Here is a 72,089-nt window from a genome sequence, read left to right as displayed (position 1 = left end):
CTCTCCCTCTCTCAGAGGAACTCTGACTCTCTCTCTCTCTCTTTCTCTCTCTCTCTCTTTCTCTCTCTCTCTCCCTCCCTCCCTCCCTCCCTCCCTCTCTCTCTCTCTCTCTCTCTCTCTCTCTCTCTCTCTCTCGACCACAATTTTTACTAAAAGGATTCATAGAACTAAGAAAAGGAATGCTTTTTTTTTCTTTTTCTGTCTATTTACTTTTTGGTGTTAGTCCTGGGGCTTGAACTCAGGGATTGGATGCTGAGCTTTTTCACTGCAGGCTAACACTCTACCACTCAAGTCACAGTTTGGCTGATGGCTTTTTTGGCTGTGCTAACCATATGATTTATTATTGTCGGTGTTAATCACCTGGCAGAGGCAGAATTTGTCAGTTTCTTCATGATAAAGTGACTGTTTTGTTCCCCTGCCTTTTCATTTTGCGTGTATTGGCCTTTCTAATACATATGGAGATGTTTGGATCTATTGTGAAGTTTCCTTATACTTTCCTTACAGAAACTTTCTCCACGCTATGTCTATCAGTTCACTAAGTGATTTGTTAAACTGCTTATACACATGATTGAGGCTGGAGGCAAATCTGAAGTGATGCTTAGTCTGTGTCATGAAGAAGCAGTACAACTTCCTTTCCTATTCTCCTACTCCTGCCCTATCCCTACCTAATGCCGGCCTCAGGAGACTGATGTAATGGGTTCAAGATTAGTTCATGCTTGGTATATGCCTATCATCCCCAGTGACTCAGAGAAGTACAAGTAAGGCCTCAAGCCCAGATCTGCCTGGGCATAAAGTGAAACCCTACTTCAAAATGGGAAAAAAGGCTGGAGTTACAAATCAAGTGATAACCACCTACCTGCTAGGCAGGTAGTCTAGCAAGTAGCGAGGCAATGCACTGGGTTCAGTCCCCAGTACTGCTACTGCTACCACCAAAAAAATATCTTTTAGTAGAAAATGATGTTTAAAGATCAAGGGGATGGGAATATGGCTGAGTGGCAAGAGTGCTTGACTTGTGTACATGAAGCCATGGGTTCGATTCCCCAGTACCACATATATAGAAAAAGCTGCAAGTGATGCTGTGGCTCAAGTGGTAGAGTGCTAGCCTTGAGAAAAAAGAACCCAGGGACAGTGCTCAGGCCCTCAGTTCAAGGCCCAGGACTGGCAAAAAAAAAGAAAGAAAAATGAAAGTGTTGGCTGGGAATATGGCCTAGTGGCAAGAGTGTTTGCCTCGTATACATGAAGCCCTGGGTTCGATTCCTCAGCACCACATATATAGAAAATGGCCAGAAGTGGCTCTGTGGCTCAAGTGGCAGAGTGCTAGCCTTAAGAAGAAAGAAGCAGGGACAGAAAAAGAAAGAAAGAAAGAAAGGAAGGAAGGAAGGAAGGAAGGAAGGAAGAAAGAAAGGAAGGAAGAAAGATCAAAACTATTCAGCAGATTATTCATTACTACTGGGTTGGTTAACAATTCTAGGTTATTTCAGAGGCGAGTGCTTAGAATAATATTTTTCTTTATGTAAAAAGAGGAATGAATTCACACTGGTATTCTAATTCAACTTAGGACTCCAAAATTATGTGCATCTTGATGGATATCTTGCACTAGTCATACACTTCTTACAGCCTCAATATAACCCTGCTGACACTACTGTCCACAATGTGTTTCTGGTGATGTCTTCAACTCCAAAGTTTCTCCAGGAAAATGATGGAATGTGAAAACTAGAAATGGCAAGGAAAGCTTTCTTTTTTAAACAAGGACTAATTGCATAAGCTTAAGCATATTTACTGGGTGTTATTTGAGATCTAGATAACTACATTGAAATATTGTATTAATGTGTTGGAAGTTGGGCTCAAGAGAATGGGAAAGTTTTCTTCTCAAAATGAGCACCTTGTAGTCCAGATGACTTTCAAGGATATCTATAGCTATTTCTTATCTATGTATAGCTAATTCTTACTTATGTTCTGCATTAACCAGAAGTTTGACATATTTGCAGAGGAACTCTCTTTTAATGTGACAAGAGTCACAATGAGCTGGTCTCCCTCCTTGAGAAAGGCACAGTAGGGGTCAGGCCATACTGATTATACTATGCCTCTGTCTGGGATCCCCGAACAGTTACCATAGTCACTTTGAAGTACTCAAGTAACAGATGGTAAATTTAAAAGAACAGCTTTAAAAAATTTAAAACAAGTCCAAATGTAAACCTCCTTCGCCTTCTCCATTGCTTTCCTTGCCAAAAAAAGAGAGGGAAAAACATCAAAAGTATGAGCTGAGCTGCTTATTTTTGAAGTATTACTTACCCTAAGTTTCAAAATCCATTGTAATTCATATTAAATACTTAAAAAATAAGTAATGCCTCATTTTTGTTCAACTTTTCCAAAATGATGACCAGGATAAGGAAAGGAGAATTAAGAAGAAACTTCTAGAAGTTGGAAGCGCAGAACAACTACAAGCACTGCCCAGTTCATTCATCCAAATTAATGTAAGACCTTGTCAATGCATGTGGAAAGATTTTTAAAAAGTTTATAATTTTGAGCTAGTTGTACAAAGGGGTTTCCAATTTAACATAATAATTTGTGAAAACAATGCATCTTAATGTCTGAATGTGAACCTTTAAAATTATTTCTTTTTAAGAGAAAGGTGTTTTAGAAAACTTATTTATTTTTCATACATGAAAGAGGAGTTCAAGATTAGTATAGCTTCCTTTTGTTCTTTTAGCAGAGGTAACCTGATAGCTAATTAATTAATGTATGGTATTTGGTATTTGATGTTGACATGGACCTGTGATGTTCAAAGATGGCACATTGATTGTGGTATGGAGTTGTGGCACACTATGTAGTTTTTTTTAAACACATGTTAAGCTGGATATTGATGGCTTACACGTGTATTCCTAGCTACTCAGGAGGTTGAGCTCTGAGGAGCATGATTCAAGGCCAGCCCAGGCAGAAAAGCCTATAAGACTCTTCTTAAGTCCATGTAACCACCCAAAGGCTGGAAAGTAGAGCTGTGGCTTAAGTGGCAGAATGCTAGCTGGTCCTGAGCACAAAAGCACAAGAACAGTGGTCAGGCCCTAAGTTGAAGCCCTAGAACTGGCACAAAACAAACAACAAAACAGATATTAAAGAGGAATTTGATCTAACTAAATTACATGCATGTATGAGATACCATACACATTAAAATTTGACAGAAAAATCAGAACAGTCTATGTTAGAGAGTTGGCTATCAAAGTTGTTTTAAGATGGGAGGCGGGGGGATAGAGGAAGTGAGCTTGACTGGGGGACATTGTATGCATGTATAGAAATGGCACAATGAAATCTTTCTTGCACAACTTATATATGCTTATAAAAATATCCTTTAAAATGTGTTTGGCCTGGAAACATGGCTCAAATGATGAATCAGCAGCCTCAAGCAAGAAAGCTGATTGTGCTGGGTGCTAGTGGCTCATGCCTGTAATCCTAGCTACTCAGGAGGCTGAGATCTGAGGATCATGGTTCAAAGCCAGCCTGGGCAGGAGAGTCTGAGACTCATATCTCCTGTTTCACCAGAAAACTGGAAGTGGTACTATGGCTCAATGGTAGAACACTAGCCTTGAGCAGAAGAACTCAGAGACAATACCTAGGCTCTGAGTTCAAGACCCACCACTGACAAAGATTACAAAAAAAAAAAAGGAAGCAAACAGGCAAGCCATTGCAAGTGGAAGACCCTGAATTCAAGCCCCAGAACCAGGACCCAAAATAAATAAATAAATAAACAAGTATAGACTTAATATCAAAATGATATTCAAAGTTCACACTTTGGGAACCCACAGATCCCATGTTCAAACATATAACTTTTGAAGAAGATAATAAAATAGTGAAATAAGTGGAATAATCTTTTTTTGGAATATTTTTATTTTAAGTAGTTATACAAGAGTTGCCATTCAGCAGAGCAGTCTATTAATACAATATGTCCTGATCAATGTCACCCCTTTTTAACATTCTCATCCACTTCTCCCACTGCACCCCTTCCTTCACGTTCTTTAATTTTTAGGTTATGTAGTGTGCTTTTTTTTTTTGCCATTTAGCAAAGCACTTTATGCATACAATGCATCATGATCTGTGTCATCCCTTCAGCGCTCTTCAATCCCTTTTGACTCACACCCTCCCTTATTCTTCTCAATTTTGTGGTATCTACAAAGCATTCTTGCTTGTAATCTATTCCTTTCTCCCATTCATTCTTCTACCCCTTCTTCCTTGGCCCTGCCCTCCCCACTTGCAAGTACCAATTTCCTGGTACTTATTTTGTTGGGCTTTGACTTACTCTTTCTAATGAATTATACTTCTTGTACTCTCCATAGAGTGTATAATACTTCAGTTAATTCATTTATAACCAATGGGATACCACCCAATGTGTTTACTTATCAATTCATAGGCATAATCCTCTTTATGAAGAATGACCTGAAAGTAGCTATGGAACAGAAGTCTCGGGACTGTCTGTCTCGCCAGTCAGTGAGGACACAACCAGGACCAGGTAGAAGTGGGTATGAAGTCAATCACTCTCCTTCCTTCATTCTTGTCCTTCCATCTCTAAAAGAGAAGCAGAAAAGAAAGGTGGTGATGGTTGCTGCATAGAGTTACAGCTGACAGATCTGAGTGCCAGAGAAGGTAACAGGACAGACTTAATTTGCACCACCAAGCCTGCCCAACAAACCAGCCAATCCTAAGTTATTCCCAGTATAATAGTGGGATAGGAACACTGAGCCATGAAAGAAGGCTTTGTTTGGGGAGTACAGATATAAGAGGTTGAGCTACACCAACCACAAAACCTCTGAAGAGGAGGAAGAGAGAAAAAATGAAAAGTTGTTCCAAGCAAAGTGGATCTAAAATTAAAACAAAGTCAGGTAGTAAGATCCAATACAGTGATTCCATTTTATGCATACTTTCACTTTACATTGTTCCAATGGCCTGAGAGCAATCATGTCCTGGAAATATCCAATGGAAAATTCTAGGGACAGGCAATTTATAAGTGTGAAATTGTACCATTCTGCTTGTGTGATGAAGTTGTACTCTGTCCTTTTGTACTCTGTCCTGCCAGAGACACGAGTCACTCCTTTGTCCAATTTATCCATGTTGGATACCATTCATGCCTGTTCACCTCTCAATAACTGTCTTGACGATCAGATCAACTGTTTGAATTCAAGTAACCACTATTTTATTGAACAAAATTGTAGTGATGTGGGAAATTTGGACACAATGTTGAAGAAAAGTCATAAAGTACTTTAAGTGAAAATGTAAAAGCTCTCAACTTAATGAGGAGAGAAGGCTATTTGTCTGCTATGATTGTTATGGTTTTCAGTCCCAAAAGATACTTTGTGGGAGAAACCATATTCAGATAACCTATTGTATATGGAGAAGCTCGGTTTACTTATTTGTATTTCCTGGTAATTGCCTGTGGTGAATAATATATAAATTTAACCACATCATAGCTTTGTACATGAAGGAGAAAATACAAGCCCTGTGAATAAGGAGGGGTTATTTTATTGGAAACTAAATAATCTTAGGCAAAATGAAAATAAAAGTACTATCAAAAAGACTTTTGAGTATTTAGGTGTATACAAGATAGAGGTATGGATGTTTTATATATATGCACATTTTATCTACCTGTGTATAAGTTATATTTATGAATATTTATTAGTACTATAAAGTAGGAAATTATGACACATTAAAAAAATTAAAGTAACACAAGTAACTTGATTTCAAACAAATATATGTGATATATCCATATTAATATTATAATTTTAGATAAGTGCTACATATTTATGTATATTGTATACTATGTATATTACTCTGTACATAATAAATTATGTATATGTATGCACGCACAGTGTTCACAGAGGAATGGGGTATTTCTGTACACTGACAGTATGTTAAGCTATAAAGGAAGTCCTATAAAATTTTAACAATCAGATTTATATAGATCACAATTTCTGATCAAAGTATAAAGAATTAATAATTCAAGTTGATAATATAGTTACATACACCAATATACAAATGCAAAATAAAGTATGTATACACCAATATACAAAAAGTTATATACACCAGTATACAAATGCTAAGTATACTCGTAAAGTATGTAAAAGTCAAAGCCACATTGCAGTTAATTTATAACCACATAACCACCAAAACAGCAAATTACAACATTTAAGTCAGAATCTTTAAGATTAGCCTTAGCTTTAATTTAATTCAGCAGCAAGAAATATTTACATAAAAGACTATTGTAGTTATTATATATTTAGTATTTCCAGTCAACTAGTCCTATTATCCTGGTTCTCCCTCCTTCCTTTCCTCCCTCCCTCCTTTCCTCCTTCCCTTTTTTCCTCCCTCCCTTCTTCCCCCCCTCCCTCCTTCCATCCCTCCCTTCTCCCCCCCTTCCCTTCCTCCCTCCTTCCTTCCCTTTCTGTTTCCATGTATGTAAAACATACGATTCTTTGGTTATTTTGCTTAAGATGATATCCTTCAATACTACTAATTCTTCTGGAAATTAAAGAGTTTTATTTTTCGTGGCTGAATAATATTTAATTGTGTTTATATACCACATTTTCTCAGTCCATTTGTCTTTTGATGATTACATAGGTTGATTCTGTGTCATGGTTCTTGTCAATAATGCCACTATAAGCACAGGCATATGGTATCTTAAAGAGGCTTTACATATGCTCTTATTCTTCAAGACTTTAGCAATAATAGGTGGCTGTTTTCAAAAAAGAAATAAAATTGGATCTGAAATGCTTATTTATTTTAGGTAAAAGAGTTTTTGATTTTGAAAAAAAAACTTTTCTGGTTTGTTTTCACAGTTTTATATTTTTAGATACTAACCAAAGTAGTATTTGAACTGTTCAGAGAGTCCAAATGACTAGAAATGAGAAACAGTGTAGCTTTTGTGTGGTTTCTGTCATCTGCTCAGAAATATGCACTGAATGAAGAGCCATTGTACTGTCAAAAACTTTACCCCAACACTAGCAACTTTGTTGATCTTGGAGACTTACTGTTTTCTGATCTGTGCTTGGTGATCTTTAAGGTTCTCGTAATATTTTCTTCTTGATGAATTGCACTTTGTTCAAGGCATCAAAGCCTACTGCTTTTACATTAGTCTAGAGTTATTATTCATAGACCATTAAGACCAAGCGGGATCCTCTGTTAGGTGCTGCCTATAAACCAGAAAGAGGCTTTACATGTAGGAGTTAATATTCTAAAGGAATAAATGTAAAAAAGTTTCTTTCTAATGGCAATGGCAGATATATGAGCCATGAATTTAAAGAAAAAAAAAAAAACAAGTGACTGAGTATAGAGGAAATGGTATTAAGAATTAGGGCTAGTTCCTTTGTTATTGGGTGCATCCTGTATCCTACCTGATAAGTATCACACTACATTCTATTATGCCTCCTGGATGGACAAAGAGAATCAACCAGATAAAATCATGTCACTTTCTACATGACGGCTTCTTTCAAGTCAAAACCAAAATTGCCCCTTCTTGGCTACCCACGTGCTAATATATATATATATACACGTATATATATACATATATGTATATGTATATATATACGTATATATATATCTTCTCATTATGCATATTACAGTATGTCTTGTACCATAGCTAGTTTTGCAGGTGCTTCTTTCTTTCTCCAGTTAAATAAAGTGTTATGGAAACACTATTTTACTCAGTTTCTAAAAATCATAGAAAATATGACTTGAATATAAGACACGTAATAAGTATTTATTAAGAAGGGTCCTATAAGCAAAGCTTGCCCAATAAACAGAATTATTATTATTACTATTATTGTTATTATAAGTACTGACACGTGGGATTAGTTAAGGTATAATTGCATTAGGATTTTGCCAAGAGTTCAGGTTGTGATATTGTGTGATGTCAGAAAAGTGCACCCAACACAGGGATTATTCTTATGAAATATGGCTTCCTATACTCCCAACTCTCCATTATTCTCTTATATTAAAATAAAACACATTAGATATAGCAAGAATTTTTCTAGTTTTATTTGTGTTAGATGGAAAAGAATCAGTTTTTATAAGATCTGAACTCTTCCTGTATTGTTACCATATCATAAATATTTACGGAAATAGGTAATTAAAGTTCTGGTCTAAATTCCAGCTATAACTTGGGTATTCATTTATTTATTTTTGAGATGGTTCCTTATCTATCTCCATAGCTGAGGCTAGCCCGGTACTCATCATCTTCTTGTTTAGCCCGAGAGTTCTAGGATTACAGGCAGGAGGCACCTTGCTTGAATATTTGCCTATTTAAAAATAATTTCAATTGGGCTGGGGATATGGCCTAGTGGCAAGAGTGCTTGCCTCGTATACATGAGGCCCTGGGTTCGATTCCTCAGCACCACATATACAGAAAATGGCCAGAAGTGGCGCTATGGCTCAAGTGGTAGAGTGCTAGCCTTGAGCAAAAAAGAAGCCAGGGACAGTGCTCAAGCCCTGAGTTCACGGCCTAGGACTGGCCAAAAAAACAAAAAACAAAAAATAATTTCAATTGCTATGTTGAATTGTACAACTACTTTCAGGTAATAAAAATAAATTAAAAAGTTTTAAAAATCATTTCAATTTTGTTTAAATATGGAGATGTGTTTAAGTCCCTGTGGGACTTCATGGATTATGGAACTGACAGTCTCCTCCTTTGTGCTAGTTGGGAACTAGGGATGTTTGTTAATAGGCATACATCACTTAGACACCATAGCCTGAATTAAGTTAGGGATCTTTGATCTCAGTTTTGCATATTAGGCAAGTTTTTTTTTATTATTTCTTGGAGTAATTTGATCTATGATCTTTGATTAAAATGGTGTAAGGAAAGCCTAATTGGACCATTAGAAGCTGCTAAGAGCCACCATCATTTTTATGATCAAACTTGGGCAAGTGCCTTAATTTATCTTATTTGCAAAACTAGAACAACATACTGTGCCTAGATTTCCTTGGAGAATCCTACTTGTATATGTAACAAGAAATGATGTTTCTTGTGCAGTTCTGTTGTTGAGTTGATGATCAAACTGCAAATCGATATCTTTACTATTCGAGAGATATGTGGATAGTAGAAGCTATGATAAGTTTATTTTATTCCTTCAAATTTACTAGAGTGGTCTTAGCCATAGCATATTTTACCCAATTTTGAATGTTAACTTTATAGTATTTCATGCATTCTTAAAGCATAAAGTTTTTAATGAGGCATGCACTTTCATGTGCAGATCTTCTTTGTAAACTTCTGAAATCACTTTTTTCTTTCATTTGAAATAAAAATTAATTTGAGCAACCATGTATGTAATTTCTTTCAGAGAACACTGCTTAAAATTTGCATCAGAAAAAAAAGGCAAGACTGCTTAATTAAAACCTAGACACCATCAACCTCTTTAATTATGTGTTAAAGAGACTGGCATCCTGGGGATACCATGTTAAAATCAGTGGGCATATTGAGGGTCTTTGTATGTGTACGTACTGTTCTCTGAAGGGGGAAAATGAGGGCTTTAATAAAATAGACTGATCTAAAATTTCTCTGAACGTGAATTATTTCAGGCTTCCAAAGTAGGAAGAGGACAAGTTTGTCTTTTTCAGAAGAATAATGCAGAAGAGTAATGTAAAACAGAATGTCTCTGTCTTTTCCATGTTTAAATTGCCATGTGTGCTTTTCTTTTAGAAACAAAGGAACATTTTTCTTTTAATCAATAATTGTTACTTCGAAAACAGTTCTAAAGCTTGACTTCTGCTTGCTGGGATATGTTCCATAGACAACACTGGGTGAGTGGGGGAGGGGAGGGCTGTTTATTCCTCTTTTTCTTAGTGTGCATAAATTTCGCAGCAAAACCACTGCTTTTCTTTACATCTTAATTCTTGTTGTCTTCATTATGATGTGCTTATCCCCAATTTCTATCACTAATGTGGAACCCAGCAGCTCTTTGTTCTCATTGTGTCTGTCCTCTTCCTTTCTTTGTGTTGCAGAGATACAGCTACCCGCATCTGCCACTGAGCATGCGGGAAAAATCCTTCAATAGATTCTTTACTTAGGACTTTCAGTAGTATGATTCCACTTCTCCAGGTTTTAGAAACAACCAATACATGGAAAAGACAGACTGGAACTTGGAAAGGTGATGGGAGATACAGGTGGTTCTGAGGGAGGTAGGCTAGCAAGCTGGGAAGATTCAGGGCAGTTACCGTACACATTTGTCTTATGTATGGAAGTTCTCATCCAGCAAGTTAAATGAGAACACCCACTTTGTGTGCACACAGAAGCTAGAGATGCAAAAAGACAACCGAGAAGATACAAGTGGTTGAGCAGGAAGGCAGAAAGCCAGATCTAAACCCAATAGATATACAATGTGCTAGCAGTTCCACAGAGAGGCAGAACATTGTTGCAAAGATTGGTATGGTCAGTTCCTGAGAAAGGAACTTCCACTGATACTGTATCATCTGGAGATGAGAACCGCCAAAATCGGCTTTTCTCATGATACAATGTTAGGCTTTTTTTTCTGGTTGGGCTAAATACTCAGAACAGTAACTGAATGAAACTTGATTCTCGTCTACTGCTTAGAAGTTCTTTGGTTGAAATAAATAGATTAAAAGAAAATCTGAGTCGGAGTCTGGTGGCTCACGCCTGTATTCCTAGCTACTCAGGAGGCTGAGATTTGAGGCCTGTATTTGTTTTTTTGTTTTTTCAAATTTTTGTTATCAAACTGATGTACAGAGAGGTTACAGTTTCATACGTTAGGCATTGGATACATTTCGTACTGTTTGTTACCTTGTCCCTCATACCCCTCTGAGGCCTGTATTTGAAGCCAGCCTGGTCAGGAAAGTTTGTGAGACTCTCATCTCCAATTAAGCACCAACAAAGCTGGAAGCGGAGTTAGCCTTGAGTACAAAAAGCTCAGGGGCAGCACCCAGGTCCTGAGTTCAAGCTCCCATTATCTGCACAAAGAAAACAAAAATTGCTCATGGTTTCTAACAGGCGAGGAGGCAGCAAGCTTACAGATGAGACCAGAAGGGTTTGGGTAGCTTTCTGAGGTTTACTGGTTTGTGTTCCAGCAAGTCTGATATTAAAAGCTTGGGGATATTTAACAGATGAAGGGAAGGCTAAAAAAAATTGGCTCCTATTTTTCCGCACAATGAGTTTTGACTGTTTTGTTTATTGCCGGTATACCCAGCTTCTAGAACTGTCTGAGGTACATACACAATAGATTCCCAAAGATCTTTTTGTCTAAAAAAAATCTGAGAAAAAAAACTTTTGCTTTTATGGTGATTAACTGGTGGGAATAATTCCAAGTTGACCGTTTTAGAACAACCTTAAGGGCACATTTTCTCCCTTGCTCGGTGAAAAGAGATTTTTCTTTTTTCCTTTTTCCCCTCCCTCAGCCTTCCTCCTTTCTCCCACCATTTTGTTCCGGTATCACCAAATACTGCATTCATGGCAGGCTTGCAAAGCCTTCCTGCGCTGAGTGTCTACTTTGGGCTCGTCCTCTTCCGTACTTTTCACTAAGAAATACTGTTACATCTAACAAGGTTTTCGAAACAGAGCAAACCAGCAGCCCGAGGTACAAGTCTTGGACCCGCGGCACCTGCAGGGGCATTTTTAGAACCCCGCCCTAGGCTCTGAGATTCCGCTGCACTGTCCCGGTGCTCTCGGGCAACAGAGGTAGGAAATGCTTCTGGCGGGAAAGTTCAGGCCAGGTCCGACAAGGCACCTGGGGTTAGGTGGCCCCAGGGGGCTGGTCCGCGCTGCAGGCCCCGCCCCCTCGGGATGAACCTCAGTCCCTGGCTGGTCCTGGGACCACCTGGCCCCGCCCCCAGCCCTCGCGCTCCGCCCCACCCCCGGGCCGGGACTAAAACCCGGAGCCACCACGGCGCCCTTAGGGACTGGCGGGCCGCACTGAGCATGTGCGGCGCTGTTCGGCGGTGGCTGCCTCGGGCCGAGGCAGGGCCGGGGTGCTGATGCTGACACACCGCCCGGCCTCAGTCCCGGCGTGGTGGGCTACCCCAGCCGGGGAGACGGCACCGGAGCCGTAGCCTCCTCGCAGCCCGAGGAGCCGTGGTGGCGGTCCTCCCTCCCCGCCCTCGCCGCCAGCCCGGTGGCCGCGGCGCCCTCGGGAGCCCACGATGATGGCGGAGCAGGTGAAATGCGCCTCTGCCGGGGGCGGCTCGGCAGCGGGCTCGGGGCCGGTGGTGAACGCGGAGCTGGAGGTGAAGAAGCTGCAGGAGCTGGTGCGCAAGCTGGAGAAGCAGAACGAGCAGCTGCGCAGCCGGGCGGCCAGCGCGGCCGCCGCCCCGCACCTGCTGCTGCTGCCGTCGCCGCCGCCGCCGCCGCCCTCCGCGCCGCCCCCGGCCGGGGCCTGCAGCCCGCGCAGCCCGCGGAGCCCCCCGGCCGCCGCCACCGCCCCGGCGAGCCTGGGGCTGGGGCTGGCCCTGGGCACCGGCGGCGGCTCCAGCCCCACGTTCCCGGGGACCTACTGCCTGCCCAGCCCCGCGCCCTCCCTGCTCTGCAGCCTGGCGCAGCCCTCCGAGGCGCCCTTCGTCTACTTCAAGCCCGCGGCGGGCTTCTTCGGCCCGGGCAGCGGCGGGCCGGAGCCGGGGGGCGCGGGGACCCCACCGGGGGAGGCCCTCGAGCCGCCCTCGCCGCCCCCCACGCTGTTGGACGAGGTGGAGCCGCTGGACCTGGAGAGCTTGGCCGCCTGGAGCGACGAGGACGACTACACTTGGTACTGACGGAGTTGCACTCCATTTCCCAGGACCCCGACCTTGGGGACCCGGGAGACGGCTGGGGAGCGGGCGGAGGGAAGAGTGGGGACGGATGCGGCCGCCCGTATCCTCTCCCCACCCCAATTTCCGGATCACAGTGGCCTAGCAGGTGCCTTTAACGAGGCGCAGAAAGAAGCCTGCTTTCCGATAACGCGCATCGATCCCATGGTGGGTGGACCGGTCCCCACCATCTGCCCTGGGATGGTTTGCTCAGGTCCCTAGCTGCTCCTCATTAGCATGAACTGCAGAATCCATGCCATCTTGTCCTGATGACCAAATTCTGCTGTTTCCCCCATTTTTCCATCCCTGTGGTGGTGGGGGGGGGGGGCGGCGGGGTGGGGTCAGGGACGAGAATAAGTCGCTTTCTACAATTGTTACTGCTTACTCCCTCCCTCCCCCGCCCCGCCTTTTACCAAACGAATGTGGGACAGGATTGGCATCTGCAACTGCCTAGTGATGGATGGATCTCTTCTTAGAGAGAGATTCCTGTTTGCATTGGAGTTGTGCAGTGCTCTGCCCTCCTTTGCTGGATTTTCACTGATAATTTTTGCAGATACTGACTTGCTTTCTTAGCTATGCTTGCTCACGATCTTTCCCATCAGGATTGGTGTAAAAAAAGGCACACTTGTTAGAGGAAGACATAGCAGCGGGTTTGAAGACACTTGAAACACACACACACACACACACACACACACACAACACCCTTTGATCCGAGTAAATTGTAGATTGAAAAATGCAATTCGGGAAACTTTATTTTCTTTTTAGAAACTTGCAGAGTTGGTTGGCAGAAAACTTGTGACTGTCAGTGTTGGTTCAGTTGTTACCTGTGTAGTGTGTGTGTGTGTGTGTGTGTGTGTGTGTGTGATTAACTAGTTTTTTTGGATGGGGCAGTTCCTTGATTATGTATTTTTCCCACAGATTGCTGGTGAATAAGGATTATTCATAGACTGATTTCTTTTGATTGGTTTTGTATGTTTTCCTTGGTCATTACACACACACACATACACATACATACATACATACATACATAAATACATACATACAGTGGGATATAACTGGATGAGTTGGAACCCAAGTTCTCCAGGAAGGGGAACAGCACTCACCTCAACACAGTAGTGACTTGTTGACTGAGTTGTCCTTTTATTTCAGTCCTTTCCTGTTTTCCCAAATTGGGGCTTCCTCACTCTGCCCAACTTGTTGGGTGATCCCAAAGGAGCAAAACTAGAGATGGAGAGCTTTGTTGGTTTGTATTGGAAACTGTAGTGTTTCTTCCCCTTTACACTCTTATGTGACAACTGGCAGTGAAGCACATGAGTTGGTTTGATTGAAAACTAAAACTATGGACAGCTGTCCTCAGCCTTTCAAAGGTATAATCCATCAGCCTCCTTTATGTTTTACTTTTATGAAGATGTACAGGTTAGGTTATAAAAATCAAGTAATCACTTTTCCTGGAACAGTTTTGAAGCCATTCATTAGAGATTGTTTATTATTTTTGTAAATCATCGGATTCATTACATTTTCATTTTCAGCCTGAATATGTAGAATGGCCTTATGGTGGCTCTTACACAACACTATGACTGCAAGCCCTATGGCCTTTTTTGATGATGTACCTGAACAGTATGAGGAGCAGTGTGAGTGTTTTTTCCATGTAGATACAAAGGAATAAACTCAAGCTTTGAAAATAACTGTCATTAAAATCTTGTTAGTATTTTCTTTTGATTTCTACCATATTTAGTTATCCAACTATTACTAGTGTACTGATATGTAGGCTTGTATTTTTGCCATTTTATTTGTTCAACTATTACTGGAATTACTAAAAGAGAGTATGATTAGCACATTAGATTTTCAGATGGTTTGAAGCTATTCTAAATTAAAACAGGTCCTGTTGATTTCATTCATCAAATATGTAGGTGAAAAATCAAAGCCTCAGTACTTTACAAAATACTTCTGTGGATATTTGGCACACTATTTATAGAACATCTCCCTTAAACATAGGAATAGTCTTAAGGTGGGAAAACAAGGAGAGATCATTAATCTTTGTGAGATAGGTGTAAAAATGTTAAGGTCACTTGATTTACAGAAAATTTGTGTATTATAACACTTGGTACATTAACTTTTTTTGTATTGCAACTTTTGCCTGTTGCAGCATTTCGGCATTATGATGAAAAAATCTTCGCATATAAAGTATGTTTTAAAGTTGAAATCACTTGTTGCTGGGTGCTGGTAATACAAGTTTACTTAGGAGGCTGAGATTTGAGAATCTTAGTTTCAGACCAGTCCAGGCAGAAGAGTTCTCTATACTCCATTTCCAAAATAGCTAGCAAAAAGCAGAACTGGAAGTATGGCTCAAGTGGTAGATTGCCAGTCTAACAAGTATGAAGCACTAAGTGCAAACCCTAGCACCTCCAGAAACAAATATTTGTTAATGCTTACAAAGAATTAAGAAGTTTCTTTATTATCATTGTAAAGTATCCAAATTCATATCCTGTATTTTCACAAGAGTACTTTTCATTACCTGATAGATTTGTAGGATGACAATTTGTTTTTATTTCCTATGTATATTAAGACACAAGTAATGAGTGCATTGTGCCTGGTGATTTAAAATATATTTTAACTCATGAAGGATGTTATATGCATATATTGAAGTGTCCCAGTGAAACCGCTTTGTGCAATTAGTATACACTAATAAAAAATGTAACTTAAAACTAGGTGTATGAAGTCACAGTTACAACTCCTTTCTCTTGTCCCAGTCCATTACTGTGACTCAAAATTAATCCTATAAATACTTGGTAGATGCTCAAAACAGCAACAAAAAACCCTCCATAATTACACAAGTCAATATGCAGATAGATACATGGCAGGATTTTTGCACTTACCTTATAGCATCAAACATATCTTGGGATCTTTGTAACTGTAGCTTCCTCCTGTAACATTATGTGATTTCCCCATAATCACCTACAAGCAAAGAAGTCAGATTGGTGGGAAATTGGCATGGAAACTACAAGCTGCCTACCAGACCTGGCTCAGCTCCTTGATTCAGTATTGAGAGATCGAAATGACTTATGTGAGATTCAGTAGTTGGTTACTAAGAGTCCTACTAAACTTTACATTATGAACACAGATCCGCAAGTGTTTAAACCATCGACATTTTCTCACAAGCAGGGTTATGACACTCCAGTGGATTATAGTTAATTTAGTGCATTTACCAGCATTAAAAAATGAAAAGCGGCAACAAAACAAAACAAAACCTGGTTAACTTATTTTAGTTCTACACGTGTTTGAGTAAATGCATTTGTGTGTTACAGTTAAAGTGAGAAATGATCCAATTTCCTTTTGTTGTTTGATGAAGCAATGTATCCAGAGAAACAGATGGAAAGGGACAGCACTCTGCAGATTGTGTAGCACCTTGGAAAGTCAAGTTGTAGACACTTCAATCAAGAAAACAGACATTTTATTATCTTATTTATTATTAAGAAAATGCTCCCCCAAATGACCAGTCGATAGCAATACAGCCTTTCTAAGAGGGCTTTATTTTAATTTAGTGATAATTAGTAGAATATTGTGACAGGAATTTCAAATGTGCCCAACTAGAAGGGGCAGGAAAAAATTATTAAGGGAAAATGGCAATATGTACAAATTAAGGGAGATTTAATGAATGAGACGCTCATCTTCCTTGTTTAATACCAAGGCCCCAGACAGCTGGCTAAAATCATTGCCAATTTTTCATCAAAGCTGGTGAGCACCTTGGACTGTACATATGGCATGTCTAAATTAGCCCACCTAAACTGTTTTTTTTTTCATAATTGATTTTCAGAGAAAAGACCAGAGGGTGCTTCACTTCCTGACAATGCTAATTGAAAAATGTTCAGTGTTGTGTAAGAGCAAATGGAGTTGACTGATTATATGAGAATTTTATTTTAACGTGTCAGTATCAGAGCTTGAACTTAACTCTTTCTGGGCTTTCTGGCCCATTTGTTGTTCTATCACTTGAACTATGCCTCTAGTCCAATATTTTGCTGCTTTGATGCTTAATTGGAGATGGACTCTTAAGATGGCTTCAAACCTTGATCATCTAGATCTCAGCCTCCTAGTAGGTAGGATTATAGATAGAGGCACCAACACCCAGCCTTAGTTTTTGTTCTCCCAGTTTTAACCACATGTAGTGGAGGTCCAGAATGTCAAATGTATGTATTAGAACGATAATAGTTTCTAGGCGTGTACTTTGGGAAGGTGTTGGAGACAAGTTGAATAAAATTAGACTGTGACATTGCAGGTGGTAGTTTTTCTAGAATTTGAAGGAATCTGATGAGTTCATTTGAGGCTTTCCAGATATTTTTACACCATTCAGCACACCATTAACAAAACTTCAAAAGTTGAGAGAAGAGTTTGTTAGCCATAGCAGAATCTTTACATGTGATAGCAAGACAGGGTATTGTAAATGTCAGTGGCACTCTTATTATAAAAATGAATATGGTGATTCTGAGTATCACTTAGAAGTTTGAACCATTTAAGGGTGACATTCCTCTCCTTGCTTTCCAAATCTTAGAAGTATGTTTTACTCAAGAGGTGCAGAGCTCAGGGTTTCCATAACTTTCCCTTTGTCTTTTTTACTTAAGTCCAATCTAGGTTTCCTGGCGGAAATAGTAAGCTCACATATGTGGACTTGTTAGGGAAAGTGAAGATGCAGTTGTCTCTTCTTCACCCTCAAACACTATATCTCTTTCCTTTTCTCCTACTATCTTTTATATCCTATTTAATTAGAATGTTATTAGCTGAGCCGTGTTAATTGTCAAATGCTTTTGTTCCTCTCATCCTTTTCTTTTACTTAAAAAAATCTTATAAAATTATTTCCCCAGATACTCTAGTGGAAACACAAACTTCATCAAGAAGCATAGCTACATTTGATAATCTCTCCAATTTGTTTATAAAAATTCTTTCTTGGGGACTGTAAATGTGACTCAGCCTCAGAGTGCTTGCCTAGTATGCATGAAGCCCTGGGTTCAATTCCTCAGCACCACATAAACAGAAAAAGCAAGAAATGGTGCTGTGGCTCAAGAGGTAGAGGGCTAGTCCTGAGCAAAAAGAAGCCAGGGATAGTTCTTAGGCCCTGAGTTCAAGCACCAGGACTGGCAATTTTTTTTTTCTTTTTTAGCCCTCCCTCTAAAACTTCAACTCCAGTAGTCTAGAAGCCTAGCACTACTGTCATGAGAATTCCATCTCCCCTATTTCTTGAATTTCTTTTTTTTGTTTGCTGTAAGTGGTGCATAATCTCCGTGCTTCCAACAGTCTTTGCCTCCTGAGAAGGGGAACATTCATGAGATCTTGCAGATTTGAAAATATCTTTATCCTCATAGGAGATACAGAGTTGGGATAGGTCAACCATTTTTCCTCATATTCAAAGGTGCTTTTCTATTTGTTGTGGTTTCTTTTTTTTTTTTTTATGTTCTAGCTACTGAGTAGACTAATGATTCATTGGGAGCTTGTCCTTTTGAACTTTTTCTTTAGTTTTCTTTATCCCTAGTAAATATATCAGATTGTGTCTTGGTATGTATGGGGCTTCCTATTCATTGTTGATGTGGTCGTTTGTGGATGCTTTTACTCTGGAGTCTTAGTATTTGCTTTATTTTAAGTAATTTTCTCTTCTTTTCATCTCTTCCCCCGTCCGTCCTTTTTTCTTTTTCTTGCCAGTACTGGCGTTTGAAGTCAGGACCTCCCTCTCACTTGTTCAGCTGGCACTCTTTCACTTGAGGCACTCCTCTAGTCCAGTGGACTTTGCTGGTCCATGCTGGTCTTGAATGGGCATCCTCTGAATTTCTGCCTCACGAGCAGCTCAGATGATAGGATTGAACCTCCACTTCACAGCCACGTTTTTTTTCTTAAAGAAAGAAGTAGGTTCGTTTCCTTCTATAATTTAGTTTTCACATTTCTCTTTTCTCATTGCTAATCTGTGTCATTATTTGCTTCTGAGAGATTTCTTCAATTTGATACTCCAAATTTATTTACTCTTTTTTTTTGCTACAATAGTTGTATTCTTCAAGAAGGAAGAGAACTTTTTTTTAACATGCCATTTTCTTCTGTGTTGCATGTGTCAATTTCTCTTAGTATTGGTTACAAGTTGTCTAGTACTTGCATTTTGTGCTGGTCCTGAGGCTTGAACTCAAGGCCTGGGTGCTGTCCTTGGGCTTTTTCCCCCTCAAGGTTAGTCCTCTACTACTTGAGCCACACTACGTCCAACTTTTTAGTGATTAAATTGGAGGTAAGTGTCCAGACTTTCCTGTTTGGACTGGCTTTGAACCTTGAACCTCAGATCTCAACCTCCTGAGAAGCTAGGATTTACATGCATGAGCCACCAGCACTGTTTTGGTTTATTTTTAACCGCAGCATTTATGTTAATACATCCAGTCACTTATGGCACTTAACAAAAGCTTTATTAAAGTACACTCAGATGTACAATTGGATGGTTTTTGGCATGTGAATATGGCCAAGAAATCATCATAATGATGAAGACAGCATACTTTGACTCTTAAGTTTTTTCCTTGAGGCTCTCTGTATTTCTTCCTTCCTAATTCTATCTACCTCCAATTTAGGCAGCTGCTGGCTTGTTTTCTATCAGTATGGATTAGTTAGCAGTTTCTATTGCTTTCAGTACAAACATGTAGCATGCTCTCTTTTTCATTTGTTTTGACTTGTCTTTTAAATTTTGTCTATGTTATCACATGAATCAGGAATTTGTTCGTTTTTATTGTGGGAGCTATTAGATGGCCTGGATACAAGTGAACTGTGATTTGCCTATCCATTGTTTTTGGATGGCCATTTGTTATAACAAATGGTTATGACAAAACTGCTGTGAACATTAGCAGAAGTCTTTGTGCCACAACTCTTGTTTCTCTTGGATAGTACTTCATGACTCTAGTGACTGGAGCAGACAGGAAGTGAGAGACATGTTGAGTTTTTCAGGTGCTGCCAGACTGTTTTCCGAAGTGGTTATACCAGTTTCCATGTCCACCAGTAGTGTGGATTTCAGTTGTTCTGCACTGTTATCTGGCTCATGAGTACTTGCTTTGGTGAGGAGTTTTTTTTTTTTTTTAAACTTTAATTGTAGATAGATGTATAGTAGTATTTCATTGTGGTTTGGGTTTACATCTTTTCATATCCTGTTTGCCACCAGTAGATCTTTGGTAAAATGTCTATTGAAAACTTATGTTCATTTTTAACTTAGGTTGTTTGTTGAGTATACACACACACACACACACACACACACACACACACACACACACACTACATGAAAGTTCTTTATACATTTTTTTTTTTTGGCCATTCCTGGGGCTTGGACCCAAGGCCTGAGCACTGTCCCTGGCTTCCTTTTGCTCAAGGCTAGCACTCTGCTACTTGAGCCACAGTGTCACTTCTGGCCATTTTCTATATATGTGGTGCTGGGGAATCAAACCCAGGGCTTCATGTATACGAGGCAAGCACTCTTGCCACTAGGCCATATCCCCAGCCCCACTTTATAAGTATTTTCCCTAATGCATGAGCTGTCTTATCACAGCAGTGTGTCTCAGACACTTATTAACATTTTTATTTTTGATAGAGTGAAGTTTAGTGTACTAAGCTTTTAGTTGAGAAACTGTATGTAATCAATATTTGCCAACCCAAGGACACAGACTTGCGTCTGTGGTTTCTAACAAAAGGATTTTATGGTTTCAAAATTTACAGTTTGGTCTACTCTGTTTTGTGTTAATCTTAGATATTGTGTGAACTGTTGGTGAAGGTTTACTTTCTTTTGTATGTGTATTCCTTTTTGTTTCAACACCATTTATTCAAATGACTACCTTTTTCATCAAATTTTCCTCATGTTGTATTAAAAATTCTTATTTTATGGATAGTTCTGTTTCTGGACCATTTCTCCCCTGATATATTTATCTTTATGCCATACTAAGCTGTTGTTATTACTTTAGTTTTGTCCTAGGTCTCAGTCAGTTAGTGATAGCCCTACACATATTATTTTTAAATAGCTGTTTGCCTATTCTGGGATATCCCCGTTCCTATACAAATTTTAGAGTCAGCTTTTACATAGAAAATATAAAAAAATTCTTTTAGGATTTTGGTTGGAATTCTACTAGTTATATAAATCAATTTAAGGAGAAGACTATTTAGTCTCAGAATGACAAGCTTGGTCTTTATGTCTTTCTCAATTTCCCTTGGAATTATATTGTATTTTAAGTGTACTAGTCATGCTTACCTTTTGTCAAGTTTATCTTTAGGTGCCTTTTTTTTTAATGCCATTATAAGTGGAAAGAGAAATTTGAAAAGATCATTTTTGTTGCAAATATATGCAGTATACAATTAATCTCCCTACTTTAATCAGGTTCTACAGTATTGTTACCAAACTGATTCATTTTCATACCTTTTATTGTAAAATCAGGTGTTTTTTTGTGTTTTTTTTTTTTAACCATAGGTTACTCATGTCCTCTACATATAAATGCAGGCTTAATTTTTTCTTTGTAGCCTGAATGTTCTTATTTGTTGCCTGATTGCACTGGTGGGTACTGGCTGGGGCCTCTATAAGGTACTGGATGGAAATGATATTTTTGCTTTGTTCTACTGTTAGAGGAAAAAATGTTTAGTTTTTTCATCATTCAGGATGCTTTTTTTGTAGCATCCTCAATCAGATATTTAATTGGATTGAGGGCATTTCTTTCTGTTTCCAGTTTACATTTAAATTTTTAAATCAGGAATTACTATGCATTGCTTTTTCCTAGTTGAGATCATCATCATGATTATTTTTTATTTGTTTCTTTTGTTTTTCTTTCCCATTTTAGTTGATACAGTAAGTTACTCTGATATTTGGATGTTGACCAACCTTTTATTTCTGAGATCAGTCCTACTTGGAAGTAATGAAGTATCCTCATTGATATTATTGGACTCAACTTGATAAAATATTTAGATTTTTGCATCTGTCTTTGAGTGAAATGGCTTTTTAAAAACGTTTTTATTTCCTTTCCTGTAATACCAGTGTTATATGATTAAGATAAAAACAACAGTATAGAATACCTTCCACTTTTTTTTTTGTTTTTTGTTTTTTTTGTTTTTTTTTTTTGTTTTGCCAGTCCTGGGCCTTGGACTCAGGGCCTGAGCACTGTCCCTGGCTTCTTCCCGCTCAAGGCTAGCACTCTGCCACTTGAGCCACAGCGCCGCTTCTGGCCGTTTTCTGTATATGTGGTGCTGGGGAATCGAACCTAGGGCCTCATGTATCCGAGGCAGGCACTCTTGCCACTAGGCTATATCCCCAGCCCCCACTTTTTTTTTTAAATGTATGAAGAATTATATTTTCTTAAGTGCGTGATAGAATTCATTAATAAACCTTCCTAGCTTGGACTTACCTTTGTGGATAGTGTTTTTACTTTTGAAGTTTTTTTTTACCTTTAATCTGTTAAGGTGGCTATATTTAAAGTGAATTGTTTCTCTTTCTTTTCATTTGAAACAAGTTCTAGTTATATAGGGCAGGCTGACCTTGAATTTAGTGATCCTTCTCCATCTGCCTCCCAGGTGCATGGTACCTAGCAGTAATGCTTGTCAACAGGAGGAAAACCTTGCCTTCAAGCCCATTAGATGCTTTACTTGCTTTTTGACTGTATGTAGGGCTTTGGCCTGAACCAGTCCTGAAGAAAGGGGAACAGTGGAAGGTGTGATCTGCAACCAGTTAATGGCATCACTTGACAACTTGATAGAAATTCAAACTCTTTGGCTGTATCCCAAAGCCATTAAATCAGAAACCTGGGAGTGGAGTATAATCTAGCAATTAGTATTCGAAGCACCAGAGACTGGCATGAATTATGCTACTTAGACTAGAGAGTGCCGCCCTGCCTGTGCACACAGGAGTCTGTTAGCATGTGTCATGGTAGCGTTGAGGCCCATTAGCTAATGTTCTCTTAATAGAGATAGACTACCTACTACAGAAAGAATGATATATTACAATCACTGTAAATTGTTTCATGGAGGTATTTATTTATTTATGGCTGTACTGGGGTTTGAACTTGGGGCTTCACTATTGCTACTCAGGTACTCTACCATTTGAGCCCAGCATTTGTGCTTTTATTGTTTTTTGAATGTGATCTCACTTTTCCCCCTAAGTTGGCCTGGGCTTCAATCCTCTTATACGTATGCTTTCTGAATAGCTAGGATGATAGGCATGAGTCACTCTTCTGCAGTAGACTTTAGAAATTTCCTGAATAAGAAGAGTGAACAAACTATGTCCCTAAGGCAAATGAGGGCTGTTGCCTGCTTGTATCACAGGGAAGATTGTTTTTTTTAATATAATGGAAAAAAATTAATTCTGAAAATGATGGGAAACTTGTTGTAATTTCATATGTTCTACAAATAAGACTTATAGGAACACAGACGTGCTTATTTATTAATTTTCACATCATCCATGTCACTTTTGAGCTGGAACAGTAGAAATGCATAATTACAACTGAGATTGTGTTCTAAAAAGAAAAAAGTATTTGCTTGCTGGTCCTTTCCTGAAAAAGTTTGCCAACTCTGAGCTGGAAGAATAAGTTACCAAAGAACAATTCATTCCCCTTCCTATCATGAATGAATAGGTAAAAGTCCTGTATAGAATTATAGTAAAAGTATACATAATGAAGTGTGTTAGTGCAAGAATGTATGCGCATTATCTTTGTAGTAGTTGTAAAGGAGTGTTACTTTAATAAAATTTATAATTAGAATGTGCTCAAGTATAGCAAGATCAATTACTAGATCCCACAATTGCTGGGAAATAATCCTACTCTCTATACTGAAAATACGCTTATGCATTATGTATCCATGAGATAAACTCCATGGTTAGCTGCAGTGCCTCCTGGTGGCTATTTTGAGTACTTCTCATTTGTGTGACTGAAAGTAAAATGTTCTTAAAATCCGTCTTTAAAGTTATATCTTTGAATTTAAATTTTCAAAAGAAGCATCTACCAAAGTTAAGTATAAATTTAGATAGTAGAGATTTCATGTAAGGTTCTGAACTTATTGGTGTTTAGACTGATTTCCTTTAAATGCATGTAAAGCCTTATCACATTTCCAAAGTTTGTGTATACAACTCTGTTGCAGGAAAGAGATGAAGGTGTTCATTTTTAGACACTGTAAGGTGAGATCATAAGGTCCTCAGGAGGCCTAACCAATAAGAAAAGCCCCTGACCCCTGACTCTGAAACATAGTTTAGGGGAAATAGCTAGACATGTGTTTTTTGTTTTTTTTTTTTTTGGCCAGTCCTGGGCCTTGGACTCAGGGCCTGAGCACTGTCCCTGGCTTCTTCCCGCTCAAGGCTAGCACTCTGCCACTTGAGCCACAGCGCCACTTCTGGCCGTTTTCTGTATATGTGGTGCTGGGGAATCGAATCCAGGGCCTCATGTATACAAGGCAAGCTCTCTCGCCACTAGGCCATATCCCCAGCCCCGCTAGACATGTTTTTGAAGTAGTTCTCAGTAGGCTTTGGGAAGTAACATGTTCTATTTGGGAATATTTCCCTGTTACAAAGAACTTTGGTACTTTGAAGTGTACAAATGCAAGTTCTTTTTCTATAGGAACTGTTAAACATACGTTGTTCCCCCCAGAAGACCAGCACTCTACCTATATTATACCTATAATATAGATTTCTTTTTTCAAGGTTATATGTGGGCTCTTCAAAGACCTCATCAGAGAAGTCCTTGAGTCCTTTGCAGTGGTGTAGACACGTCCTAGATAACCCGACTCCTGAGATGGAAGCAGCTCGACGTTCCCTGTGCTTCCGACTGGAGCAAGGTATTGTGAGCATTTACATCCTCTAGCTCTCGCCATGGTGTTTCTGCTTTTGTTGTTGGTTTAGGACAGACACTAAAGTAAAAAAACAACAGCAACTTATTCCCGAGATATAAATGTTGCATGCAATTTTTTTTCACATATCCTGCATACCAGTTTTTCAGTATAGGCTGTGTGTAACTTGGTGCTTGCTTTAGTTTGTATTGTAACATAGGAACACTTCTCTTTTGCTTTTTGAAAACATGCCAATAAATGGAAATTTGTCAGCCTTCCATTTCCTGGAGTCACTAAACAGGTTGCGTGGCTGGATCCTAAAGCGGAAAACTAGGATTCTTTGGGATCTGAGTGCTAACCTTATCAAATTCTTTCAATGTTTAGTTGTATAACTGGATGTTCTAACCTTCATAAACTAGGAAAGAATCTTTGTAGTGTATATAGCATTATTTAAGCCATGGAGCCCAACAGAAATGTCACTAAGGGGGAAAAAAAAGAGAGGAGGAGAAGGAGGAGGAAGAGGAGGAAGAGATGGCAGAGGCGGAGGTGGAGGCAATTATAGAAGTTGAATTACTTAGGTTTGGGGTTTGTCTCTTAACCTTATGGCATCTGTTTCATTATCTAGAATCTCTTTCTATTCCATAAATCTCTTGCATCCAGGTGACCTTGCAAGTACAGAGTCTTCCTTTCAGTGTAAAGATTCAGTCTCAGAGTAGGTCTTAGAGAATCTTCATCAACAAGTTCAACAGCATGATTTATTTATTTTGGTTGGAGACCAGAACTCAAACTCAGTACCAACTGCTTTAGCTTGTTGGCTAGCCCTCTACCAGCTGAGCCACGCTTCCAGTCCCAACAGCCTGATTCTTATGCACACAGTTTGAGAATGCTGCTCTGAAGCTCAGCCTACATTGGGCCATCTCAGGCTGCACTTTTACAGTGGATGCTTTCATTGATTTGCACATAAGGTAGATTTACTTTAAAAAATGATTTTATAAAAGTAGAGGAAAAGCTTTTGTTCAGCTTTTTATTAGCAAGGGCCTTAGGGAAAGGCTAATTCATAAAAGGAATTCTGAGATCTTGGGGACATTTATTGGTATGCTAGAGTTTTTTTTGTGTGATGTAAGTTACTTAAATTTTATCATTCAGAGTTTAGAATGATTCGTGTGTGTGTGTGTGTGTGTGTATTTTTAAATAAGATTTGCCTAGGCACTGGTAGCTTACACCTGTTATCCTAGCTACTCTAGGCTGAGAGATGAAAGATCACTGTTTGAGGCCAGGCTGGTAGAAAAGTTTCCTAGACCTTCATCTCTAGAATAACCAGTGAAAATCAGACCTGGAAGTCTGGCTCAAGTGAGTAAGCTCAGTGCTCTGAGTTCACATCCCAGTACTGTAAGAAACAAAGAAAAATAAAAAAGAAAACTAAGATGACTCCTTTACCAAATTTGTATAAAGTTAAAAAAAAACCTGCTTTTGCTATGACACTAAAAATTTTTGTTGTAAAGATCCATCATCCCTTTATGGGATAAGAAGTAACTGGTTTGGGCTTGGGATTCAGTGTATAGTGCTTCCTTGCCTAGCATGCCTGAGGCCCTGGCTTTGATGCCCAGCACAATTGAGAAAAAGAGGATTATGCATTGTTTACTGCATAAAAATTCTTTTGTAGTGCTTGTACTTAGGAAATGTCTATAGTTTATAAAGTTTGGTTTTATGGGTTTTATAAGAAAGTATTAGATTTCTGCTCCATCCTTCCATGCCTATTTTATTTCTCAGGTAAATTAACAAAAGCTATTTGTTTTTATTTCTTCTCCTCCCCTCCCTTTGCCTAGAATTGAACCTAGGGCCTCAGGCATGCTACACAAATGCCCTGCCACTGTTTACTTCTTTATAAATTTCCATTCTTACCTCTCTATTGGCTCCTTTTCCCAATTTTAAATATTATCCATTAACTTTTGGCTTTGATTTTATAGGCTTAATCTGTTTGTATCTTTTCTCTGCAGATCCTTCCATGTAGTTTTATATCAATTTCAGTTTTAACTATGTTAGAAACACACCTAAGGCTTGTATATTTTATTATACTTCTTTTTTTCGTCAAACAGTTTTGGTTTTTAGTTTATTCTAAAAAGATATCCTGTTGCTTCTTTTGCTTCTGGCTATCAGTTTATTACCAGACTCTTCAAATATCTCAGTTGAGTGAGGGTTTGCTTTTGTTTCTGCTTCTCCTAGCCACAGCCTCTATTGTTCCATTCTCTTTAGTACTGGTCCTGGGCATCTTCCCCACAGCTGTCATGATGGAATCTCCTTTTGCTTTCTCCAGGGAGTTCTCTGGAGTTCAGTGTCTCCTCTGATTCTCTAAGACTTCTGTTCCCTTATATTTTCTCCTTTATAGGATCCATTCTTCAGTTCCTATTTGGTGTGAGTAGGAAGTGTAGGAAAATATGTAGAAGGCGAATTTTGAGAAGTTGTATGTTTGGAAATGTTTTTATTCTATCTTTTCTCTTACACAGGGTTGTTCTTCAGGTTAGGCATAGAATTCTAGGTTAAAAGCTATTTTCCACAGAATTTTAAAGTCTTTTTATTTTACTTTTTAAGGGGTGGTGGTGGAAAGATCTGTTTCTCTACCTGTAAAGACACTTGTTAGAGTTTTCAGATTTTAACTGGAAGAGTTTTATTATTTTGTTTTTTTGCCAGTCCTGGTGCTTGAACTGAGGGCCTGAGCACTGTCCCTGGCTTCTTTTTGCTCAAGGCGAGCACTCTACCACTTGAGTCACAGTGCCACTTCTGGCTTTTTCTGTATATGTGGTGCTAAGAAATTGAACCCAGGGCTTCATGTATACGAGGCGAGCACTTTACCACTAGGCCATATTCCCAGCCCCATCTGAAGAGTTTTAGAATTGTAGTTTATTTAACAACATTAGAAAGCACAGAAAAGTCTTCCTGGTCTGGCCTTTTTCTTCTGTTCCTTAGGTCTCCATGTATGAGTTGGACATCTCTAGCTTGAAAATGTAAATCAGCATAATGTTATAAGTGGAGAAATCCCATACCATGAAATTTTAATTTATGCACAAAATTATCTAGAATACTGTATAAATTGCATCAGCTATTAGCTATAAGATATATATGAAACAAATGAATTTTGTATTTGGGTTTGGGTGCTATCCCCAAGTTACCTCATTATGTGGATGCAAATATTACAGAATTTGAAGAAAGCTATAAGCACCTCAGATATGGTCTATTCAACTTGTGTTCCATTTGTAAAGTGTCCATCTTTAGACTTTCCTACTGCCTTGGACTCTGTTTGATAAAAGTAACAAAATTCCATAGAACTTCCACAGGTAGGATTAACTCACGTGATACCATAAATTGGATTGAGGATAACCTAGAGTTTTTGATAAATTTGTGTCATGAGGTTGGGATGTTCATCAAATAATGATCCAAAAGCTTATCTGAGTAATTCAAAACACTCAATATGTGGCGCAGTTAATATGGGGCCAGGTAATAAAAGCTTATCTTGACGTAAGGTGCTCAAATGTCCTTAACTACTGAATCAGGACAGGTCACATGTGAGGAGTGTGGTTTCACAAATAGCATAGACCTGCATAATTATTATCCTGGGTCCTGTTTCCCTACCACTCTCTCTCATTTCCTCCAGAATTGTATGGGGAAGATGTGAACAGACAGTATTCTTTCATTGAGCTTTTCTTTTATCTTTCTATTACTGCTCCCAATCTTGTTCCAGTGGTTATGAGGGTTACTTCTAAATTTAGCTAGGGAAGAAGAAAGTTGTGGACTGACCCAGTGTGCTGATGGTGGCCTTTTCATTTGTAAAAAGCCACAGAGATTGAACCAAGACACTAAAAAGCTTATCAAGTATTTGTTTCCTGGAAACTGTCCAGTTTCTCCTTGCTTGGCCAAAGATGCTATCCCTGTCAGCTCAAGTTTCCATTCATGAGGTGCTCTGTCAAATTTGGAACACAAAATTAAAACTTCGCTTGTGGAGTTCATGTTAGGTAAGGTTTGCAAAGGATTCCCGTTCTTGGAAAAAATAATTTGAAATCAGAACTAGATTTTTGGGCAGAGACAGGGTCTCTTGATATTTGGTAATATTTCTGTATGCTGGAAGTTGAAGACATGATCTTACTGTGGGTTTCTATTTTATTTAATTTTTTAAAAAAATTTATTATCAAACTGATGTACAGAGAGGTTACAGTTTCATACGTTAGGCATTGGATACATTTCTTGTACTGTTTGTTACTTCTTTTTTTAATCACATTTGCTCTGCTCTTACGTTCAGAATAGCCTCCATGCATTTGTTTTAGTATTGGCAATAAGCTAGTACAATAAGTTAGAAATAACCAGGGATTGCACTTCTATGAAATGTGCACTCTGTCTCTTATATCCAGCAACCTGGATATAATGTGTTTGACAGGTACCTTTGACAGTCTTTTGTTCTTATCTATTGTTGATTCTGCATGTGTTTATTATTTTGTTTTACCTTTCCATCTTGATTAGAAAGGTATTTAGGGCTAAGCAATGGTGGCTCATGGCCTGTAATTCTAACTACTCAAGTCAGAATTCTGAAGATTACCCTCTGATAGGAGTCTGGGGAAAAAAATCTATGACATGCTTATTTCCAAGTAACATAACAGCAAGAAAAGCCAAAAGTGGAGGTGTAGCTCAAGAGGTAGTGCCGTCTTTGGCCAAAAAGCTAAGCAAGAGCACAAAGCTCCAAGTTCAAGCCTCAATACCAGTCTACACACAAACACACATACACATACACACACACACACACACGAGAAAGGTATTTATTAAAACAATTACTATGACTGTAACAGTTGCTGTTGCAGTGAATTTATAAGTGAACATGTTATTTTGTTACCCATACGTACCAAGAAACAAAGCAATGAAAGTTCTTCCAAAGAAGATGTGAGTGTGTGTGTGTGTGTGTGTGTGTGTGTGTGTGTGTGTGTATGCTGAGATTAAAGTCTGGGACTCCTGCCTACTCAGCATGTTTTCTACCACTGAGCTCCACCCTCAAATCCCCAAAATAGTTTAACTCTGCTTTCATACTGACATGATGCTGATTAAATTTGACTGTGTGACAGTGAAATTAATTTTATTGTGGTAGATGTTTATGCCTATTTTGGGGACTTCTAAAAAGTACAGCCAAATTTCTGCTTTCTGAAATACTGGAGCTTGATCAGAGATAATTAGGATGCTTAGTGGTGTGAAGTACACCAGCCACATAGCTAAGTGCTAAGTACTGAGTACTTAGTACAGAGGCAAAGGAGACCAGCTAGTGTCTGACCTTTGGAGTAGGCTGTCGAATGTAAGGAACAGATGACACTACCCGTGCCTTTTGCTCTGTATCTTCCTCTGCCCCAAAGCAGGGGTGTGATGCTAAGAAGAGCCCTAACTACAGATGAGAGGCTGGCTAGGAAATACTTTCCTGAGAATATGACCTGTCACCTGGGTCTTGAGAATTGGTGAGAGCCATCCCCATCACTGTGGGGTGAAGGTGAAAGGGTACTCAGACTATAGGAACAGAACAAAGGCCTTGTGATAAGTAGAGAAGTCCAACATGAAAGAGACAGGCTGGGCATTGTGGTAGGGGTGTGATGGGAACTGAAGAGGGACAGATCCTAACCTGTAAGATTTTCTAGACAGGCACTCTGCTCTTTGAGTCACATCCCTAGCCCTTTTTGCTTTTGTTTTTTTTCTAATTGGGTTTCATTTTTGCCCCATCTTGGCCTGGATGGACCATGATCTTCCTATAGTTATTATGCTTCCTGCAAAGATGCCATCATGCTCAGCTTTTTATTGGTTGAAATATGGACTCATGAATTTTTTTGCTGCAACTGGTCCTTCTGACCTCAGCATTTGCATAGCTAGAATGACAGTTGTGAGCATTGCACCCAGCCAAAGATCAAATCTTTAACTTGGCTCCAAATTCTGAGAAACGTTTGGAAAATGGTTCTAGGTGGGGAAGAAAAAGAGATTTCTGCTTTAGACCTTAACTATGTATTTTGATGTTGGTTTGGGAGGAGATATTTTAATGGTGTCATGAATGGATTATTTTGGGACCCAGAAATAGTTTTCCCTTTATCAAATCACTCTGAACTTATATATTAACTTTGTACCACCTCCCAGAATGAGTGGGCCAGAGACCCTCTGGAATATAAGGTAAATATATTGTGTTCCAAACTGGATGAAGAATATTTTAGTCCAAGAGACATTGGAAAGGAAGGATTGTTGGAGTTTTGATCTCCTTGTTCTTCTGTTGGGGAACTTCACAGTGCTTTCCCTCCTGACAGTTGACTGGGTTTAGCTTTCCCACCAGAGTGCACACCTGTATATAAGTGTTTGAGGCAAGCACTTTACCATTAGGCCATATTCCCAGCCCTGTATGTGTGTAAGTAAGAAGATTCTTAGAAGTGATCTTCCTTTTGGAATAAGGATGGCTCTACTCCTTTGAGACGAGGTAATATGGCCTATTTTTATTCAGAGAATTAAACTCCATATATCCTTATTTATATCATAATTGTAGTTTAGAACTTGCAAGTTCTTCTGGGTGGTGGTTATGGCTTCCATTGTGGCCTCAGTCTAAAGTGGAAACAGCTGACTGCATGACAGAGTCACATTGGTAACAGGTCTTTAGGTCACTCTTTGTTTTCATTTTCAATGATTACTGTCTCTAACATCTCTTTACATATTCTGTGGCTATTTTCATTATCTTTAAATTTGATTTAAGCTAGAATGAACAGGCCTAAGAGGAAAATAGCTCACACTAAATGGAATTTTTACTTTCCTTTTTCTTTTTAGATTGTACTGGGGTTTGAACTCAGCACCTCATGCCTGCCTCTGGAGCTATACCTGTTGTCATTCGTGTGTGTGTGTGTGTGTGTGTGTGTGTGTGTGTATGTGTGTGTATGCATATATATATGTATATATATATATATACCTCCAATGTGATTATAATAACTGCTAAGATCTGGGAAACATTTGACCTGTTAAATTTTAACATTAAGTATAGATAGAAAATTTTGATCCCAGTGAAATAAATGCAACATATTAAGCAACATATCTTACTCAACAGTGAAATTTTGTAGCTGACATTAATTACTTATTAAATGTTACTTGTCATATGAGAGTTTTACAACCTCTTAGTTCTTTTAAACCAAATAAATATATTTTAAGCTTAATACTAATGTTGAAAGGGACTTTATTGAGTAGCTCTGTATTAGTGATTAGTAATTGAACTTCTATTAGAAATAAATTAAGGGTGATATGTGAATCATGCTTTGTAGATGTCTACATTTTGAATACAACTAGAAGTTTAAATAATGAGTATTTACAGTGTCCTGGAATCATAAACCTTTATATACATACATATACTTATTTTAAATTGAATTTGTCATTGTAGGTTGGATAAATGGGAACTATAAGAAAGATTTAAATTAGCTTCCTTATAGGTTTTCTGTCTGTAATTTGAAGATTGAAAAACTTGGAATAACAACTGTTTACCCTGATAATGAATCTGGTTCCTAAGAATATCCATTCGGTTGCTAGCCCTTTGCTTGTATGGAATTGACCATTACATTACAGTCCTCTTTATGTTGTGTGTGTTAGGGAAAGAACATCATGGGCATATATATGTTTGTAAGTAGTCGCAGGACTTCCTAGACCCCATATGTTTGTTAAGTCACTCATGGAGCACTGTGGAGAAATTAATGCCACTCACGTTTACCCAGTAAAAAATAGTGGATCAGATAAGCAGCAGACCATATGTTACCACTCTAGACTGCTTGTTCAGGCTTGAGAGAGCTCAATGGTGCTGACATATGGTGGCTGGCTTTTATCTCAGCCAGGGCAATTTAGAAGAGTGAAACAGTAAAATACCATCTTCACTTTGGTTTCAAAGCTCTTTCTTAGATTTGTCCAGATATTTAAGTATTTCTGTAGAGTGTGTATGTGTAGCTGTAGGTGCTCATGGTATGTGTGTAGGCTGTAGGTGCTCATGGTATAAGTGAACTCTTCTAGCACATCTATATTGAAGAGAATTGCTTATGGAAAGGAAGGTTTTGCTGCCCTGGTAGTTTGACTGTAGTGAATATTAGCACAGGCCAAGTAATTTAATTCCTGTGTATGGTGTGAATTGATGCCTGGCAGCCTGTACCACGAAGAAAGGAAGATCCAGCAGGATTGGAGGGCTGGTTACCTGGCCTTGCTTCCTTCTCCTTTCCAGAACCCTGTGATACTGAATTATTTAAGAGTCAAATTAAGATTTGAACAAATTATCTATTTAGAAAATAATAATAAAATGTAACATCTGTAGCTTGCTTTCTTTGATGTGGTTTTTGAACAAACAAGTAAGAACGGTTGACCATCTTGTTCGAACCGTGAATGTTCACGGTTCAGTACTTTGTTCCCTCAGATGTGGCTTACTGCATTTATTCTATCCTAGTGTTCTTTGTCTTGTCAGGTCTGCCAGAGATGTCTTCTAATTGATGTCTCAGTCATCAGTCCATTTGGGGAATTACTTAGTCCATCTGTAGGGCTGTATCCTCATAAAATAGCATGTCTAATTCTGTCTTTCTCCATCTCAAAGTCAGGACATTAAGGAATATGTGTATATATATACACACACATACACATATATGTATACATATATACACACACATATTTATGAATGTACTGTGTACAAGCATATGAATTTTACACACCTCTCCAGCTCCTTTCTCACATATACCCTGAGCACTGGCCTAAACACTTGCCAGTCCTTGACTCTTCTGTTCTGGTCTTTCTTGCCCCCATACTTTCATGTGTACTGTCTCTACTTAAGGTGGCATTTTGTCTCACAACATAGACTCCTGATCTTCAGCCACTAGTTTTCAGGCTTTGATTACTGGAAATTATGGGGACTCCAGAGAGCATGCGTGGAGAGATCTTCATAGGAGTTTAGTTGAAAACTTCTGGGAAAGAAAACGTTGGCAAGTAGGATGCATTTAATCAATGCATCAGAGTTGTTTGGGCCAACTCTGTGCTATTCTAAGGAATGGAATTTAATGAAAATTACATAACCCATGTCATCTCCATTTTTCTTATAGGTAGACCTTTTCTTATGGACAGAATTTGGAATAGGAATATAGGAGAATTTCACTGTTATTTAGAATTTTTTGCCCATTTTCTCCTTTGGCAAAATTGTCTTATTCTTCCTATAACGTTTTGATCATATTTGAGTCTCTCAAAACAACATATTTATACAAAAAATCAGTGTATTTAGTGAAGGAGATAAAATATCCTCCATAAAAACTCTTCAGCCCTTAGGTTATGGCTCAAGAGATGGAACACCTCCTTAGCAAACACAAGGTTCTGAGTTCAAACCCTAGTTCTAACCCCTCTCCCCTGTGTTCTTTACAGAAACGGTTTCTGTTAAATTTTTTACAATTCTAGTTACATAGAGAAGAATAGGAGGATGCAAACCTTTCCGCTCCTTTCCCTTCCCTTCCTCCACTGTACTCTTGGGCAGTAATAGAGAACCTTTGTTTTGTGGGCTTGCCTCTACAATAATTCTCCTCCCTCTTCTCAAAAGCCTCAATGCTGAAGAACAATGTGGAACATTCTTTCTTGCAATAGACGTTAATTGTGTTCTTAGTTGGGATCTTGCTGTCACAGCCACAATAACTGTGTCATTGTGTGGGGAGGCTGGGTTACAGTAGAGGTTGTGCAGAATAATGAATGCTGTTTACTCGTGATGTGTCGTCCCCAGCATCTGTGGCTGAGAACACACAGTCACTGTAATTCTTCTGGCTAGTGATCAAACTGATATAAAATAACATCATCTGTAAGCAGGAGATACAGTCACAAAGAACTACTGACCTTTTTTTTTAAGTATAGAATTTTTAATGAGACCTATCTAATAATGAAGATTTAAGGGGTGAGAGCAGCTACAATGTGTACTGTACATTAACCCCTGTTTTGCAGTGTATTTCAGGATGATGTTGACCTTTGCAGAGCTGAGAGAACAGGGAGTACATGTCTGTGCTCTGGCCCAGAGCAGTAAGGGTTGCAGAAACACAGAAACACAGTTGGATCTAAGGGATATACAGGACTATGTCAATTGAGAACCACGTTTCAGTCAACATCCGGCCATGGAACTTGTGGATTCTGAAAGTGTTAGAGTAAATAGTTGCCCTCCCATTCTTTTACCTACATAGGAAAAGACACACACACGCACACACACACACACACACACACACACACACATATACACACACTTGTTGGAATGTCGTGGGGCTTACTTAAGAATTCTTGCTGAAGTAAGAGGAAACTTCTTGATCTTAAGTTGTAGTTTTCAAGGATCTACAAGGATCTCAGTTTGAAGCTGATTGTTTACTTGACTCTTCACATCTCTGGTTTCTTCCACTCCCATCCGGGAGTTAGAGCTCTTTTCAGCTCTTCAACAGCTCTTTTGCATCACTCATTAGAAGATGCCTGAGGGGCTGGGAATATGGCCTAGTGGCAAGAGTGCTTGCCTCCTACACATGAAGCTCTCAGTTCGATTCCCCAGCACCACATATATGGAAAACGGCCAGAAGGGGCGCTGTGGCTCAGGTGGCAGAGGGCTAGCCTTGAGCGGGAAGAAGCCAGGGACAGTGCTCAGGCCCTGAGTCCAAGGCCTGGGACTGGCAAAAAAAAAAAAAAACAAAAGATGCCTGAGAAATGTATTTCAAATGCTCCTTCCTTGTGTTTTGTCAAAATTCTAGTAAATATAAACCAACATATTGCTCCCAGTGAACTTTAACTCATCGTTCCTTTTTTCTTTTGGTCTCTTTCTTGGTGTCCTGATTAGTATGTATGTAACTGATTGCCTTTTAGGGAATGTACAGTTTGGCTGCCACATGAAGTCCTATGAAGAGCCAGAAGATGATATTTGATGTAATTTACTCTTTTTTTTTTTATGACATTGGGGGTCTTTTTCAGGATCCTATAACTTAGAGTTAATAAGGAGGTGATGGTTTTGGAGAGGGGAAATAAACCAATTAAGATAGTTAGGTCATTTTAGTCATTGTGAGTCATTGTTACTTTAAATACATCCATATCAAAATAGTATTAATGCATATAATCTAACTTTTCAGTTACATGTAATATTACATATGCTCTTCAGAAAACTTGTATTTAAAAAATTTGATTTGAGAACAAATGTATTTTTAAAAATCCAAGTTATGACAAGTAGTCTATAGCTGTCATTATATTTTGTTGTAGAGATCTGTACCCTACTTTATATATCTTTCTTTCCCCCCCTAAAAACTGTTTTGGGCTCAAGGCCATTTGGGAACAAAATAATCATTTCAAGTTTCTTCTGAAACTTGGACAGAAAATGGACAGAAAAAGTTTAGGACTATGAATGTTAGAACTGAAAACATTTTCCATAACTTCTGAAGACTAGCAGGTTTTTTTTTTCAGTTTAATACTTTCTTTTAATACAATTCTTTTTTTATATTAATACAAAACATGTCTTTATTCAAAAGTAGAAAACATTCTAATGTAGAAACTCAAAGTTTCATTTTCATGCAGGCCTACTGACTTTCAAGGTGAGATTGATGTGTAAATTGGTGCTTATTCACAAGTTGACTATTTTTATACATTTTTCCTTAGATAAATAGAAGTCAGTTTAAAAGTTGTTTCAGTTTTCTTTCCCCCCACTTTAAAACTTTTAAATTTCTTCCTTTTCCCTTTCTGACAAAGCCACATCTGCTTCTGCATAGCTAACTACTGCTGTTTTTCTGCTTCTGTGACAGCTAGCCGATGGCGGAGTCTCTTCTCTTCAACTGCCTCCCTGGCCTTCCCTTATAGTCCTGTTGCAAGACTCAGCCCTTATAGCAATGGCATTAATACTCCCAGCTTCTCTAAAACCTCAAATAAAGCAATACTAACACCTGAAAAAACAGGTAATATTCCAGTGTCTTGACCAGTGCTTGCTTTGCAGTTTAATCACTACACACAACTCTGACATCCATCTTTCACTTACAAAGCTTGAGGGTAATCTTATTATATTGGAGAGTTTTTTGTTGTGCACTTAGTGTTGATACAAAGAGATGTTTGCTCTCCTACCACTGAATTGCTTGCTCTCTGATGTATGTGGTAGACTGTCTTCCCTCTAGTAAATGAACATTAATGTTGTTGCATGTTTTCAAATGCCTTAAGTGCTTGCATGGCTAAATGTCAAGTATAATTAGGTAGTTTTTTTTTAATGTTCAAGATCACAAGCCTGTGTGTGTGTGTGTGTGTGTGTGTGTGTGTGTGTGTGTGTGTAGTTTAGTTTTTCTGGTAGCTTTTTTTAAGCTAAGATTTTGTAGAGAGAATAAATATAGTATCTTTTTTTTATTAGCTATGGGTCTCATCATTTCTTTGTGTGTTATTCCATTCCTACAGTTTTCTTCCGTTTGAGTATTTTGTTCTTTAGTTCTTTTATCTAAAGGCATTGCTGCTTTATATTCACTTTTATGAGTGACTATAAGTCCCCTGTGCTACTCATTGATTCTGAGGGCTTTGTATGTGTTTTTGTATATTATGTGCTTTGTGTATATGACATTATCTATTTATGGCACTACTGTGTCTATGTAGAGTAGACCACATTAAATTTCAATTTTAAAACATATAACCAGAGAAAAATATGCCTCACTATTAATTAAAAGTATACATGAATGTATGCTCACGCCCTACCATTTATGTAGTTATCATTACATAATATCATAATAATTATTAGTGTTTTTCTTAGTGATATAAAATACCTAACTGGTCTGGTGATGTGGCTGAGGGGTAGAGTGCTTGTCCAGCATGCTTGAGGCCTAGGTTTAATCACAGCGCCTTACAGGAAAAAGAAAAATCCACATAACATGAAATCTGTCCTTTAAACATTAAAGAAATTTAACTATTTCAAACAAAATTTTGGGAGGGGGTAAATTTTGAAAACTGAATTTAAGAAAACAGTAAACAATTTTTTGTACATATGAATTATGAACACCTGAAGATGTACTTATTGTCTGACCTTGAGTGGTGGTATATACTGATAATTGTTTTCTGACATTCTGAAAAAAAGTAAAAGGTATAGCTCTTTTTTAAATTGCATGACATACATCTGTTCTTTAAACGGAATGAGAAGCATATTTCCACTGTTTTTTAGGTTACACTTCCCGAGGCTCGCCTCTCAGTCCCCAGTCCTCCATTGACAGTGAGCTGAGTACTTCAGAACTGGAGGATGACTCTATCTCCATGGGATACAAATTACAGGACCTCACTGACGTTCAGATCATGGCTCGTCTTCAAGAAGAAAGTATGTTCTTTTTAAATCATGAAAGCGAGGTTTTCCAGGTGATCCAGATGTGATGGGGGTGGGGTGAGGACTCAAGAACTTAATGGGAAAATAATTTGGTTATTTCTCTTGTATTGTTTTACTTAGTAGAAGGATGAAGATGAGTTATATGTCTGTCATATGCTTAGGAATATCATAAGGTATTAGGCATACTCTCATAATACATTGATAGTTTTTGGACACCATGTGTACTCTTGTGTATTTATCCGGGAACAGCAGATATTTGTGTTGATATAAAATCATATACCAGGATGTTTTAGCAGCTTGTTTGCTCTAAACTGGGATTAGTTTAGGTGTCTTTCAGAATGAGAATGGTTAAATAAATTGTGATATACAGTGAGGTAATAGAAAGAAACAAACTATTGATATTGTATTTTAGATAGAGCATCCAGTGAATCATACGGAGTGAAGAAAAGAGGATTCCAAGAGATTGAATGTTGTATAATTACACTTATATAACCCTTTGAAATGACAAAATTTTATAAGAGGAAGACAGTTTAGTGGTTGGGAATTAGGAGTGGTACCTGGGGTTTCAGAAAGGAGAGGGAAGTGGTTGTGTTATGAAAAGGCAACACAAGGGATTCTTTTTTGTGGTGTTGTAACTGATCAATATTTTGACTGGTGAGGGATATGCAAATATGTTATGAAATTTTTAACACATATATGAGTAAACTGGGGAAATGAAAGGTGGATTATGTTTAGTGCTAATTATGCTATTCAGTAATTTTGCAAATTATCATTGGGGGAGTGATGAAGCGCATATTGATAATTTCTAGCACTGAATGTGAGTTATTTTAAGAAAAACCATTAAAATATATTGATCTAAGTGTGGTAGTAAATGTCTGTATTCCCAGCATGCAAGAGGCCAAGACAGAAGGATTGCAAGTTTGATAAGACTAGTCTAGACTACAGAGTAAGACATTCTCTCAAAATAAAAAATCAAAACAAGACAAAAAATGCATTGGTATACCTCTAGATAAATGGTTGTTGAAGAGTAGAAACTTGGAAATGGGACAGTCTTTCACTGATTCTGCAATACAGTTACAAGTAATCTAGGTGTGTGTGCTACTTCACAGACATTACAAGTGGCACAGGAAGATGTAGACGACAAAACTGAGCTTTGGTTGTTTGGGGGTTATCTTTTCAGGCTAACTGACATAGAAATAGCCAACTGTCATTTAAGCACACCAAGCTTTCACTTTCTGAATTAGCAAAGCTACTATGATACATGAAAACACTTGTGCAGGTTTAATAAGGTACCCTTAGGAAGGTTATTATTTTGTATCACTATTGCCAAGAAATGTAAGTGCTCATTCTAAAAACATACGGCTAAAAGGTTGGCTGTCAGTTTTTAGTACTTAAATAGTCTGAAAGACTGCTTCTAGAAGAAAAGTTGTATAGGCAATCACTTAATGAAAAATTTGCACTTCTGACTATTTTTGCATGGTTTCCATTTAGGATGCCCTACAATATTAAATATTTTGGAACATAGTATTAGTAACAAATAGGAATAAAATATTTGATTATGTTAGGAGGTATTTCTATGTCATATTTTAAACTTTCCTTCTCATTTGAAAATATAGGGAGCAGATTATCTTCTAACTTGGGCAGAGATTTGATTCATTCTCTTAATTCAGAGAAAAGGAATAATGATGGATATTTCTTCCTAATTTCTATTTTTCTAAACATCTCCAGATTTGAAAAGGGTTGCGGGGATAGTCATAGGTACTGTTTGGTGGCACTGTGGCAAGTATATTTAATATTTATTGGAATGGAGGAAATGTTTTTGCAATATTGAATTTTCTAGTATTAGTTTTCTATTCCATCATAAATATATTTGTTTTGGAGAATGGGAATTAATAAACTAAAAACCTAGCTCCAGGAGTCATACTTAAAAAAGGTATTGGCATATATTTTTATCAATATGATTAACTGTAATTCAATGTTAGCTAGTTCAACATATAATACTATTTGTTGTTATGTTCTATAGGTCTCAGGCAAGATTATGCTTCTACATCAGCATCTGTCTCGAGACATAGTTCCAGTGTGTCACTGAGTTCAGGAAAGAAAAGCACGTGTAGTGATCAAGAATATGATCGATATAGTCTGGAGGACGAGGAAGAATTCGATCATTTGCCACCACCCCAGCCTCGTCTCCCAAGGTGTTCACCTTTCCAAAGAGGAATTCCCCATTCACAGACTTTCTCCAGCATTCGGGATTGTAGGAGGAACCCCAGTTCTCAGTATTTTCCTTCAAACAATTACCAGCAGCAACAGTATTATTCACCTCAAACCCAGACTCCAGATCAGCAACCAAATAGGACCAATGGAGGTAGGTTGTACATTACAATCTATTTTTAAAAAAATGGTAAGTGTTTCTCCTATTTATTAAGTTCATCTTCAAGACCTTATTAATTTTTGGGCTTACAAATTTACATCTGAAATCAACCATGTTTCAGTTACATGTCCCAGAATTATTTTCACTTCAAGAGGACTACCCAGATGTGAGCAGCTTAGAAGGTATAAGTATGAAACATCTTTGTGTTATTGCTAGTTTTACTGTAGTATGGAAAGGGTTGTACAGGTTGAGGAATTGGTGGCTGTGTCACATACAGCCAAAAGTACTGAGTTGTATCCATCTTTACCTTTCACAAAGCCACCAACCTCTTACTGCCTGTTCCTAGATCAGGGTAATGATTGACATCATCATTAAGCATCTAAGGATGCTTAGAAAGGATGCTGCTGTAGCATATCCAGATTTAGGGAGAGTTTGGGTTGTTTATGCCGACTTCCTGATATCTAAAATTCAGATCTCTGTTGCAGAGGTTCACTCTTACTTGCCTTGGTAATAGGGTGCTAAAGGCACCCTAGTGGAGTATTTATCATTCTCTTCTTTTTTCATGTTTTTATCATTTATTCTCCAAAATCTACATACAGAACAATTGTATGATATTCTAAAGCTGTTACAGTTTTATACTTTTCAAGTGAATCCCATAAACTAGAAGAGAAGCAAGCAGCTTAAAATTTTTTGTGTTTATATAATTATAGCCTTCAATTATTATACCATATTATCTCTTAAAAGTTAGGCCTAGTAGTGCTCAAATATTTTCTTTCTCTGTACTTTCTAGTGAACTAAGGTTATTTGAAGGTATTTATAATAGGAATAATTGCAAATTTGAAAGCATGTCAGCTAGGGATTTTGACCTTTAACTTATTAAAAAGCTTATAACCATGGAATGACAGTGCTGCATTCCTGGCGTTTACTGGGTGCTGTTATACCATGTTAGAATCGAGAATCAGGCTCTGGAGTTGTTTTCAGTCACCTGCTTTACAACACCGCAGTTTAGCCACCGGGCAGGTGCTAGCTCTGCATCTTGATTAGTATTGTGACTGGGATTACTTTCCTCTATGCTTCTGTCTGTGGCACCTTAGAAAATTGATATGTGCTTTCATTAAATACTGTTTTGAAAAGGTTAGGTTTCCCTTAAACCTGTGCTGTGATAGGCTTCTCAGGGACATGGAGACCTACTGTAATGAAGGGTCTGTTTGTGGGATTTTATTTTTCTTAGATGATCTGCTTTCTCCATACAAATATAAAGGCAGATTTCTGTTTATGACTAATTAGCTTAATAGCAACGGCTCTGAGGTCCAGTAGACCCTAAGTTCTAGTCTTTCTTGCCACGTGACCTTCCCGTGATGAAGTTTTCCAAGTTTCATTAGCTTTAAGATGTGAGGAAGATAATACCGATCTCTTAGAAAACTGTAATTTTACACCAATCATCTGCTGTGTATTCTCCCAACCTAAGTATGTTTTAAGGAATAAATTAAATAATGAATGTTTCATTGCCTGGGTAAGTGTTCTGAATAAAATTTGTCTTCCACTCCATCCACTCTTTAAATTTATTTTAAACATGTGGCTCATATGTATGAGCCTTCATTTGCTAGAATATTACTTGAGTATTATTTGAACAAAATTGAGAAGAATGGCAACTTTGAAACTAATCTAGCAGATATTTTCTAGATTGCCTTAATAACACATAGGAGAAAATAATGATTAGCTGTCTTCCATCCACCTAAAAATACTCAAAAATAAGATGAAATACATTTGTATATTTACTTCTTCTGTAGCTCCTATACTTTATTGCTCCAAAAGAAATAGCATTAAAAATAGTTTGTCAAATAGTAAATAACTTGTCAGCTATCAAGAATAACTAAATCTTGCAGATTCTTTTCCAACCTTCCTGCATCTTTTCAGACATAGCAGTGGTGTTATGTGGTCACTAGCAGTTCAAGTATCTTCCTACATACATTCTTTTGTGACTTTGATTGTCTTAATAACTTAATCTCTTTGATTCCTAAAGATTTCCCAGTCTGCTCAATGGAGTGCTCAGATTTTGCTGTCTTTATTTATGAGCACATTCAATTGAATTCTTTACTTGGTGTGTTCTTTGAGCTTCTGGTTGCATCTCAGTGCTTGAAGGTGGAATTGCTATCTTAGGAAAAGAGAACTAGGACATGGCTTCTCGTTCCTTGAACTTTAAAGTGTGTGGTTATTACTGATTCCACATTGTTTGACAAAGAAGTGAACTTCACATCCAGATGGTCTGACACAACTTCAAAATCACAGCTTAGTTCCAAGAGGCATAGTGGCAAAATATTTATATGTAGATGGCTTTAGTTTTAGGAGTATATGTTAGGATTAAAGCTTTGTGAAATTGGCTTGGTAGTTAAATAAATAAATATTATTTTAAAAGACTGATGCATTTTAGATTACCAGAGATGAGAGATATAACCTACAGTAATGTGTAAACCTTGACTGGTTTGTGGCTTAGGGGGAGAAACTTAACTCTTAAAAGACTTGGAAAATTTTGTGTTTGGGTTATAATGTTGTTAATTTGCTTCCATGTTACTGAAGTGTTCTGATCCTTTAGAGTTTCCTTTTTTCTCCTTCCTCCTTCCCTCCCTCCCTCCCTCTCTCCCTCCCTCCCTCCCTCCCTTTTGTTGTTGTTGTTGTGGAGCTTGAACTTAGGGCCTGGGAAGAGTCCCTGAGCCTCTTTGTGCTCAAAACTAGCACTCTACCACTTGAGCCACAGTGTCACTTCTGGTTTTTGAGTGGTTAATTGGCTGCTAATCATGATCTTCAGATCTCAGCCTCCTGAGTAGCTAGGATTATAGGCATGAGCTACCGGTGCCCAGCTCCTATAGAGTTTTCTATAGAACCCTGTAATAGTTATGGTTAAAGAATCAAACATCTACAATTTCAATTTTGTTTAACTACGACAAAAATATGGCAAAATGAAATCAACTGATAGACCTAGGAAGACAACATATAGGTATGGCATTCTTTCCAATATTTCTATATATTTAAAATTTTTTGTAGTAGTTAGAAAACAAAAATATAGAAACTTAATTTTCTAATTAATGCAATATAATTATTTCCTCCCAGATACTAATACATTTCCTTCCTAGTTGCCTTAAATAGTACATAGTAAAAGTAATAGAGTCTGATTACTGACTGAGACTTGCCACATAAATTTTTGTGATGTCAGAAGATTCTGGAGTGGGTAACCCTTTTTCGGCCAAGGGTCATTTATATATATGTATATGTGTATATATACATATATATGTATATATATATAAAACAATTGAGGGTCATAAAAATACCAATATAGGGAGAAGGCCATAGACAACCAAGAATTTGTATCTCCTGTCATATATGAAATTGTTTCTCACGCCTTATGTGGCCTAGAGGCTCTAAAATATAGGTTCTGTTCTTTCTTAATTCTTCACTTCTACATATTCTTTACATAATGTATGATACTTGTTCAATATATTGTTTGCTGTATGAGACTTTAAGAGGAGTTTGGGAATAAAGATTGTTCAAGGTAGACCTCAAGTACAGCCCAGGATGGAGCTCTGGTAGAGTGCTTGCTAGCACGTGGGAGGCTGTAGGTACTCACTTCAGCATTGTGAAGGAGGAAGGGTACATTAAGGAAAGGAAATATAGTAGATTCTTCCCTCCCCCCACCCCCCAGCTGAGGCTTTGTTTTCTATAACTTTTTACCTGCTGTGATCAGGATTAAGTGTATTACATGCAAACATCTCAGAAATGATCCATGAGTTTTGAATAACTTTTATTATGATAAACTTTTGTAAGGAATTTTTAGTTCTTCCCATCATAACTTAGAAGGAAACTGTCATAGGTATGCACATACATGAAAAAAATGAGTTTATGTTTTGGTATTTCCCATGTTTTCTAACATCTATGAGGACCTTGGATGGGACCCCTGAGAATAAGGGAATATTGACGTAATGAGGAAAATACCAAGAAATAGAACAATCAGAGGCAGCATTTGTGTGTTATTTCTCTAGAACTAGCACAGGTCAGGAAATGTGTGAGTGGCAGATACGTCAGCCAGGAAGTGCAGAGAAAAGCTGTACTTCTTGGAGGGATACTGTGCTAATTCTTAAAATATTAATAAAAATTATTAGTAGGTTGGTATGAGCCTTGGAGGTTTTTAGGAGTGTGGGTGGAGTAGAGTTGGACCGATTTAATCCACAGCTAGCAGACAGTGCTTGTGTTCTAGGAGAGTGGAAGTGCTTATTTGGAGGAGGGATTGGGGGAGCAAGACAGGGACCAGGAGGACCAATGAAGAAGATGTTGTGAAAATGTGGGTGACAAATAATGAGGTTTTTATCTAAGAAGATAAGGAAAGATTCACTGGGCAGAAGAGAAAGAATTTGGAATCCTAGGTGGTGACTGTTGTAACTGGGTTCTATGTAATGTAGAAGAAACTGTGTGAAAAGGAGAAAGAAAGGAGTCCAGTCTGTGCTCAGTATTCCAGTATACAATTTGTTTTCTGAGCTTGCTTGACATGATATATTCTTTTATTTGAAGCAGGGGAAACGTAGCACTAAAGAAAACAACAGCCTGGGGGGAAAGTTTGTCTGACTTCTGATTTCAAATCTTGGCATGTTGAGATTTGTGTATGATTCTCTGGTGCCTCTTGGTGGTAGAAGATGTGCTTAACAAGAAGGAAATCTGGGCATTCTCTGGGTCTTTTTATTTTCCTTCACATTTTTTTTAGTATCAATTAATTGGGCAAGGGGCTTTCATTTTGACATGTCTAGTGTCATGCAATGTACCTTGATCAGACTCCCAATCTCTGTCACTCTCATTCATCCTCTTCCTAAACCAGTCTCTGCAGTCTTCATTGTTCCCAGTACATAAAATATTTTGACTTGGCTGGGCACCTGTGGCTCATGCTTGTAATCCCAGCTACTCAGGAGGCTGAGATAGATCTAAGGATCATGCTTTGAAGCCAGGCGGGGCAGATAAGTCCCTGTGAGACTATAATCTCCTCCAGAAAAACTAGAAATGGTCTGTGACTCAAAGTGGTAGAACTCTAGCCTAGAAATGGCTTTGTGGCTCAAAGTGGTAGAACTCTAGCCATTCACAAAAGACCTCAGGGACAGTGCCCAGGCCCTGAGTTCAATCAAACCCCACAATTTACAAAAAAATTTTTTTTTGACCATATTAACTCTCTTGTTCTTGTCCCTCTCCTACTAGTGCCCACATCCACGATAAGGCCTGTTTAATATTCCTCTCATTCATTTATTTTGGTATATGTCACTTGTGCACAGGGGTTTCACACATCACACATACAGAGTATTTTAATCAGATTGACCTTCCTCATTCTACTGCTGCTTTTTGTTGTTGTTGGTGGTCATTGGACTTGCAGTCTGGGTCTGGGCACTGTCTCTGACCTTTTTCACTCAAGGCTAATGTTCTGCCACTTTGAGCCACAGCTCTACTTCCTGCTGCCTGTTTTTTAGCAGCTTTCAGTGAGTTTGCTCTCTCCACTCACAGATACAATATATTTTGCAAACAGTTGTTGGCAAACTGATGAAAGTTAAAACTTTCCAGAAGTTGATGTCATCATGTTGATGTGATGAGTGGATAAACTATCCATCGATTTGTTAATGTGTTTCATTTTGGTGTGTTAGCAAAATATTCAGTGTTAGTTTAGACTCTTCTTTATAATTTTATTTTTATTTATATATTTATTTTGGTCTTGGTACTTGGGCTTGAACTCAGTGTCTGGACACTATCCCTTAGCATTTTACACTCATGGCTAGTGCTACCACTTGAGCCACAGATCTACTTCTGGCTCTTGGTGGCTAATTGGAGATGAGTCTCATAGATTTTCCTGCGTGGACTGACTTTAAGCTTGAATCTTCAGATCTCAGCCTTCAGAGTAGCTATGATTACAGGGTTGAGCCATTGGTGCCCAGCATTAGTCTCTCTTAGTTTTGACTTTTTTATTTTAAATAAGCACAAAACTTTATTTTTGTGTTCTAATTCTAGCTTTATGTGATAGAGTTTTGTCTAGTTACTGAGTAGGATCAGCCAGCTAATTGATTAGCCAGCTTTGATCTCTTTACAGGACACTTATTTCTTTTGACAACAGTCTACCTCTGCTTAGAATTCTGCTTACAATGTAGTAGATTAATTCTGTTCTCCTATTCATAATGCACATATTTTTTAAAAAGAAAATAAATAAAAATTCTAAGTTGCTCAGTAACAAAAAATATGTTATTATTAATGAATAGATTTCTTTTTGGGACAACATCACTCCTTCCTTTGCTCTCCCCTAGTTTCCCTTCCTTGCCTACAATTGTGTGTTTTATTTTCTTTTGAAAACAAGTGTTTCAATTGTCAAGAAATTTTAACCTAGTGAAATGTTTTTCTCCTCCAGATAAGCTCCGAAGAAGTATGCCTAATCTAGCCCGGATGCCAAGTACGACTACAGCCAGTAGCAGCATTAGCTCTCCTGTCACTGTGCGGAACAGTCAGAGTTTTGACTCCAGCCTGCATGGGGCTGGGAATGGACTTTCAAGAATACAGTCTTGTAGTAAGTACAGCAGCTTTTAATGTTCTAATAATTTCTAGTCATAACGCCATTTCTTTTTTTTTTTTACTTAAACATACTAAAGGATTTTGATGGGGGTTGCATTGATTGTGTATGTCATTTTTGACAGTAAAGCCATTTTCACAATATTGATTCTATCTATCCATGGACATGGAAAGTCTTTCCATTTCTTGGTGGCCTCTTTGATTTCTTTCTTCTGATTTTTACAGTTTTCACTATAAAGATCTTTTATGTCTTTGGTTATGTTAATTCCTAAGGTTTTTCTTTTGTATTTTGAGGCTATTGCAAATGGAATTGTTTTCATGATTTCCTTTTCTGCTTGTACATTGTTGGCATACAGAAAGGCTACTGGTTTTTTTGTTTGTTTGTTTTGTTTTGCTAGTCTTGGGGCTTGAACTCAGGGCCTAAGCACTGTCCTTGGCTTCTTTTTGCTCAAGGCTAGCACTCTGCCACTTGAGCCACAGCGCCACTTCTGGCCGTTTTCTATATGTGTGGTGCTGGGGAATTGAACCCAGGGCTTCATGTATATGAGGCAAGTACTCTTGCCACTAGGCCATATATCCCCAGCCCAGGCTACTGATTTTTTTGTGCGTTAATTTCTTCATTGATTACCCTCTCACATTCTCCTAAAAATTCATAATGGATATTATTTAAGGAATATTTGTAATAAATTTGTCTTTTCCTTTCCATAGTTAACAACTACTAATTGTCCCCTTGTTTTGTTTTTACAAACCATTCTCAGAGCAACTGTCAAAAAAAATCCCAGTGGCTTCTAAGTAAGTAAGGGTTTGTGAGAACCCAGAGATTATTCAGTATACCAACAGGGAGAAGGCTATGCTTAGAACTAGCTTCTAAATACTTGACTGGTATAGATTTGAACTGTACAAGTCCATGTATGGACAATTTTTTTCTTTTCTTTGGGAGATTGGCTACAATCTTAAAAACTATGTGGATGGATGGAGCCTTGTAACTAAAAAATAATGGAAAAATTAAGAAAAAAGTTACATGTGCCACTAATGCACAAAATAGACTACTTTTCATCATCTGTTATCATAAGTATGCATAAATCGACTATAAAAGTTTAAAACTTATTAAAGTTGATGCACACTCGTACAGATCATACAGGTCCCTATTTGCAGGCAGGATAAATGCAAACAAATGCAAATATGAGGAACTAAATCATAACTGCCTAAAATTAACTGAAGAAACACTGGGCTACTGTGATAATTTCGTAGCCACATCCTGTTCCTGTTGGTGAGCTGTGCTCCATGACACTGCTCATCTCTCTCTGAGCGATTCTTCTCTCCAGGAAGTTGTCACAGTAAAAAGTGATTCCTTGCAGTTTTCAAGAAATTTCCTGTAACTTACAGTTAAAGAACACTTCAATGAGAAGTACAGTGAAACTTTCATTGTATGAATACATGCACAGACTAGGTACTAATCCTTTGTTTATATTACTGGCAAATATTTAGGCCAACAGGAGACTGCTAACTAGATTTGGGCAACTTTCAGGTTACAGTTGGATTTTTCACTGCACAGCTTTATTTCTCCTGACTCCCAGGTGGCTCAGGGGTCGCCATCAGTTAGGCACTCCTCAGTGCTGCAAACTGATGGAACTGGAGACTCTTGTCAAGGAATTTTCTCCTACTGAGTGGTATCTGGAATCTGAACTTTTACATAGAGACCTATGCATGTCATGCATATTTTCCTAAGATGGGTGATAACTCACATAAGCATCATTTTCTCTTTTAGTTCCATCACCAGGACAGATTCAACACAGGGTCCACAGCGTGGGACATTTCCCAGTGTCTGTCCGGCAACCACTTAAAGCCACAGCCTACGTGAGTCCAACAGTTCAAGGCAGCAGTAGTAATATGCCTCTATCCAACGGTGTACAGTTGTATTCCAACACAGGAATCCCAACCCCAAACAAAGCTGCAGCTTCGGGGATCATGGGCCGCAGTGCCCTTCCCAGACCTTCACTGGCAATAAATGGGAGTAACCTGCCTCGGAGCAAAATTGCACAACCTGTCAGAAGGTGAGGGGCTTTAGTTTGTTTACATGCCTTCCTCTGCAGTTTGACAGTTCAAAAACTGCTCCAGGAACCAGCCTCACATTCCTTTGGCTCAGTGTCACCTTAGTTAAACTTAAGTCATGCAGGTCACTGTCCTTTCTGGCCTGACTTGTATAGTCCTTTCTTGGGAAAGTGATGGGTTTAAGTCCTGTGTTGCTTAAGTTCCCTTCTCTTTTTCCTTATCTTTCCCCCCTTACTCCCTCATCACTTCATTCTTGGCACACTCTTCTGTTCGCTTTTGCTTGAGTTTATGAAGCCTTTGTAATTCTTCTGTTCCTGAAATTATGTGTATAGCTTATTCCTGGCCTCTGTCAAGATTTTGCTCACAGTAACTCCTCTGTCCAAAATTGCAAGCTGTGAAGGTGGAGGGTCATTGATTCTTGGGTTCATTGCTGTGTATCCCTGAAGCCAAGACTGTATGCCCTGTACTGGGTAGGATATCAAACAAATGTGGAAAATGTGCACCTCCCTCCCCCAGTTTTGAAAAACCATCTTAGTGATACTCACATAAGCCTTTACTAGGGTAAGTTCAGTAGTCCTTTTAGGTACTTTTTTTTTCTTACCTTCAAAATCTTAGGTTCTTTGCAGTCACATTTTAGACAAGCCCCTGATATATATATTTTTTAATTGTAAAGGTGATATGGAGAGGGGTTATAGTTACATAAATCAAGTGATAAGCACATTTCTTTTTGAACAGTGTCACCTCCTCCCTCATTTTCTCCTAAAGTTTCCCTTCTTGACTTCCCTTCCCCGTAAGTTGTATAGTTCATTGCCAACATAGTGTCTAGTGAGTACCACTATTGAATTAGTTTACCCTTTGTCCTACATTTCTGTGTTTCCCGTTCCCCTCTCCAAGTCAAATAAACGTATATACAAGACAAAAGGTACAGAAATAAAAAAACAGACAAAAAGGAATAAACCAATTTTTAAAAAGAAAGGAAAAAAAAAAGAACCACAAATAGTATAATTAAAAAAAAACCTCTTGTTTCCATTTCTTGGAGTTCATTCTGATAAGCATTATTTTCCCTGATTGTAATGTAGCCTCTCCAACTGGGTATCATAGAATGTCTCATAGTGGGGAAAACCAAATTTTTACCAGTGAGTGAAAGAGAGACTGGTGATGGGAAAATAGTAAAGACAGAGGTCTTATAAGGGATAATTAGGATATGAAGGAGGAGAGAAGAACCGAGGTAGAAGTTTGAAAGGAATTTCGGAATACATACTTTTTTTCTTTATGTATCTTTCCATAGTTTTGATTTTTCTGATTAAAAGCAATGACTGTTCAGGTCACAAACAAATTCAGAAGCTACTGAAAAATAGAAAAGTAAATAAAGCCTGACCCATAATTCTACTATACAGACAGAAATCATTGGTTTCGATGTTTAGCCAATAAAATTTTGTCTTGTTCTCTTCACCAAATTCAGAGCTGTATCATGTTTGTGGCTAATCGAATCATCTAATTTGATGTCTATCAGTTATTGAGGCCTCTTCATTTATCCTAGCACATAGAGCTCCAAGGAGGAAAGGTTGTTACTGCCAGACTATGAGAGGGTTTGTCCACAAACACCGTGTGTTACTATCTTTTAAAAATGCTTTGCAAATATGATAACACAGTTTTTATTATTAGACCGAAAATTTCTGCATGGACATTTGGTATATACATTCAACGAAGTCACCATTTATTTACTTATTTGTTTTGCCATGTTTTCCCCCACTGCATTAATCTTTTTCCTTCTGAACTCCTTATACATGATGCTGCATATTAAGCTGTGCATGTGAAGCACGCGTGGCCCTGTGCCATCACTGAGGCTCCAGCAGGCCAGCATGTTCTTTGAAAGCCCAGAAACATGAAACTCGAGGCACACTTTGGGCCGTGCCAGGAGCATGTCTTTGCTGGGTGGAGAAGAGATCAGAGTGAGACATGAGACTCACAGGAATATTAACACTCTTTCCTCTTTTCATCTCTTTTTAGTTTCCTGCAGCCTCCAAAGCCCCTATCTTCACTCAGCACATTGAGGGACGGGAATTGGAGAGATGGCTGCTACTGAAGCAGTCTTATGCACCCTGGAAGAGCAGGAAAGAAGTGACGATGAGGGTGTGTTACCTAGCTGGCTGGGTAACAGTGGATGTGGGGATATTCTTTCCCTGTTGCATTTTAACACATTTCCTGCATTGTTTTTCAATGGACCAATCACCAGAGACTAATGATTGCACTTAATATTTACCCGAGGTACTGCAACATTCTCAAACCCGTGGTTGCAGTATTGTGACACTTAGATCTAGGAAGTTTTTGTAGACCTACTCTGTACCTGAATACTTTTTGAAAGAATTGAGATGTATCAATAATGCTTTGCCATATGATTTTTTTTAAGTAACCTGTCCAATTTAGTTACGTGTTCTAAACATCTTTCCATTACATTCTGGGTTTTTTTTTAATTATGTACTTTGCATTTATACAACTAGGTTCTATACCATATGCTTTGAATTTTACTTTTTTATAGTTTACAGGAATTTTATTTTTTTGTGCCTATTTCTTTTTATGCCTCTGTGAGCCACTATGGGACAACTGAAAATTTTGTGCCATAAAAATATTTTTGTGGTAAGGTACTATTTTTTTAGCTCTAGGGATATATCAACAAAAATACACCATACAATTTGAGACATAATTTTATGTTGAATGAGCACAATGTACTCTGAAGCATTACAAGGAGATATAGCCAGACAGCAGAGTTAAATGGTCTTGTCTTTTTTCACTGTTAATTTATTGTTGTACATGGACTTCATATTTATAATGGCATCCCAAGCTCATTGCACTTAATACCGGCAATGTTTGCTACTCTACCACAATTGATTTTCAATACTTTATTACAAAGGATGAAACTGTAATGTTTTATTAACAATGCTTCTGGAAATGAATGCATTTTAAAGCAAATAAATCTTTTTGATAGACCTTTTACAAAATCCATTTGCACTAATGAATGCTTTCTTATGGTGAATGACTTACTATTTGTTACTGTGTACACTGCTGTTTTGGAATGTTCAGAAATAAAGACTCTATTTCAGCAATAACAGGTCATGCATGACTGTGCAGCATGAACCGTGGGAACCATGTGTCTGGGTTTCACTGTCATCCTGGAAAGAGTTCTGTGGGCAGATGACTTAGATTTTAAACAGGTACACTTAGAACACTCACACCTGTGAAAGCTGTTTCTTGTCTCTGAAATACTACTGATAAGAAATGTGAGGCTTTAGTTTTGTAACAAGAGTTGGGTCTTGCTTAGAAAGGCCACCAGAACTAACGTCCTCTTGCTCGGAAAACTGGTTATGAATGAATACTTTCAGGGAAATTTTTATGTCTTATGGGAGCTGAATTTGAAATACTTTCTTAGTATTTGTAAAATACCAAAGTGCTGTCAACATTTCAGCAAATGGATTTATGTTAGGATTTAAGGAGATTCTACCTACAGTCACTAAGCATTATTAAAGTAGTTTTGTTTTTGTGCTTTTACATATAATTCCATCTATTGTATCTGAAAGGATTGTTTTACAAACAAGCTTACATTTAAAGTTAAGTGTGAGTGTAAGGCGATGAGATAGGATTTTTGTCTAACGCTATAAGGATTTTGTATAATTCATCCAATTTAATTCTAACAGTCACCTACTGCTGATGAAGATGAAGATACTGAGTCCCAGTATGGTCACACCAGCCTCTGGAAAAGTTAGCTGGCAAGTAGTGGTGCTAGAATTCAGATTCTTTTCTTTTCTTTTTGCCAGTTCTGAAGCTTGAACTCAGGATGTGGGCACTGAGCCTCTTTGTGCTCAAGGACAGTGCTTGAGGAACACCACTTCTGGCTTTTTCCGAGTAGTTTTTTGGAGATAAGAGTCTCTTGGACTTTTCTGCCTGGGCTGAGTTTGAATGGTGATCCTCAGATCTCAACCTCCTGAGTAGCTAGGATTACAGGCCTGAGCCACCAGTGCCTGGCTTAATTTAGTTTCTTTTAATGAAAAAGAAATTGTTATTCTGAGTTTCTGCCCTCTACTAATTATACTTTCTTCCTGTACACAGGTAATTTTGTTTATGTAAAACATCATTTATATATTCTGAGGAAGTGGAAGATTTAATTTATTTTCAGTTTGAATATTTGCTTTATATTCAGAAAAGTTTGTTCCCCTCTTGGAATAAAACAAAGATCCCTTCATCTTGTAATCTATATTCTTGCTGGGGGGAGAGAATGTAATCCAAAATAGTTATGTAAATCTCAGTATGTTGGATCCCAAGTGCCACGGTGTGGGTGGGAGAGATCTAGTAACAAGAAAGAGGAACAAATACCGGTGGGGAAATGTCATACTATATAAAGAATTGCCTGGATCAGTGCCATTGTAAACTCACACTGAATAAAGACCTGGAAGAGAATTAACTGTGCAGATTTTTCTCTTGCAGGTCTCAAGAACACAAAGTAGGGTCAGTGGTTATTTTCATAGTGTCCCCCACCTCCATGGTGATGTGCAACTATGATGCTGGGGAATTGAATTTAATACATCACACACACCAGATGTCCTAGGGCAGCAGATCTGTCAAAGGATGGTTCCCACACTAGCAGTGACAGCGTCATTTGGGGGGACTTGCTGGATTCAGATCTTCTGAATCAACCCTGTGTATGATTGCAAACTCTGTTTGGAAAAGGCTTCTGACACCAATCTAATTTCCAAAATGGTTGTACAACGTTATATTTTTTTTCCAGCAGCGCATGAGGATTCCAATTGTACATCCTTGGCGTTTCTTTTTAACTGTTTAGTTTGCATGTGTGCAGTAGTCTATATTTTTTTAGTTTTTTATAGTTTTTCTGTTTGGTGCCATTGTTCATGCCTGTCATCCTAGCTATTCAGGAAGCTGAGCTCCAAGGATCACTGTTCAGTGTGAAGCCAGCCTAGTAATGAGTCCATCTCCTATTAACCAGCAAAATGCCAGACTGTTGATATGGCTCAATTAGTAGGGTGCCAGCCATGAGCAAATTAAGATGAGTTGTGAGTACTAGGCCCTGAGTTCAAGGCACGTTATTGCATGAAAAGAATTGCATTTCCTTTATTGTTCGTGATATTGAATACCATTTACATTCATTTATTGAACATTTATATATATTCTTTCATGGACTTCTGTTCAGATTTTTTGCCCATTTTTTCCTTGGGAATTTTTTTTGTATGTTCTGCTATGTCTTTTGCCATTTATATGCATTCTAAAATATCTTCACATTAGCTTGCCTTTTAATTCTCTATTATGAGTTGAATTGTTATTTTCATATAGTCCAATTTTCCATGACTTGTAAGAGTAGTTCTTTTTCAGTCTTATTGAAGGAATATGTCTTTAGCTTGGGATTGGGAATGTATTTTCCTGAATTGTGTAAGTTTATTATTTTCCTTTTTTCTCTTAGGAGCTGTTTTGATTTGATCTTTGTGTATTGCATGAGACAGAGGTTCATTGTAGTCTTATACTTTCTTAGTGCTATCAACACTCAATGAAAACACTCTCCTTGTCACACAGCAGTTGTCCTCCTGGACATCTGTATTTCGACCAGACTGCATTGTAATCATTGTAGCTGTATGAGCTTTCTAAATCGCAGAGCAATCTGCTCTGCTGTCTTGCTTTGCTTCAAGGATGACTTAAGGCCAAGTGCTGGTGGTTCTATAATCTGTGGTGCTGGTGGGCCTATAATCTCCTAGCTTCATTTGAGGATTACAGTTCAAAGCTACCCGAGGCAGGAGAGTCCATGAAACTCTGATCTCCAATTAATCAGCAAAAAGCCAGCAGTAGAGATGTGGCTCAAGTGGTAGAACTCCAACCTTGTGCAAAAAAGCTAAGAGACAGCACTCAGGCCCTGAGTTCAAGCCCTAGTAGCATGTATGTGTGTACATGTGTACACACACACCTTAGATTTCTTTTTACATTTTTGTATACATGTTTGAACAGGCTGGTCAGGTTGCAGAGAATCTGGAATCCTTTGGAATTTCAATAGAGATTATATTTTAGGGAAATTAAATCTTTATAGTTTTGAGTCTTATACTTCAGAGTCTACCTCTCACTAATTCAAATATTCTTTAATCTCTTATTAAAATTGTACACTTTCCATGGAAGATTTGCTCATCAGCCTATCTTCTAGGTATTTGATATTTTCTGCTATTATAAAAATATTTTCTGTGGCTTGTTCTGAATATTTATTCAACAACCTTCAATAAATGTTATAGTATTTTTATACAGTTAGGTGTATGGAAGCTAGGTTGATTTTTTTTTTCCTTTTCTAGTCCCAGTTTTTCTTCCATGCTGATGGATTTCAGTACAATATTAAATATAAATGATAGCTATCTTTTAGTTATGTCCAAAAGAAAAGTTTATTTTTACCATTGAGTTTCAAATTTGCTAATAGTATCTTGTTAATAAAGATACTTTTCTCTATATGTATTATATTTTGAATCAACTTTGCATTATTTAAGCAAATCCGATTTATTTATGAAGTGTTTTTTAAAAGTCAGGTGAACTTGATTTAATAATATTTAGAAATTTTGTCCAATTTTGTGAAATTTCAGTATTACATATCTATTAGATGGTCTAGTGTTTAGGTTACATGATGTTTCTATGATCTGGTTTTATATACAAGTATTCTGCTTCTTAGAGAACTGAGATAACACTTCCCTCTAATAATGGGCGCTTTTATTTCTCCTTATAGTTGTGTCCAATTTTGCTTTATGTCTTTTGTTTTGTTTGTTTTTTGCCAGTCCTGAGTGCTTGGAACTCAGGGCCTGAGCACTGTCCCTGGCTTCTTTTTTTTGCTCAAGGCTACCACTCTACCACTTGAGCCACAGCACCACTTCTGGCTTTTTCTGTTTACGTGGTACTGAGGAATCGAACCCCAGCCTTCATGCATGCTAGGCAAGCAGTCTACTGCTAAGCCACATTCTCAGCCCTCTTTTTGTCTTTTGAAGTCATGTGATTTTGGTGCACTCTAAGTTAATGTGTTTTATTTTCTTGACTGTGTCATTATTGGAACTTTTTTTTTTTTTTTTCTAATGCTAGTCCTGGGGCTTGGACTCAGGACCTGGGCATTGTCCCTGAGCTTTTTTTTGCACAATGCAAGTACTCTACCACTTGATTCACAGCTCTTAACTTCTGGCTTTTTTGGTGCTTAGTTGAAGACAAGAATCTCACAGACTTTCCTGTCCTGGCTGCTTTGGATCACAATCCTCAGATCTCAGCCCTCTGAGTACCTAGGATTACAAGCGTGAGCCACAGGCAGATGGCTAGTCTATCTTTATTTTTAAAAAAATGTTTTGAAATCGATTTTCCTGATGCTAGGTAGTTGCATTAGAATTCTTAGTTTTCGGATATTTTCTTAGCCTTCTGCTTTTAGCCTTATTATTTATTTATCTATTTGTTTTCTTTCAAGAAATGGCTTTGCTATGTAGTCCTGACAGTTCTTGAACTCACTTTCCTCCTGCCTCAGAATCCTTAGAGCTGGGATTACAGGTATGTCCTACCACACCCAGCTCAAACTTCTAGCATTATTTTATCGAAAACACTGCTTTGTTGTTTTGTGAAAAATATTGTAAAGTACTGACATATTTAGACTTAAATCTTCTACCTCAGGAGCTTCCTGGGTATTGTATCTGTTCTTTGTCTGCATTTGTATCCATACTAGGGTTGTTTAATCTTCATACTTTCTTTCCATTTGTTTGGACATTATATTATAATTCTCTTTTGAAATTCCTGGGTAACCACTGGTTACCCAAGAACTGATAACGAACATTTTTCATCTGCAAAGGAACAGCATTAATCTTTCCTTTGCTGTGTTCTAAGGCAATAATATAGATGTCCAGTCTCCTTCCATCTAATCAATGCTTTTGCAACTCAACTTTCAGCCAGAGAATGGGAAGGAGGGATCATACAAGTTTTATGTTCTCTGAAAGATGCTATGTTTGGGCTGGGAATGTGGCCTAGTGGTAAAGTGCTCGCCTCGTATACATGAAGCCCTGGGTTCGATTCCTCAGCACCAAATATATAAAAAAGGCCAGAAGTGGTACTGTGGCTCAAGTGGCAGAGTGCTAGCCTTGAGCAAAGAGAAGCCAGGGACAGTGCTCAGGCCCTGAGTTCAAGCCCCAGGACTGGCCAAAAAAAAAAAAAAAAAAGATGCTATGTTTGCTAAATCTTTATGAAAAAAAAAAAGATTTAGGTATGTCCACACTAGAGAGTGAATAAGGGACTTACCAATGTTGGTGAGGTCAAACAGGTTTTCTAGGTAACCTGGGTTTGGTTGTTTGATCTTAAATGAGACCTAGCATTTGTTCCCTCAACAAATATTTATTGAGAGGAACTGATTGCTAGATTGTATGCTAGATGGCAAGGATGTAAGTCTTAAGCTAGATTTACCTTCAGAAAATTTACATTGTTGATTCTTGTGGGAAATATTCAAGCCAAATAAAGAAGATACTTTCTTCTTGGAGGAACGAGATGGAGTAGAATGAACAGGATGGAGTAGAATGGACAGGATGGAGCAGAATGGCAAAGGTGAAGAAATGGTGACAGGATTGCTTAAATAGAGTCCTCCAGGAAGGCTTTTCTGCAGAGAGGAATTTTAAGCTGAGGTGGTATAGGAATTACATGAGGAAAAGGGGGATGATTATTCTAGGCAAATGGGGAAGAATTTAGGGCATTTGAAGCACCAAAAAGAGGGCAAACTCTGGTTGGACCAATTGTAACATGTACATGATTTGTGGGACCCCTTATTGAAAGCATCGGAATTTCAGCAAGATGTCAGTAGAGCATTAAACCAAGCCTGGGTCCAGTGCTACCTCGTGTGCTCATAAGAGCAGCCCAGGGTAGTGAGGAAGTAGTAAGATCTGAGTTTCAGAAAAAGGATAAGAGGCTCAATTTTATTTTCTTTCAACTTCAAGGGGACACTAATATCAACACTTAGTGTTCTTCCTATATGCCAGACATTCTTCCCTTTTGGATTCTAGTGCAACCAATCCTTACTACAATTACCACCATTTTAAGGATGATGAAACAAAAGTACAGGAATGTTACACAACTTGTTAAAAGCTAGCAGAGGCTAGATTCAGAGCCAGGCTTTTAACCAAAAAGGAGATGTGAGCAAGTGTGAATGTAAAACTCATACTACTCTTATAAAGAATAGATTATTGAGAGTTTTACAAAGAAGTAGGCACAGAGTCGATGGGCTCTCCTTGCTGCAGAAATAGTACATTCAAAAGAACAATGTACGGGGCTGGGGATATAGCCTAGTGGCAAGAGTGCCTGCCTCGGATACACGAGGCCCTAGGTTCGATTCCCCAGCACCACATATACAGAAAACGGCCAGAAGCGGCGCTGTGGCTCAAGTGGCGGAGTGCTAGCCTTGAGCGGGAAGAAGCCAGGGACAGTGCTCAGGCCCTGAGTCCAAGGCCCAGGACTGGCCAAAAAAAAAAAAAAAACAATGTACAAAGAATAAATTAAATTGCTACTCTTCCTGTCTAATGGTAGCGTTTTCCTTGGGCACCATCATTCCTCTTCATTTCCCTCCACTCTCTGATGACCAGCACTCTACAAGTTTAACTCCTGTAGAATCCACATACAGGTGGTGGGATGATAATGTTGCTCTGTATCTGCAATCAATACCCCAATGAATTAAAATTGGTGATGGGATATCTACACTCTCACATTCACTGCAGCATTATTTACATCAGCTGAGATACAGAAACAAGGTACAAGCCCATCCATTATTGAAAAGATGGAAAACATGATGTATATGTACAATGGAGTAATCAGCTTTAAAAACAGGAAATTCCAGCATCTGTACAAGTTAGAGTGAAACTGGAGGACATTTGGTAAGTGAAATAAAGCAGAATTTCAGAGAGGAGTTTATTGTCTTTAACATCATTGGGAGGACTCATAGCCAGGTTGAGGTTAGCCACCAACATAGCATCATATTGACTATGACATGATTTCATTCGCCCTGTAGACATGGACAGACCAGGAGGGAAGGCTAGGTGAGACATGAAGACGTTCAGAGGCAGGGCTTGATGAAGTTGGGTTTCCACAGAGCTAATCTAACTAGATAGCTTGTGTTTGGCAGATTCTTTCCAATGCATGTCAGTCTCATCCAGGGATTAGAGGTGGGTGAGGGCTGTGGTCTGCTCTCCCCCCACCTCCCAGGCAGAGGTTATCCTTCACCAAATGTATTACCGTTGAGATAACATGGCCATTCATTTTTCTTGCTCGGATAACCTTTTCCTAATCTCACCATGCTGGACCAGTGATAGGCCTTTCTCACAGAGTCACAGAAGGCCTCTGATCCTGTGCTTGTCATTGTATTACGAAGGACTGATGCACTAGCTTGCATTCTCCCCAAGACCATCCTGAGGCAGGCCAAGTTGCTTAATTGGTGCTATAAAAAATATTGAAGGAGATGGGGGATAAGAAATGACTAAGAAAGCAAAGAGACTGATTAAGTAGGTTGCTAGTGTCGGGAACTGGTGTGGGCCTATGAGGAACTTCTGAGAAATAGAATACATGCCTCAGACCTGTCTCTCCTGAATAAAGTATTTTGCTCACCACCTTCCAACAGTGTTTGTGTCCTGAAGGGTGTTAGCTTTCCCTACATCTCCTATGATTGATGGCATAGGGAGAATACTGTCAGCTACTATAGAACTCTCCACAATTGGCTAGATTAGGGTTGGTAAGTTATGCCCCATAGGTCAACTCTTATCTGCAGTCTACTTTTCTACAGTTTATAAGTTACGAATGATCAGCATGAATTTTACTTTTATATAGATGCTAGAAAAGAAACTAATCTTACGTGGCAGAGATGAGGCCTAGAGCATTTGCTTTGACTCTATGGAACAGGCATGCCAATCTCTAGTGGCAATGATCTTTCAGTAGTGAAGAATTTCCAAATCTCAGGTTAAAAACAACCGCTTGTGATGCAGAGTCTGTCCTCCAGAGGGCAGCAGAAGGGTTTGCCCCACATCACCCCTTCCTGCCTTACAGGGCTGCCCTGTTGACACTCCTTGCAAGTCAACAGGCCACAAGGAATTCAGCAGGAAGTGAGAACACAAAAAAGTAGGCAGCAAACTTGTTATGCTTCCCGCTGAAGGGGACATGTGTCATCTCTGGTAACCACCTGTGACTCAGCCAGTCTCTACTCAAAGGAAGCATGGGAGCACAGTGCGGAGGAACCTGCAGAGCCTGCTGTGCACTGCTGCCCACCATACACACCAGAACTTCCCTCCACTCCCCAGGGGTGGTTGGGATGGCTGGATGATGGACTGCATGTGAAACCTCTTTGCTTCCTTAGTCTTTCCATGTGTCTCCAGTGCTAGAACTGATAGCAGGTAAGTAAATAGTATATATAAATGTATTTTCCTATACCAAGGAGTTAACTACCTTTTTAAAAGTGTTTTAGATTTGTTAACACTATGGCTGGTTTTATTATTTTTTGTTACATTATACATAGTTCTGAAAAATACTTCTCTGTTTCAATTTATCAGGGAATCTTAATCCAGTTTTTATATGAGGGTTTGTAATAGCTACAGAAATAGTTAACAATAGCTTCATTCTCTTTCTCTCTTTGTGTTGGTCTTGGGGTTTGAACTCAGGGCCTAGGCACTGTCCTTGAGCTGCTTTTGCTGAATGTTGGTGCTCTACCACTTGAACCACATACCATTTCTGGCTTTTTCTAAGTAGTTTATTAGAGATAAGAGTCTCAGACTTTCCTATGGCTAGCTTTGAACCTTGCTCCTCAGATCTCAATCTCCTGAGTAGCTAGGATTACAGGTGTGAGCCTCCAGTGCCTGTTGATACAATATTTTGTATTTCCATCTCTCATTAGTTTTGATGTGTGGAAGCTTTCAGTTTTAAGGATACTTAAGATATCCTATCATTGCACCATCAACAAAATGAATATTAGATGACATAAAATCCTATATATTTTCTTTCTAAAATTAAGTTCAAATGAACCCAGTCTGATGATTAGAGTATTTTTCTGGTAGCATGTCATTTATACTTGTAGACATTCATATTTTAGATGTTTATACTTTCACTTGTCCTTTCAGTATCAGTTCCAAGGATGATAAGATTTCATTACGATGAGACAGTAACAGTGATCAAGTGCTTAGGAAACACTGTGACGTGTACCTTAAAGTCATACCTATAGTCCTTAGCCCAAGTTAGGAGAAAATCTCATATTTGCAGGCAAAGGATAAAGTTACATTACATTTTGCTCCACAATAATTGTATACTACAAAATGAAACAAATTAGTACAAATTTAGAACATCACAAACATATTTCCCTCAGTATTTATAGATCAACAGTCCAAGCTGGGTTGAACTGGATTCTCTGTCCAGCCTCTTACAAGGCAGAGATCAAAATATCCATGGGCTGCTGTATTTTCTGAAATTTAGTCTCTCAAGCTCATCCATGTCATGGACAGAATTCAGTTTCTTAAGCTGTAGGATGGAGCTTAAGCTCAGTTCCAAATCGTCAGTAATAAGGCCTGCGGGGCCCTCTTCTCATGTCCCCTTAGGCTTCAAAGCTATCTTTCTAGAGATCCTTTTAAGATCTGACTTACTTACATTTGACCCACCTGCATTCCCTTTAGAGAACTCAAAGTTGTCAGATTATTTGATCCCAAGACTGTGTGTTCTTTATCATAGCCCACACTTGGCTGAAATTCAAGGAGAGAGAATTATTGCACATATCAGCAAGTACTAGGAAGCAACATTGTCTGAATTCTGCCACTTCAGAATTCTGCCCGCCACACTGTTCATTTGTGGTCAAATTAACGGTCACATTTCAGGAAATCAAATGAGAGGCTTGTAAGGAAAACATGAAGTGATATTTCTTGGCTAAGACACTTTCTTTCTTCTTTTGCCAGTCCTGGGACTTGAACTCAGGGCCTGAGCACTGTCCCTGGCTTCTTTTTGCTCAAGGCTAGCACTCTACCACTTGAGCCACAGCGCCACTTCTGGCTTCTGTTTATGTGATGCTTAGGAATCGAACCCAGGGCTTTGTGCATGCTAGGCAAGCACTCTACCGCTAACCTACATTCCCAGCCCCAGCTAAGACACTTTCTACCATTCTTTAAGGCTTACAGCATTTACAACCGTACGTTCACTGCTCACATAGATCTTGCTAAGGATCTTAGGATCCCTTCTGATATTTTCTACTTATTATTTTCTATTTTCTACCATTTCTCTTTAAAAGTTGTTCATGACTCATAAAATGGGTTTCAGGACTCATGGCTTGGAAAACATAGTCTTAGTGCATAAATGTCTTACTTAGGAAAGGAAACATGATTTTAAAATAGAAATACATCAAACTATATTAATACAAAATATTTGTTTCTAAATAGATTAAACTATAAGCACAAAGGTATAACTGTGTAATCTTGAAAACCTAATTTACAGTGTTTTCATGTTGCATATATAATATGAATGTGAAGGATAACAGGATTATTGCAGTGAAAAATTAAGATTAATAATTAAGCAATCAGCAATACCACTAGTGTCCTCAGGAGGGCAGTGTCTGCTCATGGATTTTTGAGATAACTTGAACATACTCTTTTCTAGGGACTCTAGAAATCCTGGTAAATGAATTATTCTGTAGTGTAATAGTTCAAAAATGTGGTTTATGGTCAGCAATTAAGAACCAGTCCTGTCAAAAAAGAAAACTAAGAGCTATGATTTATTGGTTTTGTAATGGTCCAGGAAAAATAATTGAAGTCTCCTTTTATTCCCAGCTTCTTTTTGCAGTTTCCCTTTATGTAGTCTGTCTTCTCATTACCCAGGTGGTTGAGGTTAATTCCAGAAAGCATGGGCTCTGAGGATGTGCAATGACAGACACGCTTTGCTGACTCAGACTCGTTGTAAAAGCTCCTTGGATATCCTCACTGCAGTTGACTTTCACAGGCTGTCTGTCGTCCATGCTGGCTGGTGGTTCTGAGAAGTGCCACTTTTGTGAGTGACCAGACTCACGTGCTGCAGGAGGAAGGCCTGCCCCACAGAGGATACAGAAATCCTCTTATCTTTGGACTGTGACCTGCTGGAGAAAGATCTTTTTCAGTAGTCACAAACTAACAAAAGCCAGCTGTTTAATCAAACGTTCCCTGTTAGGCCTTTTCAGGATTCAATCTATTCATGGGTTATAGGAAGAAAGTAAACCATTTTGAATCCTTCCTTCTCTTCTCTCTTCTGGACTTACCTTTCTCACCTTAAAGCCCTGGGCTGACATGACACCACTCTGTGACTCAACCCACAGGAAACAGGTAGCCAGAGCCTGCAATCTAGTTAGATATGGAGCAGTTTTCCTGTTCTTTATCATACATAGGCCTCTGTTATTATCAGTGATAGCAATGGCCATTAATGTGCATTTGTTTCGAATAATTCTATTTCTGGAAGTGTTGTGTTGGCTGAGTGACATTTATACTCTTTTCTTTCTTTTTTTCTTCTTTTCTTTTGCCAGTCCTGGAGCTTGAACTCAGGGCTAGGTGCTGTCCTTGAGGCTCTTTGTGATCAAGGCTAGTGCTCTCTGACTTAAGCCACAGTGCCACTTTCATCTTTTTCTGAGAGGTTTATTAGAGATAAGAGTCTCACAGACTTTAATGCTCAGGCTGGCTTTGAGCCTTGATCCTCAGATCTCAGTCTCTTGAGTAGCTAGGATTATAGGTATGAGCCACTAGCATCCAGCATGTTTATACTCTTTTAAAGGGCCTTCGATAGGTTGTGTGGATGGCATGTAGTTGTTCTTTTTACCGAGGGGCTACTTTACAGAGTTTGGACACTCCGCCTGTTTTCTCTTACCTTTGTTTGTTCAAATTTGTGGCTTGGTTGGCTCAAAATGCTGTTCTCACCACCCTGTCCTCTCCATTCCCTGCCAGCACGGTAGTGAGACATTCTTGGATGGGGGAGGTGTTCAACATAGAATGAGCCGAGGCCAAGAAACTGGAGGATGAGAACCGTCAGCCGATGTGGATCCGCGGAGCGTGCGCGTGGGCTGCTTTGCTCTGGGTGACATCCTGACCATGGTTCCATGGACTTGTAGGAAGGCACCACTGGCCCCATCGCTGCCTGAGGGTGGGGTGTGTGGCCTCAGGACGGTGGTTCTGGAAGAACAGAAGGGGCTCTCACTGTGTGCCTTGCACTTGGCCTGGATCCTGAGTGGAATGGGAAGGGAGAAGGATTAGCACCCCAATGGCAGAAACCCAAACTATACATGTGCTGGAGTGCCACAGAGCTGGTTCCATGTTTACTCTAGAATACAGGCTGCTTTCCTTCTATTTCTTTATTTCACTTCAGTTTTGTTTTATTTTAATAGTTGTAGAATTGAACACGTGTACAATGCCTCTTAACCAGAGTCATCCCTTATATCATGATTGCCCTCACTCCTTTCCTTCTTAAAGAAATAAAATAAGCACATTATGAAAAGCTCTGTATCTCTCATCACAGGAGGCAATGATAACCATTTAGCATCACCCCCACCCCTTCCCACATGCTTAAAAGGCCACGAGACAGCCAGGCCCTGCAGCTGCTCTGAGACCAGCTGCCAGAAGCAACCCAAGTTCATCAGCACCTCTTTCCCAGAAGTGACTCCAACCATGCAGCTGTAGTGGCTGCCTGTGTCAACAACACCAGGGCCCCGACTGTTACCCCAGTCCCTGAAGAGGAAATAGCCCAGTATTCGGAGGGAAGCGGCCTGGGACCGCTGAGGTGGGAACAGAGACTGACATGTCTTCATAGTTAGGAGCCCAGCAACAACGATTTCAAATGACAGCTTGAAAACAACTTGGGAGGAAAAACAAAACCAAACCTCTAAGGCTCAGCCATAAACCATACTCTAGAACGTAGCTAATGTTTCTGCAGACATTCTCCCTTTGGTCACCTTACAGCTAACCCTTGGAAAGTCATTACCCTCAGCAGGGAGAGGACAGAACTTGAGCTGCTTTCTACGGTGGAGGATGCTCTATTTGAAGGAAGGTGGCTATACGCGCCCTAGAATAACCATTTGGGAAGGCACAGAGGCTGTTATCATGGGTACAAATGTGAACCTGAGGATGAAGCAAGAGCTACACAGTTCTTCTTTGAAGTTCTATCTTCTTTTACAGAATTATTACTAAAAAGGAAGAGACTGAGAAAATAGATCATCTGAAAAGCAAAGTATGTATGTGGCATAGCAAAAGATCCAAGTAGAAGAACACATACTAAGGATGTTATTTTTTTAATAGTAGTGAAAATTAGGAAAGAATCTGAATGAGTTTCAAATAGAAACATAAAGAAATAATGGTGCATATGTGACAGTAAACTGAACGAGCAAAAACACATAGGCAAATGGGGAAAGGTCTTGAAAACATAACTGAGGGAATAACAAAAGGGCTAAGCAGAATGATAGTATTTAGGTAGCTGCTTTTGGAACTCTAGTCCTGGTTCTTACCAAGAAGCAGGTGCTTTGTAAGATCTGTGTTTCCATTCTTGACTTTTCCTCTTCCTTTTTTTCTTTTTTGTCTGTTATAAGCCTTGAACTCAGGGCCTGGGAACTGTCCCTGAGCTTCTTTGTGCTCAAGGCTAGCACTCTCCTACATGAGCCACAGTGTCACTTCTGTTTTCTGAGCGGTTAATTGGAGATAAGAGTCTCATGGGGACTTTTCTGCCTGGGCCAGCTTCGCACCACAATCCTTAGATCTCAACTGCCTGAGTGGCTAGAATTACAGAATTGAGCTTTTGAGTGACTTTGAGATGGAGTCTCATATCCTCATCATCCCTCACCTGAGTTGCTATCCATTTATGTGAGGCTTTCCGGTAGCTAGGAGAACAGGTGTAGGCCATTGTGTCCAGCTCTTCATTGAAAAGAGGCCTTGTGAACTTCTCTTCTGCTGGCCTTGAATCACATTTCAAGCATCTCAGCTGTTTAAATAGGATTACAAGTATAAGCTTCTGGTCCTTGGCTAAAATTTTTCTTAACTTTTTTTTGTTTTTTTTTTTTTTGGTGGTAGTGAGGTTTGAGCTCAGGATCTCACACATTATAATCAATTATGCTAAACTAATATCAAATTCAAGATACCAATTTTTCCAGAGGGTTGGGAAGGTGAAGAGATGGATTACTGGATTTTAGCTGTAACTGGAACATCATCTTTTTAAAAATAAAACTTTAGGACCAATATGGCTATAGATTCCCAGAGGTGTTTTTATTACCTTCTGCTACTTTTAGTGGGGTTGACACATGAAAGTAAAATTAAGGAGATACATACATGAGAGCACTTAACAACTGTGCCTCAGATAAGAATTGTTGTCCAATTTCCAAGTTAATTAGTTCTTGGACTTGTAAAAGAAATTTTCCTAAGCATTTCCCCCACTTTCTGAGACACCTATGAGATTACTGGTGGTGAGGCAAGACTGCAAGAGGAAGAAACACAGCAAACACAAGTCTTTAGATACCAGGTGGTTTTATTTTCTCCCAGAATGGCCCTCTTTGAAGGCAAGGAGAGTCTTTGATCCTAGTACAGATCTAGCAAACAGTCCAGTGCGTACATCGCAAAAGGCAGCTGGGGCTCGCCAGTAACAAAACGTCCATTCTTGCCGGGCTCAGCCAAGTTGCTCCAGGATCACCTCCTGTTGCTGCCTCCCAGGGGTCCTGGGAACCCCGTTCAGGTCACCTTACCAGCACAGCACCACTGCCTGATGGCCAGGTCTTGTCCTTCTCAATAAGGAAATGTGACCTGGGGACTCCTGTGGCGGAGAGGTTGGTCAGGTTGGTGGGGCTCATGACTATGGAGAAGAGCCACAGAGTGTTTCTCCATTGGGTTGCATTGAAAGGAACTTGTAGAGTTTACAGATTTTCTGTGTGAAAGAGATTTTCCTTATTCTGTGTCAGTGCTGGGGGACCCCAACATGGTCGTTTTCTCTGTGGGGAAAAGAAATACAAGGGCACATGTGTAGCACTGCTCCACTCAGAGTTGATCTTTTATAGCTTTGGTTAGATAACTAAAGTAGGGAGCCAGAGAGCCCCCGTGCAACCTGGTTCATTTGGATTTCTTGGTAGATGTTAGTCAGTCAGCCATGAACATCTTAATTTCTGATAATTGTCTTTGGTTCATGGCACAGTTTGATTGTTTCCAGAAAATGAGTACAAGGCCCTGGGTGGGTTTCTGTAGGCTGGTGGGTGGTAGTCAGGTACATGTGGGGCCTGCCCAGCTGGAACGAAGTAAACGATTCTAAAAGAGTTCACAGAAATGACAGACATCTGTTAACCTCGTTGTTGACTGGATAACAAATTCTGAAGTAAGGGATTATTGGCAAACTATCACTCAGTCTATTGGTAAATTTGGCCCACCATTTGATTTTTATTTACTTATTTTTTTTGAATGTTTGGGTTTGAACTCTGGGCTTTATGCATGCTAGGCAGATATAGTTTTTCTTCCTTCCCTGGACAAAGCTCTCTAGGTTCGTAGTTACCGCACGCTGGGATCTGAGACAGCTCAGACCTCTTAACAGATAAAGTAGTTCGGATCACAGCTAGATTTCTGCTTTCCTTCTGTCAAATCCACATGCGCAGTTCTGCAAGCAATTCAAACGGCCCACATCACAATTTATACCTGCTTTTATGCACTCTGCTTTGGGCTTTTGGCTATTCCAATAAGGCTCAACCCCCAGCTGAAGTAGCTTCAGCTCATTTTTGAGAAAACCACACTTTTTTCCTTTTCTCTAATAGCCTCACCCCTTTTGAGATCCCAGGATGCTTTTCAAGTAAAAACAAGCATTTTGGATGCAGCCTTTCTAAGCTATAAAAATGTGACCTACGAATATTTTAAATAAGCAGCCTAATAATTTGCCTCTGGATGATATAAATCAGTCACAACTTAGATATTTATGAACTGATAATGCATCTTACTGTGCTAAATGCTTACATGTTCATACCAATTTTAAATAATGAAGGTGAGCAGGCTATGAAGAGCTTATAATATAATCCAAGTTAAGATAACATGTGCATCTCAGAGACATCTTTTAATGATTTTAGAGAAACAAGCTGTTGTCTAAAAGTTCTTTAGATTTGGAATGGTAGCCAACTATCTTCAAATGCAAGGCATTTTTTTTTTTATTGGTTTCAACTCTGTGGGTCGTGTGTGTGTGTGTGTGTGTGTGTGTGTGTGTGTGTGCAAGGCAGATTCACATGAATGATAAGGTGGATTTACTACAGGGAATTGACTTTGTGCAATTATGTTTTCTGGACTCTATGAAGCCAGTTGTAAATGGCCCTTGGAATTCCAGTCTTCTAAAGTATCATTGACATATATCATTTCCTATCATATCATCAACAATTCTTTCTGTTCTTATTGACTGGTATCTTTTCTTTCATCCTAAATTTTGGGGATTGAGGGTGTACTTGAGGTAAGTGGATTTACTTAATCCACAGCTATTAGTTGGAAATCCCTGCTTGAGTGTGTCAGCCTGGGTCACTCTACACCCCCCCCCCCCCCCACCGCAAGGTCCTTCCTTTACACCCATTTTAAGAGCTCTTATTTCAGGTGTCTCCTATTGATCTCCAATGCTCCCTTTCTTCCTCATAGATTAGCCAGCTGTTTATCTCCGACCTGGCCCGCCTGGGCTTGCAGGAGTTGCCAGGCCTTTCTGCAGAGCCAGATTCCGTCTTGTGGAATCTTTTGATCAACCTTGTCTCTCCTGACATGAGTAAATGCTCCGTTCGTAGGATTATTATTCTAGCTTAACCAAATCACTCAGTGCTTATTGCCTTCCAAAACATCCAGACACGCTGCACACTTACCTGTGTTTAAAAGCAGTGTCCTGACAATTCTGCCTTCTGGAATCCTTTTTTGAATGATATGGCCAGTGGTGATGATTTCAGTTGTCTTTATTTGCAGGGTCATTGAGAGCGGGTTTTTCTTTTTCACATAGGATCAAAGGTTCCTTCTGGTCATTTCCTGACTGTGAGTAAGTGGGTGTGGAGTTGTGAGAGGATGCCAGAGGTGATGACCCGTGGTAGCGCCTCTGTTCACCTAGTGTGCTTTGGTGGATAGGCATAGCCAGGAAAAGGAGGGGCCAGGTGATTAGTAGATAGGGACCCTGGGTAGCTTTGCAGGCTGGTAGCCTGGGGCCTCCACCTTCTCCCCCCCCCCCCCCCCCCCCCCCCCCCCGTCACCTACATGTGCCACCTTGCCTACCGTCTGAGCTCTCTAGAGATTTACTGTTTACTGTTTGCTGCAATGTTAGAAAGGCCTCCAATCATAGAGCTTGTTTCTTTTCTTTCCTTTGTGTCTTGTTTCTCTCCTCTTCACTTGCTAAGATCTAACTTCTAATCAATTTTCAGTATTAAGAGTTTTTTTTTTATATAAAGTGGTCAAACATAGTTGGTGTCTTTCAAGACTTTAACCATCACTGGTATTATTCTTAAAAATATTTCAAAACAACCATATTTTATTTTCCATTTTGTCCCTTCCCAATTCCATTCTCTGCTCCACTTTGTCCCTGTGCAGTAACAGTGTCATCACTAACTTCATGACTTTTTTTTATAGCTCACATGCCACCCACATTTGCTCAATTTCCCTATTTTTCTCTCATAAAAGGGTGTGTCAACTTAGGAATGCATTTGTTAGCCCCTAATTAGGAAGTCTGCCTCAAACCCGCCCATCCTTTGCCCTGAAACACAAGGACTGAAGGCAATGAACTCATCTGTTTTGGATTTCTTGGTGCACTCACGGGGTTAGAGTTGGTTTCTTCCATTATCTTAATTGAATCCATCCTCTGAGAGTAAACATTTTTAAAGGGAATGTCGGTTGTGCTGATAAAGGCAAGGACCTTAAGTTGGAGGCCTCTTTATTATTTATTATTCCACTATATTCAAACACGTTTTGCCTCAGTTTCCCAGAATGGGTCTGTTATTTCGTGAATGTGGAAAAGGTTGTGTAGAAATATCCGAGGATGTGCCTTTGCTGCTTCAATACTTTAATTCCACTTTAAGATGGCAGAATATTGCAAAATATGGCTCCTTGTTGCTATGATCCTGAGCAATGTTTCATATTTCAGCATTGTTTTATATTCCTTCAGCGTAGTTCAATGTCTGTTTTGGATTCATTAATTGGTTCTGTGTTTTCTTTCTAACTCTGGAAAGGTGGAAGTCATAGCATTCTCATGAGATAAAATAAGCTTAAATGAGTCCAGTTTGAATGGATACCTCCTTTTGGCTTATAATTCCTTCTCTTGGCTTTTTTACACTAAGGCTTATTTTTCTATCCATGTATTTTCCCCACCTAGTTAAGGTAAAAATAACTTAAAAAAATCTGAAGATGTGTTTTTCTTCTTGTTTAAACAAGCAATAAAAATGATCTAGTTCCATGAGTTTATAGAGGATAAAAATAAGAAACTTTCTTCTCCAAATTAAAATTGTTTTTCTTCAGAACTAGTTTATGATAGTTGAGTTTATTTAATCTATTATCCTACTTAAAGATGAACATTTGTTATAGGAAAAGTAGCTTAATTGCTCATGGATTCTTTATTTTATGAAATTAGTATCACTATAATGTATCAAAAATATTTAATTTACGAAAATCTATTTGCACACATTAAGGAATTGCCTGAACTCATATATATCATCGCCACAGGAAGTTTTTTAAAACATAAATCAGATAATGTCTCATTTCTTCTTAAGTTCCCCAACAAGTGTTCTACTATGTTTATAACATTATACTTGAGTTATGTTCTATAAGGCCCAATGTCATTTACCTTGACTCACTTGAGCGGAGTGGAACCTTATTTACATGGAGCTTGCATCCTAGTGGTTGGTAGGTAATAAAAAGTATATAATGTATTAAGGATAGGCCTGGTGAAACAAAATGCAGCATGGCATGCAGGTGAAGATGATGCAAAACATCGTTGAGAGATGTAAGTGAAATGAGAGGATGAACTAAGAGTTTCTGCAGAGAGAACAGCAAGTGCAAACGCCCTGCAACAGAAATGATTTTGTGTTGAAGAGACAACAAGAAGAGGTCATTACTGGGAAGAAATGAGAGAGAAGAGGGAAAGGCACAGAGAGGCAAGGCAAGATCATGTAGAAACTCACAGCTCATGACAAGGGGTTGGGAATAGATTCTAAAAGTGGGAGAGAGTAAGCTCAGGGTTACACAAGAGTGGCTGCAGGTGTAAATGTGAGAAGGAACTGAGAGTAAGAAAGTACCAGTAGAATCTGGAGAAATACTCAGATTATAGAAACACTTTTTAAGATGAAGTCAAAAGTGCTAAAATTGAATTCCTCGTTGTGTGTAAAAAAAAAGAACAGAAAGAACTCATGAATTTTTAGCTGGAATCACTAAGTAAATGGTAGCACCGTTGGCTAAAAATGGAAAGAGTGAAGGACAAGTAGGGGTTTGTAAGGAGAGCAAGTTTGGTTTTAGCTATGTGGCATTTGGGTGTCTATGAGACAGAAGGATGTCTAGGATATTCAAAACATTAATCTGGAGCTTATGATAGAGGTTGAGACCAGGGCAGGTCAACGGTGTTTAAAGTTGACACATGGATAAATTAAGTTAGGAAGTTAATGTGGATAAAGAAAAGGGTAGAGGGCTGTGTAGTGTGCCTTAGGGTGCTACAACATTTACAAGTAAGAAGAGGGAAAATTGTCCACATAAGACACTGTAAAAGATCACTAGTTGAGGCTGAAGGAAAATCAAATAGATAAAGACTTAAAAAACAGTAGAAACAATCCACAGGCTCTAATGCTGTCATCCATGCTAAATGAGATGTGCATTGCCTTGACAACCAGATTTACAGATGTGCATTGCCTTGACAACCAGGTTTACAGATGTGCATTGCCTTGACAACCAGATTTACCAAGCTGGAACCGCTGGGCACCTAGACAGGAGTGATTGTATTGTGAACGTGGCTTAGTGATAGGGTTGGGAAAGTTGGCAACATTTAGCCATTTGGCAACTAGAAAGGAAATATATTGAATGTGAAAATCCCTTTAACAGTCTTACTCTGCGCAGTGTTCTTATGTGAAGACTAAAATAACTGACATGGACAGAGTTTAAGATCTTGGTTAGGTAGCATCAAGTTTCAGTTTATGAAAGAATGGAAACTGGAGATGAGATGGGTGGGCTCAGGCCTGTGACAGCT

General features: G+C 38.8%; 1 protein-coding gene across 3 annotated transcripts; it reads left to right on the top strand.

Annotated features, from left to right (window-relative positions):
* The first annotated feature begins 12,126 nt into the window (after window positions 1–12,126).
* On the top strand, window positions 12,127–52,001 carry Slain1 (SLAIN motif family member 1). 3 transcript variants are annotated; one of them, XM_048341204.1, is made up of 8 exons: window positions 12,127–12,725; window positions 24,428–24,561; window positions 36,351–36,500; window positions 37,736–37,885; window positions 39,915–40,256; window positions 46,684–46,839; window positions 48,610–48,895; window positions 50,904–52,001. In XM_048341204.1, exons 1-8 carry the CDS (start codon window positions 12,127–12,129, stop codon window positions 50,977–50,979), a joined length of 1,893 nt encoding a protein of 630 aa, XP_048197161.1. In that variant the 3' UTR covers window positions 50,980–52,001. The 3 variants fall into 3 exon arrangements, with proteins under 3 accessions (XP_048197161.1, XP_048197162.1, XP_048197163.1); XM_048341205.1 differs by lacking the exon at window positions 36,351–36,500; XM_048341206.1 differs by lacking the exons at window positions 12,127–12,725; window positions 36,351–36,500; window positions 37,736–37,885 and having other exon boundaries at window positions 24,241–24,561.
* Window positions 52,002–72,089: the final 20,088 nt, after the last annotated feature.

This window comes from Perognathus longimembris, chromosome 3, assembly GCF_023159225.1.
Source record: "Perognathus longimembris pacificus isolate PPM17 chromosome 3, ASM2315922v1, whole genome shotgun sequence".
Classification (NCBI taxonomy): domain Eukaryota; kingdom Metazoa; phylum Chordata; class Mammalia; order Rodentia; family Heteromyidae; genus Perognathus; species Perognathus longimembris.
The sequence above is the reverse complement of the archived record's forward strand: the minus strand, read 5'-3'. Positions and strand labels throughout refer to the sequence as shown.

What these genes read in the sequence shown, in the direction of transcription:
- Slain1 (XM_048341204.1), top strand. Translation starts at nt 12,127, where the DNA reads ATGATGGCGGAGCAGGTGAAATGCGCCTCTGCCGGGGGCGGCTCGGCA. An exon ending in GTGCTTCCGACTGGAGCAAG is followed by an intron (nt 24,562 to 36,350) that starts GTATTGTGAGCA and finishes CTTCTGTGACAG; the next exon opens with CTAGCCGATGGCGGAGTCTC. An exon ending in TTCAAGAATACAGTCTTGTA is followed by an intron (nt 46,840 to 48,609) that starts GTAAGTACAGCA and finishes TTTCTCTTTTAG; the next exon opens with TTCCATCACCAGGACAGATT.